Source organism: Oncorhynchus tshawytscha, linkage group LG12, assembly GCF_018296145.1.
Source record: "Oncorhynchus tshawytscha isolate Ot180627B linkage group LG12, Otsh_v2.0, whole genome shotgun sequence".
Classification (NCBI taxonomy): domain Eukaryota; kingdom Metazoa; phylum Chordata; class Actinopteri; order Salmoniformes; family Salmonidae; genus Oncorhynchus; species Oncorhynchus tshawytscha.
In genome coordinates, this window is record NC_056440.1 from 16688038 (window position 1) to 16740106 (window position 52069).

A 52069-nucleotide genomic window follows, 5' to 3' on the forward strand; every position below is an offset into this window, starting at 1 on the left:
GACCCATGACATTTTCACATCTTATCTAGGAGTACGAGTTGTGGGAAATATATTTCTTGATAGAACTGCTAAATATCTATGTTTTTTTTTCATCCTTCGTGTCCTTTGTCAAATCACAATGCTGCGACTCCCTAAACATTTCTGCCTTTGACTGTTGTACTTCAAAGGCAGAAAAATGTTTAGCATAACAGTGGATTATTTCAGATGTTTGTTTTGTTGATCTTCTAGAAACAAAAGCCATGGAGAAATGTGTCCCTCTGCTGGTTGCAGGAAAACCCTTCCATCAAACAAGTTCTAGTGATAGAACTGAAAGTACCATGACTTACTGGTTGCTGCTAGGGTTATTGTCAGAGATAACATTTCAATGATGTTTATCTTCATTGTATAACTTAAAACTGACCAAAGAGGACGAGAGGCGATGAAGTTGTCATTTTATGAGGACTTTATTTCAGACTCAGAGTCTAAGAAGAGCTGGAGGCAGCCACTGCTGCTCTCTTGGGCTTGGGGACAGTTCCCTCACGGAATCCATTCCTGGAAAAGACCAGAGAAAACACATTGAGGTAGCATGACAATGAATTGTAAACTATACTGAACAAAATATAGAAAACACAACATCTGCTATCTGAGCAGCTAACCGATCGCTGCAGCTGTACATAGTCCATCGGTAAATAGCCCACCCAAGTTACCTACCTCATCCCCATACTGTTTATATTCATTTAATTTTCTGCCATTTTGCAGACCAGTATCTCTACCTGCAGATGACCATCTGATCATTTATCACTCCAGTGTTAATCTGCAAAATTGTAATTATCCGCCTACCTCCTCATGCCTTTTGCACACAATGTATATACTTTCTTTCTACTGTGTTATTGACTTGTTTACTCCATGTGTAACTCTGTGTTGTCTGTTCACACTGCTATGCTTTATCTTGGCCAGGTCGCAGTTGTAAATGAGAACTTGTTCTCAACTAGCCTACCTGGTTAAATAAAAGGTGAAATAAAAATTAAATAAATATGAAGTGTTAGTCCCATGTTTCATGAGCTGAAATAAAAAAGATAACCAGAAATTTCCCATACGCACAAAGGCATACTTTTCACTCAAATTTGTTTACATCCCTGTTAGTGAGCATTTCTCCTTTGCTAAAATAATCCATCCACCTGACAGGTGCGGCATCAAGAAGTTGATTAAACAGCATGATCATTACACAGCTGCATCTTTACTTTTTATTTAACGAGGCAAGTCAGTTTATTGTTTACAATGACGGCCTACCAAAAGGAAAAAGGCCACCTGCGGGGAGAGGGGCTGAGATTAAAAATTAAAAATACATAAAATTAAAATAAGACAAAACACACATCAAAAAGAGACGTTACATAGAGACCTAAGAAAACATAGCATGGCAGCAACACAACATGACAACATGGTAGCAACCTTGTGGTGGGGACAATAAACAACCACACAAAAAGGTGCAGTTTTGTCACAACACAATGCCACAGATGTCTCAAGTTGAAGCATGCAATTGGCATGCTGACTGAAGGAATGTTCACCAGAGCTGTTACGAGAATTGAATGTTTTTCTCTACCATAAGCCGCATCCGTTGTTTTGGAGAAACTGATGAAACAGAGTTTGCATAACCGAAGAATTTCTGCAAACTGTCGAAAAACGGCTCAGGTTAACTCATCTGCGTGTTCGCTCTCTTCACCTTCGATGGCCACTGGCATGCTGGAGAAGTGTGCGCTTCACAGATTAATCCTGATTTCAACTGTACCGGGCAGATGGCGGAACAAAGAGCCCCATGGTGGCCGTGTGGCTATGGTATGGGCAGGCATAAGCTATGGAAAACGAACACAACTGCATTTTAATCGATGACAAGTTGAATGCACAGAGATACTGTGATGAGATCCTGAGGCCCACTGTCGTGCCACTCCTCGTCGCCATCACGTCATGTTTCAGGATGATAATGCATGGCTCCATGCCGGCAAGGATCTATACACAATTCCTGGAAGCTGAAAATTTCCCAGTTCTTCCATGGCCTACATAGTCACTAGACATGTCCCCCATTGAGCTTGTTTGGGATGCTCTGGATCGATGTGTACGACAGCTTGTTCCAGTTCCCGCCAATATCCAGCAACGTCACACAGCCATTAAAAGGGGAGTGGGGCAACATTCCACAATCAACAGCCTGATACACTATGGAAAGATGTGTCGGCACTGCATGAGGCAAATGGTCACACCAGATACTGACAGGTTGTTTTCTGATCCACGGCTCAACCTTTTTTTATTTTAAGGTATCTTTGACCAACAGATGCATATCTGTATTCCCAGTCATGTGAAATCCATAGATTAGGGCCTAATGAATTTATTTCAATTGACTGCTTTCCTTATATGAACTGTAACTCAGAAAAATCTTTTAAATTACTGCATTTATATTTTTGTTCAGTGTACACACATACAGTGCCCCTTACTAGGTCTCAAATGTTTTTGTTTTTTACAGGTAGGTAACCCCATCCATTTCAAACATGTGCCACATGCTAATATTCCTTTCTCCCAAGTGTCTAAGCTGTCTAAGGCGTCGCTACAGAGCCTGGTTCGATCTCGGGCTGTATCACAACTGGCCGTGATCGGGAGTCCCATAGGGCGGCGCAAAATTGGCCCAGCGTCAAACGGATTAGGGGAGGGTTTGGCCGGGGTAGGCCGTCATTGTAAATAAGAATTTATTCTTAACCGACTTGCCAAGTTAAATAAAAAAATATGATATTTGATACCTTTAAAATCTTCAGATCAATTACAAATATTTTCCAAATAAAAAGCCTACCACATCGGCAATAACATGGAAAGTTCAATTTCTGCATGGATTAACACTGGTCATAGGAGGATATACTACTCTCCCAATCCAGTATCTGGGCACATTGTAAATCTGATATGGGAACCGACCCTGTTTAGAGCTTACTTACATTCTCCTGTTATATATATTTATTGTGTGTTTAAGTTCTATTCACTTTATAGTATAATATTTTTACTGATATTGATTAGTGCATTGTTGGGAAAGAGCTAGCAAGAAAGGCATTTCACTGTATTTTGAATGTGACAAAACTTGAACTGAATCTAACATCAAGTCTTAGGTCTGAGTAATGTGATGAGTCTGGAAGTTCACTAGCAACATACATAGCAACATCTACTTGTGCCAGGTACAGTGCATTTGGGAAAGTATTCAGGCCCCTTGACTTTTTGTAACAGTCTTATTCTAAAATGGATTCAATTGTTTTTTTCCCCATCAATCTACACACAATATAATGACAAAGCAAAAACATGTTAAGAATTTTTTGCAAACGTAAAAAAAAAAATCTAAAATGAAATATCACATTTACATAAGTATTCAGACCCTTTACTCAGTACTTTGTTGAAGCACCTTTGGCAGCAATTATAGCCCCGAGTCTTCTTGGGTATGATGCTTCAAGCTTGGTACACCTGTATTTTGAGCGTTTCTCCCATTCTTCTCTGCTGATGGGGAGCATCGTTGTACAGCTATTTTCAAGTCTCTCCAGAGATGTTAGATCGGGTTCAAGTCCGGGCTCTGGCTGGGCCACGCAAGGATATTCAGAGACTTGTCGTGAAGCCACTCCTGCGTCGTCTTGGCTGTGTGCTTAGGATCGTTGTTCTGTTGGAAGGTGAACCTTCACCCCATTCTGAGGTCCTGAGCGCTCTGGAGCAGGTTTTCATCAAGGATCTCTCTGTACTTTGCTCCCTGACCAAGACCCTTCTACCCGGATTGCTCAATTTGGACTGGCAGCCAGCTCTACGAATGGTCTTGGTGGTTCCAAACTTCTTCCATTTAAGAATGATGGAGGACACTGTTCTTGGGGACCTTAAATGCGAAAGAATTTTTTTTTTGTCAACCTTCCCCAGATCTGTGCCTCGACACAATCCTGTCTCGGAGCCCTATGGTCAATTCCTTCAACCTCATGGCTTGGTTTTTGCTCTGACATGCACTGTCAACTGAGGGACCTTATATAGACAGACAAGTTTGTGCCTTTATAAATCATCATCAATTGAATTTCACAGGTGGGCGCCAATCAAGTTGTAGAAACATATCAAGGATGATCAATTGAAACAGGAAGCACCTGAGCTCAATGTCGAGTCTCATAGCAAAGGGTCTCAAATTCTTAGTGAAAAAAACGATTCCTTATATACCTGTCATTGTGGGGGGGTATCATGTGTAAAAAACATGTTGACTAAGCAAGTCAGTTAAAGAACATGTGTGTGTGTGTGTGTGTTAACTATTTAACTGTACTAGAATGCTTAAATGACCACTAAAATGTAAAACATCTGTTACCGATATCTTTTTATTTGGCAAGGAAAATATTTATCGGTATCGGCCAAAAAAAGTCATATCGGTGCATCCCTAGCTGCAACAAAATGTAGAAAATGTCAAGGGGTCTGAATACTTTCTGAATGCACTGCATTAAATAAGCATTCCAATTTGGCATTCACGATATCAAAGGTAAAATGATTAGTCAGTAAGCACTTCAGTCACTCACAGGAATGGGCTCTTGTCAAATCATGGCAGTGACACCATTTATGACGCAGAAAAACACATTTCATGAGTAGTTTAACAGTCACCAACTCCAAATAAAACCAACATCACCTTCCTTCCTGGTGTATTGTAAGATGATCATATCTCAACATCAACCAAACTAAGAGGGTTCAACCTAGCACTGAAAAGCATCTGTGCAGAGCAACCTAATGCACCTTGGCAAAACTAGCTAGCGATATCATATTGGTTACATTGGGCCAATTAAGAACAGACAAGATTCGTCTCAACTGATTCCGCAGGTCAGATTAAGGGGGCATATTAGGTGCTTCTCTGCAGTTAAAAATGATACCAATTTCACATTTCAACAGACAAAAAAAAAGCAACCTTTGGAAAAATTGAGGTACATACTCCTGCCTAAAGAACAGCTCATCTTTGTATTCCGAGGAAACATTTTCTTCTGTTTGCACCTGATGTATTATGCAAATCAGCCCTGAAATTCATTGCAGGGAGGATGTTGGACTCACCTGAATCTGCGGTAGACAACCCTCAGGTGTCTGATACGGCCAGACCCGGTGGTGTTGCGTCTCTTGGCCTTGGCACTCCAGTTATCTGCAAAAGTGTAAGGATGAGCGTGTTATAGAATCAATGAAGAGCAAAACCGCTGTACAGACACATACATCAGTGTGACAACATGGTCAGCTTGACCAAACCCCCACAAAACAAAAGTCTGGAAGTGCAAAAAGTCACTATTGCATGTGAGGACATATGCATCACTGGAAACTTGACAGGCTAAGCTCTGGTAAGTTGACCTGCAGCATCCAGCCATCCATCTAGCTAGTGTCACTGATGGTCCCTATTGGTAACATGAATGGACTGCACTGACTGATCAAATTTTACTAAACTATCTGCCAATACAACAGCACGAGCCACTCACACTTTCTCTTGCGCTTTTCGGGGTAGCCACACTTTCCGCAAGAGGACTTTTGAAGGTGGTATGCCTTGGAGCCGCACCGACGACACAGGGCATGCGTCTTGTTGCGACGTTTACCAAATGATGACGTTCCCTTCGTCTGTGACAGGTGAAAACACATTTATGGTGACCAATTAGAATTTACAGTTCATTCAAAACAATACATCACATAAGATGGCTGTATACGTTAACTACATGCTAACGTTAACAGGCTAATGTTGAATGATGCTAGCTGGTTCCACCTGAGAAAACTAGCTACTTTCCTTGTTTTGTAGGATGACATGGACATACTAATGAATGCTATTGTCAAAATCGTTTCCTTTATGGGAACAAATAATAGCAGTCAATTTGAGATGCAGATTGAAAATTATTTGGAAGATACCCATCTACTTTGAGCGTCTGCGACATACAGTAGCTAACGTTAAGTGTTTGTTACGTTACAGTTTATTAATCGGGTTTGTAGCGATTATGAAACTAACACCATGAAATACTGAGGTCTGCCATAATTCAATGCTTTCATCTTCACAACAAACATGTAGTTGATCAAATGAGAACGTTAATTAAAGAGGATGATTTCAGATTTTCATGTTACACTGCATCCGCGCTTACCATCTTCTTGCCGAAGTAGACACGATAGAGGACGGAAAAGGGTATTGAGTTGCAGTAAATTCAGTCCGTACTTATTCCGGTGCAGCAAACTGGTATGCTGTAGCGACACGAGCAGAGAATATTTGTTCCTTTCACTAGCAATTGAAGTCACTAAATTAATACTGTATGTTTAAATGTAAGTAGCATATTCTGTTATACAAGTTGTATTGTATTATAAACTGGTTACCAACATAATTAGAGCAGTAAAAATACATGTTTGGTCATACCCGTGGTATAAGTCTGTGTGGTTGGAGCCCTGAATGCTGATTGGCTGAAAGCTGTGGTATTAGACCGTATACCACCGGTTTGACAAAACAGATGTTTATGGCTCTAATTACATTGGACACCTCAGGGGTTTGTTGTACAGTTGAAGTCCACAAATTTTCTATGGGATTCAGGTCAGGGCTTTGTGATGGCCACTCCAATACCTTGACTTTGTTGTCTTTAAGCCATTTTTCCACAACTTTGGAAGTATACTTGGGGTCATTGTCCATTTGGAAGACCCATTTGTGACCAAGCTTTAACTTCCTGACTGATGTCTTGAGATGTTGCTTCCATACATCCACATAATTCCCCTTCCTCATGAAGCCCTCTATTTTGTGAAGTGCACCAGTCCCTCCTGCAGCAAAGCACCCCCCCACAACATGATGCTGCCACCCCTGTGCTTCACGGTTAGGATGGTGTTCTTTGGCTTGCAAGCCTCCCCCTTTTTCCTCCAAACATAACGTTGTTCATTATGGCCAAACAGTTCTATATTTGTTTCATCAGACCAGAGGACATTACTCCAAAAAGTATGATCTTTGTCCCCATGTGCAGTTGCAAACCGTAGTCTGGCTTTTTTATGGTGGTTTTGGAGCAGTGGCTTCTTCCTTGCTGAGTGGCCTTTTAGGTTATGTCGATATAGGACTCGTTTTACTGTGGATATAGATACTTTTGTACCGGTTTCCTCCATCATCTTCACAAGGTCCTTTGCTGTTTGCACTTTTCACACCAAAGTACGTTCATCTCCAGGAGACAGAACTCATCTCCTTCCTGAGCGGTATGATGGCTATGTGGTCCCAAAGTGCTTATACTTGCATACTATTGTTTATACAGATGAACGTGGTACCTTCAGGCCTTTGGTAATTGCTCCCAAGGATGAACCGGACTTGTGGAGGGTCTCCAATTTTTTTCTGAGGTCTTGGCTGATTTCTTTTCATTTTCCCATGATGTCAAGCAAAGAGGCACTGAGTTTGAAGGTAGGCCTTGAAATACATTCACGGGTACACCTCCAATTGACTCAAATGATGTCAATTAGCCTATCAGACGCTTCTAAAGCCATGACATAATTTTCTGGAATTTTCCAAGCTGTTTAAAGACACAGCCAACTTAGTGCATGTAAACTTCTGACCCACTGGAATTGTGATGCAGTGAATTATAAGTGAAATAATCTGTCCGTAAACAATTGTTGGAAAAATTATTTGTGTCATGCACAAAGTAGATGTCCTAACCGTCTTGCCAAAACTACAGTTTGACAACAAGAAATTTGTGGAGTGGTTGAAAAACTAGTTTTAACGACTCCAACCTAAGTGTTTGTAAACTTCCGACTTCAACTGTATATGGCCAATATACCATGGCTAAGGGCTGTATCCAGGAGCTCCGCGTTGCGCCATGCAGAAGAACAGCCCTTAGCCGTGGAATATTGGCCATATTCCACACCCGTCGTGCCTTATTGCTTAAATATACCACGGCTTTTAGCCAATCAGCATTCATGCCAGCTGCCAACTTAGCCTCGAGAGATAGGAACAGCGACTGTTAGTGGCCTGTCGAGGCCACTGCCACAACTCTGTCCAGAAAAAGGAGGAGACATTTACAGTATAATTTTCTTCTCCCATGCTTGTGCCTAGCGTTTGTTAACTTCTGTCTTTATGCATCTGTTTCAGGACTTTCATCATGACTACATGGAAGTTGATGGAAAGATTTAGGAGGTAATGTTTTTTAATGGTCATCAGGGAGTCATGTCACAAGGGAGTCAAAATAAATAAATTATATACCTGTTGATTATATTAATTATATACCATATTATAACTTAAATGTCATCAGAACCCAAAATATAAGCTTGTTTTAGTCCATTGTTTGTAAACAAAGTAATTGTAAACAAACACTGTATTGTCTCAAAACATTAAAACGATAATGTTTATATCATGGATGGTTAGTCCCTGCATCCTTAGCTCTGTCTATCAATTTGAGTGGTTACTGGACATTTCTCCAGGCTCATCCCTCAATGTGTTTACCAAAGCAATGGCAGAGTGACAGAATTTTCTGGCATGTTCTCGATTTTCACATGGGCTTTCTCTTCTGGTCAGGTGACAACCCAGTGGTAATAATTGTTTATGAGGTTAGTGGCTGTTTCAGGTGGGTAAATATAGCAGGAGAAGGCTGCCCCAGCCGCCCTGCAGTCTGCTCTACCCAGGGGTTTGTGCAGCTCTGGCCCCATCCTGCCGGCGAAGATGATTCACTGCGTTGTCAGAACGGGTGACACGTATGGAGGAGTGGCCGACAGAAAAGTGTTTCTCACCATCTACGGAGACCTGGGAGACACGGGAATGCAAACTCAGCAAGTCAGAGCAACAGCAAAAAGTTTGAAAGAGTATGTGTGTTATTATTTGGTCACACTTTACATTAAGTTGCAAAGATACCATGTAGTTTACCGTGTCGTTTCATGGAATACTAAAACCAAAGACAGTACAGTATTGCTAAAACCGTGTAATTTCAAAAGGTGTCTGTTTCTGAATTCCCTAAAGCCTCTCTCAGTCCATCATAGTGATTAAGAGCAGTCAGGTTGATTTTACTTCACTACATGGGTCCCTTTTCGATTTGTCTCGCCCTGGTGAATAAGTTCTCCATCGAGGTGGTGGATCTCTGCCACGACAACTCGGTTAGTGCTATCCAGAATCCTTGGGACGTCCCTACCCTACACCCTAACCATAACCCCTACCCTTACCCTAACCTTAACCCTTACTTGAATGGGGTGATGTCAGAGTTTGGACGTCCCAAGGATCCCGTTTAGAATTTTGCCAGAGAGGAAGTAGAGCTTTTGTGGTAGCCTACCTCTCACTCTGTCTCTTTTTCTCTCCCACGACTGGGTGATAATAGCGCCACCCCAGAGAGCTGCTGGTTGGTGGATGAGCTGTCGGTTCGACAGAAGGCATCAAGTACATCTTCCAGTGTAAGTGCTGGTTGGCCAAGCACAGAGGCAATGGTTTCTCACTTTTCATTGATTGATTTATTCGCAACTGCAGTTCTGTACACAGGATTTCCAGCAAGGGAAAACAAAACTAAGTGTTGAAGTAGCTGATTGGTGATGATTGGTATAGAGGCAAGAACATAATCCATTCTAACCTGTGTTTTTCTCAGGTCCTGCCCCAGGTTGGCACCTGGAGTACATCAATGTGATAGATGAGACCATGGGCCAGAATTTCCGTTTCCCATGTGAACCCTGACTGGCCAAGCATGTCGACGACGGGCCGATCATGAGAGAGCTGGCCTGCACCAACAACTACATCCTGGACTTCAGTGACAAGACCAATGAGTTAACCTCTGACCCTGATGTAGGCTAGTGATGACATGACCAAAGACGTTATATGAATGAAGATGTCGCACTGGGCACAGTTGTCAGTTCAATGCCTCGTTTTGATTTACATTTGTTTGTCAACTAACGTGAATTCAACATGAAATCCCTCCCAAAATTCACCATGTCATTGGATTTAGGTTAAAAGTTGGACAAAAAAGACAAAATGCCCTAACATTGATGACTTTTTGCTAATCCAATTAGTTTTACAAGTTGATTCAATGTTGGGGTGATGTGGAAACAATGTTGAATCAACCAGTTTATTCCCATTGGGGTACCACTCAGACCGTTTACTATTGAACAACAATTGTCTGCTCCCCACCCCCTCTGAATGTTGCCTGTAATCCATGGTTTCTGGTTGCGGTATGTACATAGTCAATGTGGGGACGAGGTCCTCGATGCACTTATTGATAAAGCCATTGACTGATGTGTTGTACTCCTCGGTGTTTCCTCCGACACATTGGTGCAGCTGGCTTCTGGGTTGGATGGGCGTTGTCAAGAAGCAGTGTGGCTTGGTTGGGTTGTGTTTCGGAGGATGCATGGATCAACTCCCATACGGGAGTTGCAGCGATGAGACAAGACTGTAACTACTACCAATTGGATACCATGAAATTGGGGAGAAAAAAGGGGTGAAAAAGAAAAAATAAATGAGGTAAATCTGATTTAAGTTGCCCTGCATTAAAGTCCCCGGCCACTAGGAGCACCACCTCTGGATGAGCGTTTTCCTGTTTGCTTATGGCAGAATACAGCTCATTGAGTGCGGTATTACTACCAGCCTCATCTATCATGGTATGTAGACAGCTATGAAAAATACAGATGAAAACTCTCTAGGTAAATACATTTTTTTGAAAAATGTAATCCTTAAAACAGGTCTTTTCAGCATTTTAGGGAGTTTATTTGAAAAACACATAGAAAAAGATCATATACAATCAGACAATAAATAAAACAGGAGACAGAACAGTTTGGGTTAAGCTATGCAAGTTTTTGCATCCTCATTAGTAATAAATACAGTACAAAATCCATCAGAAGTTAACCTAAAGATTTTCCACAACATTCACTGATCCATGTTATTCTTCATTATAATGTAGCTATTGCTTTTCATATTATTGGTAAATACTTCTAGTGTCTATAAAAACTCCAGCTCATAACACATTGCGCAGTTACAGCAAAACAGCAGTGTGTTGTACAAAGATGGCCACTTCCCTTTAATCACTGGCAGGTTAGTTTAAACAGTTTATCAGCAGCAAAGAAACATATCTGTAATATTCAAGAAGGTACAGCCTCATATTAAACACATCTACAGCTTCACCCATGTGCACATATGAAAACCTGAGGAGGACATGCATTAGAAAGCTTGTGCTTTAGGATTCTACTGTTCATTCCCCTTCACCAGCTTGAGTTATTATACTATACAGTTTTCCTCTGCAGTAACAACCCAGTATACGGTCTGCAGAGGACAAAGGTAAGGCCAGGTTGTCACTATTTACCATATCCAAAGTCATAAAAACTCTGTCTACTTCTACAATTTCTCATGTCCTGATGATGGTCGCCTGACCGAAAGCGCAGCTAAAATTAAAATATATTTGCATCTGACTGGAAGTGTGCAGTCTTTTTCCTGTTTCTACGATTGATCTTTTAAAATGTGATTCTAAACTTTACCCGGTCCACATTGCTAACCTTATGCCAAACCTTAAATTAATACCAAAAATGTAATTTTTGTTTTCATACATTTTTATTATAAAGCCAATTTTGACTTTGTGGCTGTGGTAACTAGAGACAACCATAAGGCCAGGAGTTTTTTCCAGACCATGTGACCTGACCAGGAAGTAGACATGGGGTAAAGACATTGACAGCAGGAAAAATTAAAATAAGACCAGTCCGCTTCATTCCAATGAGATATATGTAAGATGAATACATTGTTATTATTAAGAAAAAGCACACAGAAAACAGGTGGTTGGCTTATTATACCCAGGTGTAAAACAACTACCTAGAGTATCACACCAGAAAAACACAAGATCAATAGCTCAAGTTTATCATGTTAGCCACCTTCCTAACCTAACCACACAAACACAGCATTTGCCAGCAATACAAAGTACCTAATAATGCAGTTATTAATTCATATGGGAAGAGTTAACATAGCTAGACAGAGGAACGTATGCTCTGAATGGAGACACCCAATATCCAGGTATAATATGGTGACATATACAACCGAGGTCAAACAATTTGTGAAACTGGTAATGATCCGGGATAAATATGAAAAATAAAAGTATCATATTTCCTCTACGCCAGGGAGGGGTTTAGCCATGCTAGGAGTGCAATGACCGAGGTTTACATGCTGAAACACTTGCACCTGGTCAGTCTGTTCACTAGATTAAAGCAGAGTGTGGGAATCTTCTAAATTGAATGGAATGGAATGAAGATCAACAGCACCACGTTGGCTATAGACAGAGCCCGTTACACCTTGTCACCCTTCCAAATGATAATTCTTCTTCTGAAAAACACAACTTGCATGAAAAGCATCCCCACCAACCTATGCATAATGAGGTATCCCCCCCAACATCTTGTGTTATTTCTAGATAAATAGATTTATTCAATTACGGAATCATGAGAGAAAATACATTAAATATGCCACTCCAAATGATTGTGAAATACTTAAGGCATTTCAACTCAGAGCCTCCTATGTGAAGTAGCAACCCTCCTTGTCTGTCTGTAGTTTTTTTGGATGGAAGGGTTTGGACAAAGGGAAATAAAAAACACAACACACAGTCAAGTCAACCACCAAGAGAACACAAGGAAGCATGAAGATACATGTAACCGAACACAAGCTAGAACAAGGAGACCCCACACCACCAAATCTATTTCAGACAACGCCATAGTGCATTAACAAAACAAGCTAGATTATTGCAACAATAAATGTTTTCTGCAGCATTGCAGCCATTTCTTCAAAATGGTAAGACATGGACAAGGACTTGGTCCAATATCCAAATTAGCATGAGTGCTCAAAACAAATTGATAGAAAGAAAACTGAAATGAAGAAAGGACTAATGACAAATCAAATAAATATAAATACTAAGAATAATTGTTTGGTATTTTTAAATAAATGGCTTTTTCTCCCTTTAACCCTCTTTCAAGTGAACTACACCAACATGATTCATGCACGATATAGGGAAAACAGCTTCCATCACTGAACAGTTTACAGTTCCTCTAGCAATACCATACGACTACCATCATGGGGGACCATCTTACACATTCCAGGACACAGAACAAAGGCTTACGAGTTGGATCTCTCCCTGTGACACCAGCTGTATTCTTGTATCGAAAAACGGGAACAACTGAGATTGAAAGGAAGGGAACCGAAACACAATGGAGGTTGTTTGCTATGTACTGTATAAATCACATGGGCTTGTTCTGTAGGCAATAAGGTCCTGGTATACACTATCATTCAAAATTTTGGGGTCACTTAGAAATGTCCTTGTTATTGAAAGATTTTTTTTTTTTAATTGTCTATTAAAATAACATTAAATTGATCAGAAATACAGTGTAGACATTGTTAATGTTGTAAATGACTATTGTAGCTGGAAATGGCAGATTTTTTATGGAATATCTACGTACATAGTCGTACAGAGGCCCATTATCAACAACCATCACTCCTGTGTTCCAATGGCATGTTGTGTTAGCTAATCCAAGTTTATAATTTTAAAAGGCTAATTGATCATTAGAAAAAACTTTTGCAATTATGTTAGCACAGGGGGAAACTGTTGTTCTGATTAAAGAAGCAATAATACTGGCCTTCTTTAGACTAGTTGAGTATATGGAGCATCAGCATTTGTGGGTTCGATTACAAACTTGGATTAGCTAACACAATGTGCCATTGGAACACAGGAGTGATGGTTGCTGATAATGGGCCTCTGTAGATATCCCATTTAAAAAAATCTGCAGTTTCCAGCTACAATAGTCATTTACAACATAAACAATGTCTACACTGTATTTCTGATCAATTTTATGCTATTTTAATGGACAAAAAAAATTGCTTTTCTTTCAAAAACAAGGACATTTCTAAGTGGTAGTGTATGTTAGAAAATAACTACATTGTATTCACTCTAAAGACAATACACAGACACTGCATCCTCCAGCCAATGCCAGCCTTAAAGATCGTGCTATGGATGAGGCTGTGAGTAGAAGTTGCCCATAGGCACAGTTCTATAATCAGCATTCCTCTCGAACCAATTCTAATCTTAATTATTAGGAGGGGAGATGCAACACTGACCTAAGATCAGCATCTAAGGGAAACTTCCTCCTGCTCCATGGATGAGGGAGAGAGTCATACCGTGTATGGTTCACATGCAGAGATACTGCGGACTTTTCCGTTTTTCCCCCCGGTATGAATCTTGTTCTGGAGGCCGCTCTGCAGAGTGGTCACTAGCTGGCACAGCCACAAAGTCATAGAATCTGATTTTAAACCTAACCACACTGCTAACCCTAACCTAAAATTGTTTGAATTAATTTTTACAAAGTAGCCAATTCTGACTTTGCAGCTGTTCCGTCTAGCGGAGTTCTGCCTCCAGGACAAGACTCATGACAATAAACGTCATCCTGCACAGACTTCCTACTGCTCCACAATCACAAGACAGCCCAAGCCTGCCATACAGCATGCATATCTGGGGCCTCAGTTCTAGAGTATAGAGGCCCCAATACAGCACAATACAAACCACTGAAGCCATGCCTGGTTAGCATCTCTAGCATCCACTGTGATAGCAGAGATCTACTGTACTGGAAATCCACCTATTGATTGGCCTTTGTACATAGCTAGCACTTCCTCATTGCCTAAAGGCTGCCTGTATGCCTATTACCCTCTTTTAAAGAAGACTATTTCCCCATGTTGTATTTTTTCCCACCTTATTTCTTAAAGTGGGATTTTTGCTTGCTACACCACACTGTCACCCTGTTAAATACTGGTGATCAATAACAAGACTACTACACTCCATAACACCATATGTATTAGGCCACAGAAGCTCATTTCAAGAAACATCCCACTGCTGATTTCATATCTTGTCATGTTTTGCACAGATGTGCTGTAGCTAGAGCTCAGCATTTTGGGTTTCATCAAGAGGGAGTGAGACCAGTACACATATACAAACCCAACAACACAACACACACGCTCGCTAGGTGGTTCAATGGAGGATCTCATCTCTGAGTGTATGGAGAAGCTAATGCTACGGTGCAAAACCCTGATGGAGACTCATCAAGGCCCCGCAAATCTGTCCATACATTCTGGCACCCTTCTGCCTCTCTTCTTCATCCATCCATCCATCCATCGGCCTCTTTTGTTTCTCTATTGTTTGGATCAGTGTGCTTTGTTAATCCCTCTCACCTCCCCTCCCGCTCATTGTCTTCCTCAGCTGGCTCAGAAGGCAGGCTCATATGTGATGCAGATGGGAGGGGGACGTTTGGCAGAACTCCCCCTAGGGATGAGGTGGGGTTTTACAAGATGGGGGCAGGGAAAGGAGGCATCAGCTGTCTGGTGCCAGCTGGGTCTCAATGTCCACCCTGCATATGGGGCATTTCCTACTGGTGGCCAGCCACTGGTCCACACATGCCTGGTGGAAGAGGTGCATGCAGGGTAATCTCCTGGTGGTGGAGGAAGAGGATGAAGAGTGTTAATATGAATTACCATAGATACAGAGATCTGCAAACTACAATAACATTGTCATTAGCATTGTGACTAGACCCACCTGACATCCTCTCCATCCTCCAGCATTGATAGACAGATGGTACACTTCTCATCTGTATCCAGTTCCTCATCCACCAGCCCGAGCTTCAGGTCCTGAGGTATCCTCTGGAAAATAAAATATACAAAAAAAATTAATTACAAAAAGCAATATGCATATTTTCAAATTTAATTCGCTAAGTTTTGATAGTTCACATGAAAAGAGAAAGATGCTTGAAGTCCACATATTGTAGTTCAGATACATGACTAGGTATGCAATGACAAACCCAGTTTAATACCATATCCTTTATATATACTGCAAATACTGCTGACACAATTAAAAAGTGTGCTTCAGGTTCCAGTCTCAATGAATCAATAAAAAGTCATGCATGCCTATGATTCCTTCAGTACATTCAAATAATTCTCACAAGACTCACACAGCTTTATAATAATTTGTCCTTTCACCTGCAAGAGGAGTCATCTGTGGCCTTAAATTGGGTACACTCTAAACCATCTGACTGTTGTGTAAATAACAAGTCCATTTGGACTGCAAGGAGACAGGATTCCTTGGAGATATTTTTGGCTAACAATGACCTAAAATGAGACGGCAGTGTTCGTCCGTGTCATTCTGTTCTATTGTGTTTTATTCAATGTTCTGCCTCAGTACATCCGTTACAGACACGACCTGAGGGCATATTCTTACCTTCTTGTATTTGTGAGGGTAGGTAAACCTTTCAATAGTGGTCTGGACAGCCCCTCGGTTCACACTGCCTAACCTGTCCTCCAGCTGCAGTAGCTCCTACAGGCAACACATGTGGAACGACTGTTAAACATCTGGAACAAGCATTTGTCTCTACCTCAAGACACTTCATTAATACTGGCTCTTATTTCAGTCCGATAAAAACAACAAATGAACAAAGCAAAATAAAACAATAGGTTTTCGATTCAGAAGCATCTGGAAAACAGAACTCGTGGAAAAGAGAAGAGCAGTCCCACATGAGGCTGTCTACAGCATTGGAGGCAGGGACAGAGGCGTGAGGACAGCCGTGTGATTACCAGAGTGTGTGTGTGTGTGTGTGTGTCGGGGTGAGAGTGTGACTGGGTTGACTGGAGTTAGCCGTGTGACTGGGATAACAGTACCTCATAGCTCTCTCTCACAGCTGATGCGTGGCGGGAGGGGTTGAGGCCCTGCAGAGCCAGCAGGTGTAACTGAGGATACGGGTAGTTTCTGATCTCATGGACAACCTAGAGAGAACATACAGAGAGACAGTAAGGGAGTAATCTGGATACATTCTCCTCAACTCTGAGAAAACATCTTTGAATTTCATACAGATGCCAGCCATCCCTAAACCCAGTCTCTACAATGATCTATGGTGTAAAGCCCAAATCAAACACTACGGGTGGTACAACAAATATGGATGCCATGATTGCACAGATCATTGAACATCGCTTTAATTGTAAATGTACATTCTGTTCATTTAAATATTATGTCAAAAAGAGTTGTGATGATCTCACCACTTGGGTGGAGGCATTGTTCCTGGGGAAGTGATGCATCCTGGGAGATGTCAGGTAGTGATGGTAGTGCTGGGGCAGTGGGCGGATGTGGTACTGAGGAGGAGGGAGCCCCGCGTCCACACTCAAATCCCTGACCAAACACACAACAGAGGAGGAGAGATAAGAGAGAAACCAGTTTAACACAGACCCAACAAAAATCATTAACATTGATTGTCCTTGGATTCCCTACAGAGGGTAATGCGTATGGCCCAGTACATCATTGGGGCCAAGCTTCCTGCCATCCAGGACCTCTATACTAGGCGGTGTCAGAGGAAGGCCCTAAAAATCATCAAAGACTCCAGCCGCCCTAGTCATAGACTGTTCTCTCTGCTACCGCACGGCAAGCGGTACCGAGGAGCCAAGTCTAGGTCCAAAAGGCTTCTTGAAAATAAAAGAGAGCCGCACACTCTAGGAGCTCAGATGCAAAAAATTTCGACAGCCAAGCTGTCTTCATCAGTGTGTGATCATACACTGCGGGATGACTCATTTATATAATGTCAAAAGACACAGGTGTCTGTAATCATGGCCAAGATTGGCCTAATATCATTGGTTAATTATCAAATTTTAAAATGGCATACAAAGAACAGCATACAAACAACAAATGGATAGCATACGATCAAAAATTCATTTTAGACTACACAAGCTTACAAACAATTACAATGGCACAATAATCACAAGAATGGCTTCAGATCAAAGTCTACGTTGAGACTGAAGGGAGCAAGGGTCTTTAAGTTAAAGATCCAGGCAGCCTCTTGTTTTAACAATAAATGATCAAGTTCACCCCCTCTCCTAGGGAGGGTGACATGTTCAATGCCAATATAACGCAGAGACGAAATCGAGTGGCCTGCCTCCAAGAGGCTTCTTAACAGCTTCTACCTCCAAGCCATAAGACTCCTGAACAGCTAATCAAAGGGCTACCCAGACTATTTGCATTGTCCCCCCCCTCCCCCTCTTTTACGCTGCTGCTACTCTCTGTTTATTATCTACCTATAGTCACTTTAACTCTACCAACATGTACATATTACCTCAATTTACGTCGACTGACCCACACATTGACTCTGTACTGGTAGCCCCTGTATATAGCCTTGCTACTGTAATTTTACTGCTGCTCTTTATTTTTTACTTAACAGTTATTTTTCTTAAAACTGTATTGTTGGTTATGGGCTTGTAAAGTCAGCATTTCACTGTAAGGTCTACACCTGTTGTATTCGGCGCATGTGACAAATAATCCATCATGCCTGTGGGAACAGGTGACTCAAATTAGAAAATTAAGATTATCCACAGTCCAGGAGTAATGTTTGAGACTTAAATGGATAACTCAGTATTTTGACAACTTCCCCGGAGTCAGATGCACTCGTGGATGCCATTTTTACAGGACTGTGTCCAGTATGAAGGAAGTTAGAGCTAGTTTTGCTAGCCAATGCTAACTAGAGTTAACACAATGACTGGAAGTCTATGGGCATCTGCTAGAATGCTACCTCTAACTTCCTTCGTACTGGACATAAATGGTATACAAATGGTATCCACAAGTTCATCTGACTCTTGGGAAGTAGATAAAGGGCATATTTGCCAAAATATCCCTTTAACAATGAAGCCACATTATTGTATGAGTGCAAGCTGGCGTCTTACCAGTCTGTGCCTTCAGCCAGGTAGCGAGGCTGCTGGGCCGCAGGCTGTGGGGGGATGTGGAGGGCGGAAGCAAACTCGTAACCCGGCCGCAGTCTGTGGGGCTGGTGTCTGCTGACAGGACAACCAAAAAAGGTTTCTGTGCACATCATATTCCATGCCATATGTTGTGTGGATCTACAGATCCAATGGAAATTTCGACTCAACTTTAAAGCACTTTTGAGGTGTGAAAACACATGCCAAACTGAACTACCCCTCAAATATACTGTAGTTGTTAATACAAACCTTGACTTTTCTATAGCTTATGGAGGTACCCAAGTTACTATGGGAGTGCCGTGCTTAGCCAGAAACCAGGTCCCCATACCTGGAAGGTGGCATGATGCGCCGGTGCTGGGTCTCTAGTATCTGCTGCTGGAGGAGGTACTGCTGGTGTAAGGCCTGAGGTAGGAAAGGGGGGCAGAAATGTCCTGGAACTGGGGTGTGGGGGGTAGGGGGTTGAGGGGCGGGTGGAGCTGGGGAGAATGCTGATGGCCAGGGGGAGCCAGGTGGGGGTTGATGCCCGACTGGGGCTGACCTGGGTGGGGCATTGGGAAGTCAATGGGCAGCTGGGCCTGGGGGCCTAGCTGGAAGTGCCGGCAAGAGGTAGCATGGCTATGCTGCTGCTGCTGCCGGTTAAAGTGGGATCCTGTGGAAACAATGAGAGGGAGTCAGACACCTGAGAGAGAAACGGTAGGTTAGAATTTATTGTGTATGTGACATGGAGTGTGTGTTTGTGTGATGTAATTGTGTTTCTGTAGGAGGATCTTTACAAAAGCCCTAACTCTTACCTATGGTGAAACTTACATCAGGGGATAGGGAGATATGGTGAAGTAACACATTCAAACCTGCATGGAAAATGTTAATACTTCCAAACACGGTCTATTATGGCATCATGTGACATTTGACCTTCTGGTTGGATTCTCACCTCTGGGCATCTGACTCTTCGGCAATGTGCGTGCCCAGGATTGTGCATTTAAATTGTGTAAGAGTGCTTTTCAAATTAACCTAGTTTTAAAATCTAGGGGTACCAGTAACACATCTGAATGACCTCGAATCCCTTTGATAGAAGTGCTGCCAGAAGTGTTCTGTAAAATATCGGAATGACCTCGAATCCCTTTGATAGAAGTGCTGCCAGAAATGTTCTCCAACTTCAAGATCTACAGTGTGACATTCACATGAATGACATCATTGATCCACAGTGGGACAAAAGGCAGAACATCTATTCCTAAGATGTTTATTTTTTTATGACACAAACTGTTCATCCTTTATAAATCACTGAGGATTTTAACAATGTGATAGCATTGCTGTGAGTGTGTCCTTTTTCTGATAACTGTTTCACTTGCTGAACTGTGGGTAACATTATATAGCACAACATCAATGATGTGTCTGTTTATACATCACTACCCAGAAATATCTAACAGCAAATGCCAAGATGTGTAATATCTATGAGCACGAGTCAAGGCCAAGGCCACATAAAGCCTACAACATATTTGTCTATCTCCTTCAAGAAATCAATTAAAATACTGCCTAGGCCTGTATCTTACTCTCACTGACACACACTGCTACCCAAACTTTTCCCCATGCGTAGATTTGTTGGTGCAGAGGAAATAGCTTGACAGTACTTTTCCCCTCTTCTAACCACAGCTATTTGGCTGCTGAAGAGAACAGGCTGCTGTTGAATCAGAGACTAGTACAGTGCACTACAGTTTCAGTACACTGTCTCCATACTATATAGGGCTGACAATTCTAATGGAAATACCATTGATAATTGATAGTAATGGGAATGGTTTGCAATTAGCATGAAGGTGGCCTAGGCTGCATTGTGACATTGATGGCAATATGACAAAATATGTTTGAAAGGGGAGAACACAATTTATAGGACGATATTTCGTAGTCAGTGACATGTTTTCCATTGCGGTAAATGCATTTTGGACTCGGGCAGCATGAGAAGTCCTGGAAAAAGAACATCAAACAAATGTAAACTGAATCTATCCACTGAGCTATACGCAGCCTAGCACAAACATTGTGGGACAGATCTATGTATAGGCCTATGTGAAAGTCACCTTCACCTTTTCTAACACGAAGAACATGCGAAAGTGTTGGTGGTAGAGTGGATAACACATTCAGATGAAAACAGGTGAAAGCCCTACAATTGAGAAAAAGGCAAAGTCTACATTGCATTTGGGTCATTAAGTTGGAGTAGACTTGAAGGTGCAGTGCTACAAAATGCCTTGTGAAATAGTCAAGGCTCTGTGATCTTTCAGAAACATCTGAATGGGGTGGGTTATTTTGTCTCACATTCAGCTCCTAACCAGTCACTAATCACAATGGTTAAATCATTTGATCCAAGGTTCAACTGTGGCACACTGCACTTTCAATTGTCTCAGTGGTACAATCACCATGAATGACAGGGGACAGACTCATTCAGGCCTTGTGATGATAAAAGCATTGAAATTGTCTATCTTTGTCACAGCGGGAGAGGTGGGTGGGGTGGAAGGGGGAAGGTAGGGACAAGGGGAGGGCTAAAGACAATAAATGGAAATCAGCAAGAAGCACACTGAAGGTTAGGAAAAATACTATATTCTTTATTGAAAAATATTAGTTTGTGGAATTTGTGTTTTTGTAATAATGATAATATAAACACCATGCAACAAAAATAAACAACATTGACTGAAGGCAAGGCCCACCATGCTCCATATAGGGTTAATAAGAACAGAAGCAGCATCTAATGAGCAGATGTGGTTGGCTACAGCACGGTAGGGTACATCTTTACTACAGAAAGATTACATTGGAATTTACTATTCAATGTAAAAAAAAAAAAGAAATCATATGAATCATAATGTGACCATGCATTGAAAGTACCATTACCAGAACAAAAAGGTAAAGAGAGACCACAACCAAACAATAAAATACGTTATTACTCTACTAGAAGATTCACTGTAGCAGTGCAGGAGATAAGCATCCCTGTGAAATGGATAGCATTTTGTACTTTTGTTAGTGGGGAGGCTCATTGGGAAGTGAACAACCAGTGAGAGCATCTACACTTATAGCATTACGATTTGGTTTTGGCTTTAGTGAGCAAAAGGCCTGATAATTCAGTGTTTCAAAGATATTCATTTTCAAGAGGAACAAAAGGGTTACACAAATGGAGGCGGTTATGACAGGTTGTTGGGAACAGGTGAAGTGTACCAGTATTTATAAAATGTTGATGTGTTGTCTATTTTGAAATCACTCAGATGACCACGAGGATAATTATAATTGTGTGTGTGATCATATTCAATGAAATATGACAATACATAAGCTTAACATGTAATTGTACATGTAAAAATAATGCCAATTGGAGCAAAAGATACTATTACTTAGCTACCTTGGTACAATGCATTTTCCATGGGGAAAAAACAAAGAACATTTGCCAAATTCTGGTGTTCAGTAAAGCAGTGCAGAAATAGAATCCATGCAAAATGTATCCACTTTACAGGGATTTACAATAGGCTGTTGTCATAATCAAGACTGAATGGGAGGTACACAATGACATACATTTGATTCTCTTTAAGCGCTAAAAATGTGTTAAATCTACAACAACTTGACAAAGACAAAAAGTTATTATATAGGTGTTAGCTATTTGTTTTAGTTTTTCCACATATACTCTATGGTTGAATGATACATTTTTGTTGTTGTTATATATACACCAATGTCGTCTTCTGATGGAAAGAGGAAATGAAGAAGGGATTCAATACAGCTAAATGCAGAGAACAGGCAGAGGCCACGCCACACCACACAGCAGCAGATGATCATTAGCTACACAATGGGAGGGACGACAAAGATCTGATAAATGCAGAATGTAGAGCCAGCCTCGAAACTATGAAACAGGAAATAAGAACAGAAATAAAAGCACAATGTGAAATAATTGATGCCACTGCATGAACTTAATATGCTACACTGTAGCCTAGACGGTTTATGCAACTTCATAAACTGGGTGGTTCACTGCCCTGAATGCTGATAGCCGTGGTATATCAGACCATATACAATGTATATGACAAAATATTTATTGATACTGCTCTAATTCCTTTGGTAACCAGTTTATAATAGCAATAAGGTACCTCGGGGGTTTGTGGTAAATGGCCAATATACCACGGCTAAGGGCCGTATCCAGGCATTGCGTCACGGTTATGAACAGCAACTTTGCCGTGGTATATTGCCCATATACCACACACCCTCGTGCCTTATTGCTTAAGTATGTTTTGATACTGAATCAATGGGGAATTACTGTCTAAAATCAACTGGTGGATCAGCCTGTTCTCATAGACGAGACATAACATAGTAAAAGTAAACAAGGTAAATCCGGGACATTTAAATTAGTATTATATATTACGTTTAGTTAAATAAGACATACAATTACTTAAATAAAAACTAAAGTTTGTTGGTCAGGTGGGCGTATACCGTGAGCTCGAATCTCATCACAGACAACTAGAATTTTAGCTACTCTGCAACTACTTAGCTAACCTTAATTAACCTAACTCCTAGCCGAGCTAACGTTAGCTATAATTCATAACATAGATGTTTGCATAAAATATCATACTAAATATGTATCGGATTTACTGCAAATACAGAATACGAAACGCTCAGACCAGATTGGGAAAAACAACCTACATAGCTAGCTAAATTAGCTAACGTTACGTGTTTGAAGATCTTCCTGACATTTTAAAATATGACAATTTAGGCTGTTTGTTAGCTAGTAGTTGCGATATAGCAAACATTCTTTAGCTAGCTAGCTAATTGAATTAGTCATAAAATCATCTTGGCAAGCAGTAAAGATGATATTCAAATTACATCCTGGGATTAAATACATTCTCCCTACAAACAGACCGACCGAGCTAGCACTTTGTAACCAGCTAACTAACCTTCAAACAAGTTTTAACGTGTTTCACGCATTCCTCTCTGACATTTCACCACTGCCATTCATTTCAATGGCTGTGCTTATATGTATTGAAATATAGCTGACTTACTACAATATCATGTCCAAAAATAGCTTAACGTTTAAAAAGGTAGCTAGCGTTAGCTAAATAGCATCGGTCAACGCGCGTCCATATAACAATTAGATAGCTAACGTTAGTTAGCTGTCAATAGCTACCTGAAAAGGCTATTTTTTTTTATATACGATCAGACCCATACTACCAAAATGTGTAATATGGTCGTGCAATTGTTAATAAAAATGTAACGAATGAGAACATAATAGCCTTGTATGGCAAACATACTGTTTTGTCCTAGTTAGCTATCATTCGCTTTATATAGAACGGAACAGCTGTTTGGTAGCCAACTAGCTAAGACAACAACACAGTCGCTTGTTGGAATGGATCCTAAAAGAGATTTTCGACCAGGTTAGCGAGCAGCTTCAGCGATATTAAGATTAACAGGGCACACGTAATTGTTAAAGATAAATATATATAAATACCTCTATTTCTTACTGAGCCAAATACAGGAAGAACCAGATATCCGACATGCACTAAAACCATTCTTGGATCCTTGTCTTGCCGCTGGGTTGATGAGAGATATAGCCCATGCAGATGGTCCGTTCCAACCTACATTCAAGCAGTTCTAGCACTGAGCTGACAGGCAACTGCTTCGTTGACAAAGCGTCGATGGATCGGTATTTTCACGTTTAGGAAATATTCAGTACCACACATGGCCTCTAGGTTGTGTCGAATCCCCCCCAAAAATGTCAGGCCCTTTATGATCGCTAGTGGGCGCTATTGTACCACTCATACATAGCAGCTGAAACGTGAACTCCGCTACAGTAGATGGCAGTAACGATTTGAAATGACAGGCTGTCATCACGGATGACATAAAATGAAGAAGAACGAAGCCGAAGCCCCCCAGGTCATTCGCATACATAGGACACCCTCTAAGTAAAACTAGCTGGTCTTTGCAGGTGGTGGAGGACAAGTCACATTCTTCCGTTAGAGATGTTATCCGTGCGAGTTGCAGCGGCTCTGGCCAGAAGCCTGCCCAGACGGGCTGGATTTGTGAGTATTGATTTGGTTGTTGAATGTAATTTGCATTGCACGAATTAAAATGTCAATGTAGTGGGTGTATGAAGGGTAGGCCTTTACAGGCCTCCACCTTCACACGCTTGTCTAGAACGTCATGACCCAGCAAGGCATCTCATGCCACTCGACCTGATGTCTTGATATTTATTTTATAACGTTACATTGCTGTTTGTGTAACTCATTCATTGCACATTTCATTTAGTGTTTTCCCTTTCAATGAATGCACTTATGCGCACTTCAACTACACTACGGTCCCGTAAAATGGCTGTGCTATCTATGTAACGTTAGTTTAGCATGCTATCCGTTAGTTAGCTAAGTTCTGTGAAGGTCAGGGTCTTTTACATACAGAATGCTCCGCCTTGCACAGAACAAGTTCATATAATTATAATTAGTTAACTACAGTGTAGTTACTTGTTTTGAAAAATGTTTTTGTAGTGGTGGTTTAACTGGCATTGCCAGCTGTCAAAAGAGAGGACATCTTGCGGACAACCTAGCTAACTAACAACGCTTGGGCTAATGCCTTGGGGCATATGTTTTGATTTCAGTTCATTGTAACGCAGCTAGCGATTCCAATATACATAGTGCGATTTATTTCCCATTTCATCAGTACAATAGCACTTGTCTTGAACAATAACTGACCATGCTTGCATTCATTCTAGGTGTCCAAGAATGTTGCCGCCGCCAGTGTAGGAGTGAATCACCTTCATACACACAGACCATGTCTTGCTGCAAAGACTGGTGCGTAAAGCGAATGATTGACTCAACGAATGACCTTTAGTTAATGACACTTACTATTTAGGTCAGAAATCCTGTTTTGCCACAAGTACCTATTTAAATGAGCAGGGGCCATCAGGATGTACACTTAAAGGTGCAGTGCGACACAATGCCTTGTAAAATAGTCTAGGCTCTGATCTTTTGGAAACATCTGTTTGGGATGGGTAAAATTTTTTATGTCACATTCAGCTCCTAACCAGTCACTATCAATTGTTGCTATTTCTCCCTGTACAAACATATAAAAGGGATTCCTCTATGGCTATATTATACTAACAGTCCATATTTTGATGAGTGTGTTCTGAGTGTGTTCTGTCTCCCAGGCACGGCTGAGGTGTCCTCAATCTTGGAGGAGAAGATCCTGGGGGCTGACACAAGTGCTGATCTGGAGGAGACTGGCCGTGTGCTCTCCATCGGTGATGGTATTGCCAGAGTGTACGGTCTCAGGAATGTTCAGGCTGAGGAGATGGTGGAGTTCTCCTCTGGGCTCAAGGTGCTGATCTAGACCGTTTATGAATTTAACTGAACCATGTTGCATTGAAAGAGCTTCTGCTCAATCTAACCACTGTCGTCTTCATAATTTTACCATTGTCTTCTATCCTCTTTTCTAGGGTATGTCTCTGAACTTGGAGCCTGACAATGTTGGTGTTGTGGTGTTCGGTAATGACAAGCTGATCAAAGAGGGTGACATCGTGAAGAGGACTGGTGCCATCGTGGACGTGCCAGTTGGTGAAGAGTTGCTGGGTCGCGTGGTGGATGCATTGGGCAATGCAATCGATGGAAAGGTGAGGGCAGATTTGTAAACAATGATGTTAATTGCTAGTTCTTATTAGAATAGGACTTTTGTACATTGAGAATTGATGCGAAATAGAAATGTATTTTTATACTCAAACCCCTTGAACACCACATAAGAGAAAGGATCTCCTGTCTGATCCTTTCGGATCTAGGCCGAGTCCTTGGGTTGTGATTAGAGGTTGACTACAGCCTGGGCATATCAGGTCTGATCAGAATGGCATTAACCCTACCCTGTCCCTCAGGGTCCTCTTGGGTCTAGCATCCGTAGGCGTGTGGGTCTGAAGGCCCCTGGCATCATCCCCCGTATCTCTGTGAAGGAACCGATGCAGACTGGCATCAAGGCCGTGGACAGCCTGGTGCCCATTGGGCGTGGCCAGCGTGAGCTGATCATCGGTGACCGGCAGACTGGGTAAACACAGATGGCCAGATGCCATCTTAGAAAATACCTCTATTCCTTTAGTAGGGCTAACTGGGGATTGAGCATAGAGGTCGTCTGATTAATCGGCATGGCCGATAAATCGGGGACGATTTTAAGTTTTCATAACAATCGGTAATCTGCATTTTTGGATGCCGATTGCACTCCGAGGGGACTGCGTGGCAGGCTGGCTACCTGTTATGCAAGTCCAGCAAGGAGCCAAGGTAAGTTGCTAGCTAGCATTAAACTTATCTTATAAAAAAACCTTGACATAATCACTAGTTAAATACACATGGTTGATCTTACTAGTTTAACTAGCTTGTCCTACGTTGCATATAATCAATGTGGTGCCTGTTCATTTATCATCGAATCACAACCTACTTCGCCAAACGGGTGATTTAACAAGCGCATGCATGTCCAATGCACTGTTTTGCACCAATGTATCCAACCATAAACATCAATGCCTTTCTTAATATCAATACACAAGTATATATGTTTTTTAAACCTGCACATTTAGTTAAATGAAAGTCATGTTAGCAGGAAATTGTCACTTCTCTTGCGTTCATTGCATGCAGAGTCCAGGTCTATGCAGCCGTTTGGGCTGCCTGACTCGTTAAACTGTGAAGACAATTTTTTCCTAACAACCTAATTAATTTTCCTTGTTTCACATAATTGACATAACATTGAAGGTTGTGCAATGTAAAGGACATATTTAGTCTTATGGATGCCACCCATTCAATAAAATACTGAACAGTTCTGTATTTCACTGAAAGAATAAACGTTGCGTTTTCGAAATGATAATTTCCGGATTTGACCATATTAATGACCTATGGCTTGTATTTGTGTTTATTATAATTAAGTCTGATTTTAAAGAGCAGTCTGACTAAGTGGTGGTAGGCAGCAGCAGGCTCGTAAGCATTCATTCAAACAGCACTTTCCTGCATTTGCCAGCATCTATTTGCAATGCTTGAAGCACAGCGCTGTTTATGACTTGAAGCCTATTAACTCCTGTGATTAGGCTGGCAATACTATAGTGCCTGTCTAGGTGTTATAATTATTTCAGCTCTGCCCAAATTTGAAAACGGCTTGCTCAACACGTGAAGGATGCAATGGGACAACTCAATTCCTTTTAATGTTTTATTATGGTTTCGATGCCATTTGTTGAATATGTTGAAACAGTTGATTTGTTGAATGACATAGGAATAGGTTGATAACCTTAAACAGAGAATAAACATGCATTATTTTACACAAACCATGCATGACACAGCAACAAAGCATGGCTTTGAATAAAGTAAATGTTTAAACAATTTAATCTAGCACTTCAAGCAATTACTTCTGCAGTCAGAAAATATCCACAAAAGAAGTCACCACTCCTACCAGAGTTAAACATGTAAGTTGTGCTAAGCACTGGATGCAACATAATAAATAATTCCAAACATTACATACCAGTTGCGTCTTTAGGGTTGAACAATGAGCTGTTTGTATGTTGAGGACCCAAGCAAAGCTAAGCCCAAACATTTTATACCCATGCTTATCTGCCAGGTGCGCATGTAAAAGTAGTCCCAGAAATCCTGGCTCAATTTTTTTAGTTCCACCTGTGTTTTTGGGTTATCTGCCCTCTTTGAGGCCTGGAGTTCTTTAAAGGAAGAGCTGCCATTGTGCTCATGTTTTGAGTGTTCTGTTTTTTGACGCAACAGTGCCTATTAGAACATCCAATAGTCAAAGGTATGTGATTTAAAAAAATATATATATTTAAAATGTATTTAACCAGGTAGGCAAGTTGCGAACAAGTTCTGGCCAAGATAAAGCAAAGCAGTTCGACACGAACAACAACAGTTACACATGGAGTAAAACAAACATACAGTCAATAAAACAGTAGAAAAATGAGTCTATATACAATGTGAGCAAATGAGGTGAGATAAGGGAGGTAAAGGAAAAAAATGGCCATGGTGGCGAAGTAAATACAACATAGTAAGTAAAACACTGGAATGGTTGATTTGCAGTGGAAGAATGTGCAAAGTGGAGAGAAGTAATGGGGTGCAAAGGAGCTAAATAAATAAATACAGTAGGGAAAGGGGTAGTTGTTTGGGCAAAATTATAGATGGGCTATGTACAGGTGCAGTAATCTGTGAGCTGCTCTGACAGCTGGTGCTTAAAGCTAGTGAGTGAGGGAGATAAGTGTTTCCAGTTTCAGAGATTTTTGCAGTTCGTACCAGTCATTGGCAGCAGAGAACTGGAAGGCGAGGCGGCCAAAGGAAGAATTGGTTTTGGGGGTAACCAGAGATATACCTGCTGGAGCGCGTGCTACAGGTGGGTGCTGCTATGGTGACCAGCGAGGTGAGATAAAGGGGGACTTTACCTAGCAGGGTCTTGTAGATGACCTGGAGCCAGTGGGTTTGGTGACGAGTATGAAGCGAGGGCCAGCCAACAAGAGCTTACAGGTCGCAGTGGTGGGTAGTATATGGGGCTTTGGAGACAAAACGGATGGCACTGTGATAGACTGCATCCAATTTATTGAGTAGGGTATTGGAGGCTATTTTGTAAATGACGTCGCCAAAGTTGAGGATCGGTAGGATGGTCAGTTTTACGAGGGTATGTTTGGCAGCATGAGTGAAAGAGGCTTTGTTGCGAAATAGGAAGCCAATTCTAGATTTAACTTTGGATTGGAGATGTTTTATGTGAGTCTGGAAGGAGAGTTTAGTCTAACCAGACACCTAGAATATGTGGACAACTACAAATACCTAAGACAGAACCATCCAGAGTAGTGATGTTGGGCGGGCGGGCGGGCAGGCAGGTGCAGGCAGCGATCGGTTGAAGCCTAATCTCAGGAGTTGATAGGTTTAAAGTCAAAAACAGCGCTGTGAAGCAAGCATTGCTAAGAGCTGCTGGAAAACGCAGGAAAGTGAATGCTTACGAGCCTGCTGCTGCCTACCTCCACTTAAACAGACTGCTCTATCAAATCATAGACCCAATTATAATATAATAAACACAGAAATACGAGCCGTTGGTCATTAATATGGTCAAATTCGGGAACTCATTTCGAAAACAAAATGTTTATTCTTTCAGTGAAATACGGAACCGTTCCGTATTTAATTGAACGGGCGGCAACCCTAAGTATAAATATTGTTACGTTGCACAACCTTCAATGTCAGTCATAATTATGTAAAATTCTGGCAAATTAGTTCGCAATGAGCCAGGCTGCCCAAACTGTTGCATATACCTTGACTCTGCTTGCAATGAAAGAAGTGACACAATTTCCCAAGTTAATATTGCCTACTAATTTGAATTTCTTAACTAAATATGCACGTTTAAAAAATATACTTCTGTGTATTGATTTTAAGGAAACCATTGATGTTTATGGTTAGGTACATTCGTGCATCGATTGTGCTTTTGTTACATCATCCCTCGTTTGGCGAAGTAGGCTGTGATTCGATTATAAATTCAGGCACCGCATTGATTATATGCAATGCAGGATAAGCTAGTTAACTACACATGGTTGACGATATTACTAGGTTAACTAGTGATTATGTGAAGATTGTTTTTTTATAAGATAAGTTTAATGCTAGCTAGCAACTTCCCTTGACTCCGTGCTGCACTCGTGTAACACGTGGTCAGCCTGCCACGCAGTTTCCTTGTGGAATGCAATGTAATCGGCCATAATCGGCGTCCAAAAACAGATTATGTAAACTTGAAATAGGCCCTAATTAATCCGACTTCTAATTTCAACCAATTGCTACTGCCTTTCATTCTACTTAGAAACCATGCCTTCATATTTGCTGTAATTATTAGCCATCATATGAGTGTTTCCATTCTACTGCTGCGTCTTTTCAGATTTGATTCCCCAGACCCTCCAGAGCACAAGTATACCAGCAAAGTATTCTAATACAAATTCATTTTCCAATCTAACAGCAAAACCGCTATTGCCATTGACACCATCATCAACCAGCGACGTTTCAACGAAGGCAAAGATGAGAAGAAGAAGCTGTACTGTATCTACGTTGCCATTGGCCAGAAGAGATCCACTGTGGCGCAGCTGGTGAAGAGGTTGACTGATGCTGATGCTATGAAGTACACCATTGTGGTTTCTGCTACAGCCTCTGATGCTGCTCCCCTGCAGTACTTGGCCCCCTACTCAGGCTGCTCCATGGGAGAGTTCTTCAGGGACAATGGCAAGCATGGCCTCATCATCTATGATGATTTATCCAAGCAGGTGAGAAGGGGAAGTTGGGGATGAGTGGAGTCTTGAGTGTGATGCTACTTCAGAGGGAAAAAATAATGAGCTGGGCTCGCACAGTGACTTCATCCATGTTCAACAGCTGTATTCTCTCCCCTCCCTACTCTCCAGGCTGTAGCCTACCGTCAGATGTCCCTGCTGCTGCGTCGTCCCCCCGGTCGTGAGGCCTACCCCGGTGATGTGTTCTACCTGCACTCCCGTCTGCTGGAGAGGGCCGCCAAGATGCACGACAACTTTGGCGGCGGCTCCCTGACCGCTCTGCCCGTCATTGAGACCCAGGCCGGAGACGTTTCTGCTTACATCCCCACCAACGTCATCTCAATCACTGATGGACAGGTGGGTGTGATGTTGACTGGAAATTATGTCCATCCACATGTCAAAGATGAATGTAATCCCTAAACAAGAGGTGTGCTCTCTCCCCGGCAGATCTTCTTGGAGACTGAGTTGTTCTACAAAGGTATCCGCCCAGCCATCAACGTGGGTCTGTCTGTGTCCAGAGTTGGATCAGCTGCCCAGACCAAGGCCATGAAGCAGGTACCAACTGTGGTTCTGAAGGAGACTGTCTTTGGATAAATGCGGATCAACTTCCTTGCAGTTCATCAGTTAGCCCACAGTATATATATTTTTTCACTTGAATCAGTCTCCTAAATCCATCATGTAATTGGTCCTTTCTGTGTAGGTGGCTGGTACCATGAAGCTGGAGCTGGCCCAGTACCGTGAGGTCGCTGCTTTCGCCCAGTTCGGCTCCGACCTGGACGCTGCCACCCAGCAGCTGCTCAACAGGGGCGTCCGTCTCACCGAGCTGCTTAAGCAGGGACAGTACTGTGAGTGTCGCCACCAGTATGCTAGAAGTTTGATATTTTTGTTGTCCGCAAGGCCCACAATTTTTATTTAAATGGGTTTCTTTCCCTCCCATAGGCCCAATGGCCATTGAGGAGCAGGTGACTGTCATCTACGCCGGTGTCAGAGGTCACTTGGACAAGATGGACCCTTCCAAGATCACCAGGTTTGAGAAGGCCTTCCTTGGGCATGTCCTCAGCCAACACCAGGACCTGCTCACCACAATCAGGTAACACACATGGGGCTACCACAATGATCTGAGTTATAAGTCAAGTGGTTAATGTTAAAATGGTAGCATGCGTTGATATACACTTCATCTGAACTGATGGGACACCCTTGTTTCTTTCCAGGACTGATGGCATGATCTCACCTACAGCTGATGCCAAACTGAAGGAGATTGTGTTGACCTTCCTCTCCAGCTTTGAATAATGTGTGAAACTGCTCCTGGTCCTTCAGTGTGCTTGCTACCTGTCTTGGCCCCCGTTGTCCTAATATTATATGTGAGCTACTGAAGACCAGAACCTCCATGTACAGATTTCTCCAAAGAATAAATAAAATTTTACAACCCTGGAGAGCTGTGGTAAAATGTGACTTTATGTTAGGGTGTGCAGGTCCAGCAGATTTTCTACTTGGAAGGGTATAAATTATCATGTGAGAAACAAAGGAGAATCCCTGCGTTCTGTTCTGTTGCAGTGATGTTTCACCCACTTGGTCTTAATATACTAAAACTACCCTAAATACAGTATCTTAACTTCGTTCATGAATTTCACTTTCATCTTGTCAGAATAAAAACAGGGTGGTCTCAAAATATATTGATTTAACAGGACATGAATTGTCATTCTTGCACCTTGTGAAAAATGCAGCACATTCAGTCAAACATGGCTCATTTCAAAATTGATTAAAATAAATCTATGGGTTTGAACCCTTGTGTGTGGTGTTCATGTTTTTATTATTCACCCAATGTTAGCAGGTCTGGACCAACATTATTGGGTTTTTAAAACGATACAGCATAACAATTTATGTAAAATTACTTAATGTTGACCTATCAATTACAGCAAAATGGACAATCCCTTATATGGTTAATATTAGCCATTCACATCTGCTAGATCACATTTATCAATAGCACTTTGTTTTTGTAAACCAATGTATTATAAGTAAGACATGGGTGGAATAAATCATGTTTATCTTGAGCAAATATAAATTAAATTAGGTTTTCATGTTTATTGCTTTGAACTGAACAAATTGGAAGGACACATTTTACATAGTATTTTATGGAACTATTAAATGAGCCCCATTGACAATGCATTAAGGCTGGTCTACACATGAGGGACAGAATTTAACTGTTGCAAATCTATTTCTTTCACTTGATGCATGTGTACTGTGTCTTTCTGTCTTTTGGTCAACACACATCGCAGCGCTTCTTGTTGCTACCGGCTCCAATCTGAAAACACTTAGATGTTAGTAACACTCCTGAACTCACGTAGTTACAGCAGGCCAAGGTAGGAGAGTCAGACACACGCACATACTTCCGGTATTGGAGTTGTTGCTTCTGTGGGTTGGGCGGATGGGGCACCAGCATCCTCACGATGGCTGCGGAAGCTGGGGTCCTTGGAATATGTTGCTTCCTCTGGATTTGAGGTCTTACCAATGCCTTGCCCAGCCCCTTGAAAAATAGCCCCCTCTGGAGCTTCCCTCTGTTACAATCTGGGTTCAACGCCATCCAGATGACAAACGTGTCGTATGTCAAGATGTTGAATATCACAAGAGGCCAGCGTAGGTTTCTACTTCTGCAGCTGTAGCCAGTCACCAGCTTGTCTAAATTTTCCACCCCTCCTTTTGTGGCATTGTAATCCATTATGATTTCTGTTTTTTGATGCTCCTGGCCACAGATTCTCCCATCCCTATGCAGCGTACTCATGAGTACCACATTTTTGCCTTTCTTTGGCACGTAGGACACTAGTGACGTGTCGGCCATGAACACCAACTTAGAGGAATCGATAGGCCAGTTCCGTGTATTCATCAGCTGAGGTGCGAGTTCTGGCTTGCTTTTTTGTACTGTTCCTACCATTGTCAGCTTCCTCTTGAGCTTCTGTCCCAGCTCATGTGAAGTGAAAAAGTTATTGCAGGTGATGTGACCACGGAGTCCCTGTGTCACGTCCAGAATAACCCTTGGTTCTTCTCAGGGGCTCCTCCATCTGGTTTCCCCGTATACACTTGCAAGTTCCACGCATATGATGAACCAGCATCACAGGCAGCCCAGTTCTTGATTTCATATTTTGTGGGTTTAGACAGTATGTACTGCCTGAAGGGGCAGCAACCCATAAATGGCATAAGCTGCTCATCAACAGTAATGTTGGGCGCAGGGCTGCTGATGGGCTGGTCCTGGGTCTGGCTGAGGGTCAATCTCATCCTCTTCTTCCAACTCACTGTCAGACTCTTTTTGGAAAATTCTTCACCTCCAAAGTGGAAGACGCTCCTTCCACACTAGCTTCTCTCTCTGCAAGAGTAGAGATTATTTTTGCCATACTGACTGATTGTGGTAAGGAGCCACACATGCAAAACTATTTATTAGTTGTGTCCCTCCCCCAATTTGCACCTGGCTGGGGTAGGTTGCGGGAAAATAGTGAATGTTTTACAATGTATCCAAATAATGTATTGAAATAATGTATTGTAGTAACATTGTGCAGGTTCCTGCAAGACATTTTGTAGTTTCACACACTACAAAGGGCAAAGAGTGCGAGAAAAGCGGGATACAGGCAGGGAGACAGACAGGTTCTTGGTGTTATGTTGAAACAGCAGGCCCAGGGAGGAGGAAGACAGAGTGAAGGCATGTAGCAAAACCTTTTTGTTTAATTTTTACTTGTTTTCACCTACAGACACACTTTTCCACACTTTTATTACCCTCGGGTCCAGTGGCCCCGAATACCACATACAGTGCCTTGCGAAAGTATTCGGCCCCCTTGAACTTTGCGACCTTTTGCCACATTTCAGGCTTCAAACATAAAGATATAAAACTGTATTTTTTTGTGAAGAATCAACAACAAGTGGGACACAATCATGAAGTGGAATGACATTTATTGGATATTTCAAACTTTTTTAACAAATCAAAAACTGAAAAATTGGGCGTGCAAAATTATTCAGCCCCTTTACTTTCAGTGCAGCAAACTCTCTCCAGAAGTTCAGTGAGGATCTCTGAATGATCCAATGTTGACCTAAATGACTAATGATGATAAATACAATCCACCTGTGTGTAATCAAGTCTCCGTATAAATGTACCTGCACTGTGATAGTCTCAGAGGTCCGTTAAAAGCGCAGAGAGCATCATGAAGAACAAGGAACACACCAGGCAGGTCCGAGATACTGTTGTGAAGAAGTTTAAAGCCGGATTTGGGTACAAAAAGATTTCCCAAGCTTTAAACATCCCAAGGAGCACTGTGCAAGCGATAATATTGAAATGGAAGGAGTATCAGACCACTGCAAATCTACTAAGACCTGGCCGTCCCTCTAAACTTTCAGCTCATACAAGGAGAAGACATAATCAGAGATGCAGCCAAGAGGCCCATGATCACTCTGGATGAACTGCAGAGATCTACAGCTGAGGTGGGAGACTCTGTCCATAGGACAACAATCAGTCGTATATTGCACAAATCTGGCCTTTATGGAAGAGTGGCAAGAAGAAAGCCATTTCTTAAAGATATCCATAAAAGTGTTGTTTAAAGTTTGCCACAAGCCACCTGGGAGACACACCAAACATGTGGAAGAAGGTGCTCTGGTCAGATAAAACCAAAATTGAACTTTTTGGCAACAATGCAAAACGTTATGTTTGGCGTAAAAGCAACACAGCCCATCACCCTGAACACACCATCCCCACTGTCAAACATGGTGGTGGCAGCATCATGGTTTGGGCCTGCTTTTCTTCAGCAGGGACAGGGAAGATGGTTAAAATTGATGGGAAGATGGATGGAGCCAAATACAGGACCATTCTGGAAGAAAACCTGATGGAGTCTGCAAAAGACCTGAGACTGGGACGGAGATTTGTCTTCCAACAAGACAATGATCCAAAACATAAAGCAAAATCTACAATGGAATGGTTCAAAAATAAACATATCCAGGTGTTAGAATGGCCAAGTCAAAGTCCAGACCTGAATCCAATCGAGAATCTGTGGAAAGAACTGAAAACTGCTGTTCACAAATGCTCTCCATCCAACCTCACAGAGCTCGAGCTGTTTTGCAAGGAGGAATGGGAAAAAATGTCAGTCTCTCGATGTGCAAAACTGATAGAGACATACCCCAAGCGACTTACAGCTGTAATCGCAGCAAAAGGTGGCGCTACAAAGTATTAACTTAAGGGGGCTGAATAATTTTGCACGCCCAATTTTTCAGTTTTTGATTTGTTAAAAAAGTTTGAAATATCCAATAAATGTCGTTCCACTTCATGATTGTGTCCCACTTGTTGTTGATTCTTCACAAAAAAATACAGTTTTATATCTTTATGCTTGAAGCCTGAAATGTGGCAAAAGGTTGCAAAGTTCAAGGGGGCCGAATACTTTCGCAAGGCACTGTATGTAATATAAATGTGTAGGGGGGTGCACAGTGTACACTCAATAAAAATGTGTTATTTTACATGTTATTCATAGAAAATGAGCCAAGGCCAATGAGTCTCATTCATTGAACATTTTTCTTTTAGTAAACATTGAAAGTGGGTCCCACAGACCCGAACACCACACGAGGGTTAAATACCACTGCTGCAATGTCTATTGGGTAGTTCCTGTCAGGGCTCATGTGTAAACATTTCTGTAAAGCAGGAATGGTGGGTGTTACTTGTTTGATACAATGGAAGTAAAGGTATCCACATTTATTGTAAAACTCTTGCTATCACGTTTCCCAGATCTAGTACAGCTCTTTGAACCTTAGTCTGGACCAATACGGCTCTGCTTTCGTTTTGATTCATTCAACATGGCAAGTCCTAGTCGGCACATTGTGAGAACTGTATTACTCTTATTTGACCTTGCATTCCAAATGTTTTGAATAAGATGAAGTTTTACTCTTGAACATGGAATCTGTCAAATCCTTTGCTAATGTCATCCATTTGCCTCTCTGTAACCACCTACTGCAATTCTACTTTTATCCACCAGAGGGTAGTAGTTAGCCTGGCTAACATTCCACTCCTTGCCATTGAAAAAAGCAGCTAGTGGGGATCCCCTCATTTAAATGACAGGAGTGGAATGTTAGCTAAAAAGACCAGTAGCCAGACTAAGTGGTAATTTTGTATTTGTATTTATTAGGGATCCCCACTAGCTGCTTTTATCAATCTGATTCTACTGCTTAAATCAGTATCCTGATGTGGAATAGAGTTCCATGTAATCATGGCTCTATGTAGTACTGTGCGCCTCGCATGGTCTGTTCTGGACTTGGGGATTGTGAAGAGACCTCTGGTGGCGTGTCTTGTTGGGTATGCATGGGTGTCCAAGCTGTGTGCTAGTAGTTTAAACAGACACCTCTGTGCATTCAGCTTGTCAACACTTCTTACAAAAGAAAGTAGTGATGAAGTCAAACTCTCCTCTACTTTGAGCCATGAGAGATTGACATGCACATTATTAATGCTAGCTCTCTGTGTACATTTAAGGGCCAGCCGTGCTGCTCTGTTCTGAGACAATTGTAATTTTCCTAAGTGTCTCTTTGGGGAACCTGACCACACGACTGAACAGTAGTCCAGGTGCAACAAAACTAGGGCCTGTAGGACCTGCCTTGTTGATAGTGCTGTTAAGAAGGTAGAAACTAGGGCCCGTAGGACCTGCCTTGTTGACAGTGCTGTTAAGAAGGTAGAAACTAGGGCCCGTAGGACCTGCCTTGTTGACAGTGCTGTTAAGAAGGTAGAAACTAGGGCCTGATAGTGCTGTTAAGGTAGAAACTAGGGCCTGTAGGACCTGCCTTGTTGATAGTGCTGTTAAGAAGGCAGAGCAGAGCTTTATTATGGACATACTTCTCCCCATCTTAGCTACTGTTGTATCAACATGTAGTTGGTCTTCTGGTTGACTTCACTTCAGGAGTGCAGGCAATATCATCTATATAACAAACATGAGAAATGTCTGGTATTTTATTTTTTACTTTTGCACTCAAACTGTTCTAAACATTAAGTTGTGCATTTTAGAGAATGTACCTAGTTGATTCATTTGTACACTTCAGTTGTAGAATGCATCACCCAAAGCATCACTCATTGCTTGGCAAGAGGGAGAGAGCAACATGTGACAGTTTGAATGGGGCTTCTGTCAAAGAGGACTATTGTCTGGGTCAAAATAGTCTCGTTCCCAGCCGTGTGTACCACTATTATCCGGGTCAGAACAACGTGTGACAAAGGAAAAACCAAAAGAGGCATCCCAGTGTCAGACATTGTTGCATTTCGTACTAAGGTGATGCTGGGTATATATATAAAAAAATCTAATCACAATTTACCATGAGTCCAACATAAAATGCAAAAAGACAGTGGAAATGTATGTTTTTTTGCATCTGGAATTTCAATTAGTCCAGACAGACAGTAGCCTTATGTTTATGGTATTAAAAACAGCATATTTATACCACTTTGCACATTTCACACATACTTTATTAACCATGTAATTAATATGTTATACCATGTAACACATGGAACACTTCAAACTTAACTGGTTCATCTTCTAGTGAGATGTAGCAGTGTTGTATTTTATCCTAGATCTTTCTCAGACATGCACCGAGGCATGAGCTGTTTTGACCTTCTATTAAATCAACTAAACTATACCAGCCTTCATAGTCAGTTTCCAAATGCAAAAGTCACATGAACATACATTTATTTGTCATGTGATCATTTCACATGAACATCACACGATGAACATGACGTTTCCTTCTATTCAATATCTTAGATTTTGTATGCAGTATATTTCCCTTTGTAGTCTCATGACAACATTGAATCAGAAAAATAATAGTAATAATATCCTTTCAATATTATTAAAATCATCTCTTTGTAAATTGTCATTCTCTGGATAGGTCCCCCATTAATCTTTAGTATTAAGCTCTACTTTGGTGAGAGGCTGTCCTTTAGAACATCAAATATGGATTCACAGAGGAATAGAACATGCCTGGTAGGCTGGAAGGAACCAAATGGCTCCTCCTGTCACACAAAATAGAAGTGATCTCTTTTCAGACCAAAATCACAATGGAGAAAAGCTGGGCCTCCATTAGGGCCCAGAGTGTTTCCTGGTCAGATCACAGGGCCAGGAAAAGTAATGGGACATGAAAGTCATGTAGAGGGTAGAGGAGAGCCCTAAAGCAGAAATTGCTCAACCTTATAACGCTCTGTAATTAGACATGGCATGAAGACATTGTTCAAATAGATCCCTAGCAGTTGATCATGTTGTTATCCAAACCATGCTATACTGTCCTTCTCTGAGTACTCAACAGGTAATAATCACAGAGAGCAGGCCATACTGAAAGCCTATAGCTTATACAGACAGTAAAATGGTAGTACCTCACTGCTTGCACGGTAATTTACGTAAAACACATTTTTACCGGACAGCACCGACAGCAGATGTTAGTTAAAGGACTACGGTGAATTATGGTGCAATTTACATAAGAATGTGTTTGATTTGAATATGATTTCGTTCTCATTTGCATGCCCATAGTTTATATGTGTGTGGCTGACAGGTGAGGACACACCCACATTGGGAAATGGGATGAACAACAGAGACAGAACACAAATATTTCCAGACTTGCGGTGAGTAGCCTACGCCTATAGTCTGTATTGTGGCTTTTGAGCAGTCATTGGGAATATGTTCCTTGTGTTCAGAACTCACCCTGCCTTCCCTCCTGAGCCTCTGCGGCCCAGAGGCCCCACTTAACTCTCATTTCAAAAAGAGACCCTTTATGTCAATGGGACATCCTGGTTAATTAAAGGTTGAAGAAATAACAAAAAGCAGCCTACCCAGGCTATTTGACAGGTATGGGTTTGGCCTTTCTGTATGGCTAGTTTTTGTCTCTGATGATCTCACAAAAACAATGCATATTTCTACAGTTTCCTCGTACCAAAGAAGCCAAATGGAATGCCATCTTTCTTTATCTCAGATCACAGATACAGGTTTTACAACAGTACTTCAAAAAAGATACAACAAACTGTAAAAAAAATTAAAAAAAAGTGAATTTGTGTAGTTGCCATCATGATTTCTACTATTGGACACATTTGTTAGGAGTTTGCAGGGAGCTTTGAGCAAGTAGAAGCAACAATCTGATTAAGGCAGTATTAAAAAATATATACAGTACATAGTACATCATTTCAAATTTCAATAAGTCTCCTGGCTTTCATTTAACCTTTGGGACAGTAAGGGTTCACAGATGTAAGATTTGTTATTGGCCTGGCTGCACACCAGTGGAGCCTGCTGAGGGGAGGATGGCTCATTATAATGGCTGGAATGGAGCGTAATAGATGGAATGGTATCAAACACATGAAAACCATTCCAGCCATTATAATGAGCCTTTCTCCCCTCAGCAGGCTCCACTGCTGCACACATGGACACTCTGCTCACTGTAACAACTGGGATTCCATTCATTTCAAACAAAAGCTTCAAACCAATGCAAACACTACAGCTCCAACAAACTCAGACCTCGCAGCCTAATGCAAAGACCAGAAACCCAATCCACAGATCATTAGCTCTACACACCCAACCTTAAGGAGACAGCCTAGGCAAGATCATTGGCACTGAGAGGGCTAGCAGCTGTCTTCAGGGCTCTGGCAAAGTGACCACCACAACAGCCAATGCCAATGAACTGCAATGCATTGAAATAAATAACCATAGTCCTCCGTAGCGGATGGCAGGTAGTGGTAGCTAGCTTAGCATGCTACTAGTCCTCCATGCGTTGTCTGCTACAGTAAGTCATGTTGTGGCCAAAGCTTCAGTTTGTGCTTCCATAGTGGTTCTCATTATCTGGGTTGTCCTGGAGACTGGTTTCGGATGTCTCCTCTTGTATCTCTACTGGATCAACAGGCCTCTTGAAGAAGTCGGACGCATAGAACACCTGTGTTGGTAGAGCAGAGAACATGATTTGTTTATACAATGGAGACAAAAACTGAGAAAACGACCATGATACAACCATGAATGTGTGCGATGTTGTCTCTAAGGGAATGAGAATAAAAGGTTTGTTTGCTAATTATGCTAGTGCCCTTGGTGATAGCATGTTCATTGCTGTATTAAACCATAGCCTACAGCTAGCTACCCACCGTGAGTATTGCGGCTATCGCCCCCTGCAGGAGGCCAGTAAGTACGTCACTCCAGTGGTGTTTGTAGTCAGAGATGCGCGTCAGTCCCACGTAGACGGACATTGCAATCAGGAAGAACTGTATGGTGGGTCTGAGGAGCCTGGCCCACTCTGTCTGCAGTCTGGCCTGGACATACAGCTACAAGAGGAAAAGAAGGACACCATCAACATCATGAAAGGGAGCTATTGCTCAGGGCTGAAGGAACTGTTGTAGCCTCCCTGTATGTACTGTGTGTAACAATGATCTACTATACTTACTGCAAGGAACAGCATACAGTACATAGAAAAAGATGAGTGACCAGAAAAGAAGGAAAGTCTGTAAAAACAAAAAGACAAAAGAGATTAGGGGAAGCTACAGCCTGGCAAACACCTTTTGAGCTTGCATTTCCCAGTTAAAAGTTTTTCCATTTAGATTTTGTAGCAATGCCTTCTCTTGGGCTGTATCCCAGGTTTTGAGATATAACCCTCGGAGCCCTTACTGTACCTGGCCTCATCTACCATATCCTTGTCCCCGGTACAGGTGAAGTTCTCCATGTAGCCTCCGGCCCTGCAGTTGATATGGTCCCACACAGGCTTACACACAGCCAGGAAGTGCGGCCGCAGTCGACCAATCGAGTACTTGGCAATATCCGTCAGTGATTGGCTAGCAGCAGCCCCGAATAGGAAGCTGGCCACTGCTTTATAAATGCGCGCCACATAGTTAGTCCCCAAGGACGATTTGGTTTTGACACGAGTCATATAGACGCCAAGGCACTCACCACTGACTACCTGTAACAGCAAGAAAGTAATCTTTAACTGAGGTCAATTGAATATGTTAACATTTTGTCTCATATAATTGCAGTTTTACCACAAACCTTTAAAACACACATGCCTGATATGTTGATGACATTTTGAGGAGAATATATGATAACAGGGCAGAGGTAATGACTTACCACAATCAGTGTGAAAGGGATCATGACTCCCCCCAGTAACTGATAGGATATGGTGTCCTCTTTCAGGGGGTATCTGATGGACTCATCATTACAGAAGAAACCCCTTTTGAAGGGATTGTGCTGAGGGGTGAGGATCGCAAAGGGAAGCCCAACTGGAGAGAGAAAGATAATCAGCAATAATCTCCTTGTTCAAACGATCTTTTGTAATTCTGTACAACAAGCTTTTGACCAAATGTTTTTTTATCAAAAGTCACAAGAGAAATTAACTTGCTAGGCAAAACCTGACACAAAACAATAACCAAATAAGACGTGCTTGTTCATGTTTTCACTTGATTTGGTTAGTCCATTTCTCTCCCTCCCGCTCACCTTACCAAATAGCCCAGCCATGGCCAAGTTAACAAATGAAGGTAAAAGTCAATATAATGGAGGAGGTAGAGTCTCCTAAATAACTAATAGAGTCCAGGATGTGAGTGGACAGCACATCAACTAATTGATTTGACAGAGTTGTCATGGAGATGCTGGCATGGATGTCTAAATGCTTCTAATGATGTCAGTCAGACTCACTCAGGCACACAGTCTAACTGACCTCTAACAGTTGGGAGCACTTTCTCACACTGCTCTGCTCTCATCTGATTTCTATCTCGCTCCTCTTATTCACTGTCCACAACATTAGGCCTTTACCAAGAGAAATATGGAAATCTAGGCCTAACTATCCAATGTGACACTAATGGGATATTACCCATTGGTAATCAATGTCAGAAGCCTGGCATTCTCAACAACACTAACAGAAAGATATAGAAGAGTCAGTGGGGGTGCTGCTGTGGCCCAGGAGTGGGGAATGCAGACAATGAAAGCAAATGCTGAAAAATAAGTTCAAAAGAGTAGCAGTAGAATTCCATGTCCTGATATCTCTTTCTGTCTCTCAAGGTAAGCCCTCTCTCTTGTATCATTCATTTGCACACTGCAGAAGGAGACATAGACTAGTACGGCACACTGTTTCCACCGCACAGCGCATTTCATCAGCTTCTATGTTTAACAGAGTTTGTTGTAAGTTCAAAGTAGGTTTGCTGTTTCTTAAAATATCCTTCTATTCCCACTTCCAAACTTCACAGATACTTAATTTGCTGTTTGTATCACGCAGGTTACACAACCAGCAATTGTTCTAAGCATTAGAGTGTACGTGAATAGGAGTGCTTCAATTAGCTATCTGTTCCACCCTCTAGCCAACTCCGTTGGCAGATTCCAGCCAAAATGAGATAACTAGCAGTCACAGGTCTTTGATTAGAGCTTGTCCTGTTATGTTGGGGAGTATGGACACCATATGCCATCCTTTGTAAAACATTCTGACTGCATCTAATTGATCACAAAGGGTGAAAAATAATCCAGAACAACTCCAGTATAGAACATTGCTCAAAGGGTTTTAAAAGTGCTACACTAGCCACTAACCAAGTCACTCGTAGGCACAGACTTACCATCCTTTTAGCTTCATTTTAAGGACCAAGATGTGAAATATAGAGATTTGGCAAAAGGGTAAACACCAAAACACAGGTTTTCAGAGGTTTGAGTTGTTTTGTGTTTTTGCTATTTGTTTCTGTGTAACTAAAGATGTTGCAGGATTTGTGTAACGAATGACAGCATGACACTACTATATTATGAGAGAAACAAGTTTGTTTATGTCATTGAGCAGAGATGGCCAACTATCTTAAAACATCCTAAAAATAAGAAATGTTCTCCCTCCTGCTTCCATATTTTAAAAAGCAAGGTTCCCTGGCACTTTTGTGCTGTTTAACAACTACTTAGTCTTGTCAAGACATTGTACTCAGTGTTGACCACATGAGTTCAGAGACTACAAAAACAATGGTCTTGTCGAAAAGCATTACATGCGACCAAGACCCTTACCCAGAGTATCAAGACCCAGATCCAAACAGAGTTTAGATCAATACCAGTTGCGGACTTACCATTAGGCGGAAGAGGCAATGGCCTCAGGCCACACATCAGGGGCTTCGTGAGATGGACATAATAAAACATTTAAAAAACATATTTTCTGCTTGAAGCCCACAGTTGCTATGCTGGATTTAATTGTCATTTTTTTTGTCAATGAACTACACAAAATACTCTGTCATGTCAAAGTGGAAGAAAAAAACATGAAAAATAAAACACTAATATATCTTGATTACATAAGTACACCTTGACTGTACAATATTTGCACATTGTTATTTTTTAAATTCTTCAAGCTCTGTCAAGTTAGTTGTTGATCATTGCTAGACAGACATTCTCAAGTCTTGCCATAGATGTCAAGCTAAGTCAAAGCTGTAACTATGCCACTCAGGAACATTCAATGTCGTCTTGATAAGCAACTTCATTGTATATTTGGCCTTGTGTTTTAGGTTATTGTCCTGCTGAAAGGTGAATTTCTCTCCCAGTGTCTGTTGGAAAGCAGACCGAACCAGGTTTTCCTCTAGGATTTTGCCTGTGCTTAGCTGTATTCCTTTTCTTTTTATCATTAAAAAAACCTCACTTGTCCATGCCGATGACAAGCATACCCATAACGTAATGTAGCCACCACCATGCTTGAAAATATGAAGAGTGGTACTCAACGATGTGTTGTGTTGGATTTGCCCCAAACATAACACTTTGTATTCAGAACATAAAGTAAATTTCTTTGCCACATTTTTAGCAGTTTTACTTTTAGTGCCTTGTTGCAAACAGGATGCATGTTTTGGAATATTTTTATTTTGTACAGGATTCCTTCTTTTCACTCTGGCAATTAGGTTAGTAAAGTGGATTAACTACAATGTTGTTCACAGCCATTAAACTGTAACTGTTTTAAAGTCACTATTGGCCTCATGGTGAAATCCCTGAGTGGTTTCCTTCCTCTCTGGCAACTGAGTTAGGAAGGATGCCTGTATATTTGTAGTGACTGGGTGTATTGACACAATCCAAAATGTAATTCATAACTTCACCTTGCTCCAAGGGATATTCAATGTCTCCTTTTTTTGTACCCATCTACCAATCGGTGCCTTTCTTTGTAAGCCGATGGAAACCTCCCTGGTCTTTTTGGTTGGATCTTTGTTTGAAATTCACTGCTCGACTGTAGGACCTAACAGATAATTGTATGTAGGGTACACAGATGAGGTAGTCATTCAAAAATCATGTTAAACACTATTATTGCACACAGAGTGAGTCCATGCAACTTATTATGTTACTTGTTAAGCATATTTTTACTCATGAACTTATTTAGGCGTGCCATAACAAATGGTTGAATAGTTATTGACTCAAGACATTTCTGGTTTTCATTTTTAATTAATTTGTAAAAACATAATTCCACTTTGACATTATGGGGTATTGTGTGTAGGCCAGTGGCACAACATCTCAATTTAATACATTTTTAATTCAGGTTGTAACACAACAAAATGTGGAAAAAGTCAAGTGATCTGAATACATTCTGAAGCCACCGTAGGTCATTAAGGGGTCTGAATACTTTCTGAATACATTTGAATACTGAAGCCACTGTCAGGTCATTAAGCCACCGGGTCATTAAGGGGCTGAATACATTCTGAAGCCACCGTAGGTCATTAAGGGGAATACCTGAATACATTCCTGAAGCATTCTGAAGCCACCGTAGGTCATTAAGGGGCCTGAATACATTCTGAATACATTCCTGAATACATTCTGAAGCCACCGTAGGTCATTAAGGGGCCTGAATACATTCTGAAGCCACCGTAGGTCATTAAGGGGCCTGAATACATTCTGAAGCCACCGTAGGTCATTAAGGGGCCTGAATACATTCTGAAGCCACCGTAGGTCATTAAGGGGCCTGAATACATTCTGAAGCCACCGTAGGTCATTAAGGGGCCTGAATACATTCTGAAGCCACCGTAGGTCATTAAGGGGCCTGAATACATTCTGAAGCCACTGTAGGTCATTAAGGGGCCTGAATACATTCTGAAGACATTGTGGGTCATTTTTCTGTTAAAATGTAATCTTCTTCCTTTTCTTTTCTCATTGCTGCAGCTTCATTTCAATGAAAGTCACGTTTGCAATCATATCATGTGATGCACACAAACTGTCATAAGAAGTATGTACTGATTCAAAGGGGGTGTGGAAGATTTCAAAACCCCTCCGTGATAGGATACACATGAGTATCCTCGATGAAAGGTAGGCCTGAGGCCTCCAAATCACTAAGTCCACCCCTGAAGACTCCATCTTTGCAGTCGAGGGTCACAGAAATGTACCCTAATTTGAGAATCACTCATATACATATACACAAAGTTATTTCCTGGTCAAGACATGGTAAAGAAAAACTCCTGGTTATTATATTGCACAGTCTTACTGTGTGTTGTCTTGTATGCTATTATAACTGTGGTACTGACCACAGCAGTGTAGCCTATCTCTAGTGGATGAGCAATAGAATGAATCAGCAGCGAAATAGGACACTCATTCATTCAGACTTAGCAAAGCATATTTGCAATAAAGTTGTAATAAAGAGATACCTCAATGGGACTGGTGTTTAGGCTGCAGTTGTCTAGTGCAGAATAACTTCTCACAGAAAAGGGAACTATAGGCCATGACACTGCCAACAACAACTGTATAGTACGTAGGCTACATACCGAGAATAAGGCAGGTAACGTCGAGAAGGACGAGTGGGATTCTGCCGGTTTCAAACATGTTGCGTCTCGGGACTTCTGTCTGACAAATCCGTAAACTCGTGAGCGTTCGGCTGCTGTCGGCTTTCTTCCGGCGAGATGAGAGACAGTTTATCTGTCGAACATGCCTGGCAATTGTGTTAACCCAGGGGAACAGTATACAGTCTCGTTAATAAACTACTCCTAAAACCTTTACGTTGTCAATCCCTTACCCTTTAAAATTGTCACAGCCCAACTTCATAATAAACGGATTATTCAGCGAAAGACGCTCGTAATCTTCTGGCCCGTCTCGTATGATGCTCCGGAAATAACACAGGCAGGCCTCCAGTTGTGGTAATGATAGGGCAGTGGACTCAGGTGAAGAGCCTATCGTGTGCTTGCTAGTGAAATACGACAGCCGTCGCCCAATGCTTGACTGGCTCCAATCCCCTCCCCTTTGCTATGGAAAGTTGAGGTAACGTCACTCTTGCTATTATTGGAAACTCCACGGCTAGAGGGTGGGAAAAGAGTTCAATGGAACAGCACCAAACATGATCAATTAATTTACTCTGATTATGTTGACCAAATCTTAATAGAAGGATGATGATAACAGAAGTGTACATTTTTTCCATACATTTTTACAGGGGCGCAAGTTTCACTGGGGACGGGGGGACATGTCCCCCCACATTCTATAATTGCATTTTTGTCCCCCCCACTTTTAGCATTGGAATGTGACAGTGGCAACCCATCATTCAGGGCCCCACCTTTTTCCCCTGTTTTGCATGCTATATTGACGTTAATATGTGTCACATATCAGTCTGCAAACAATGTAAAAAAATAAAATAAAAAGTTAATAAAGCTGCATACAAACCTGGTCTCTTTTTTGCTTTCTTGAGTAAGTCAACTCCAAAATGCAGGTGTTTCAGCCTAGCTCAGTGCTTTCTGTGGTGTTGGGCCAGCCAGCGGAAAATATGGAGAGTAGGTGTTGGTAATGTTCTCTGGTTGCGCCGTGATTGGGTAATGTTCTCTAGTTGCGACGGGATTGGCTCAGTGTTCTGTCACTCATGGGGACACTACATCACTGCCAAATCTAAGGGTAGAGCTCGAAAATTCAAGCCCATTGGGTGCTGCCATAGAGTTACATTAGAAGTGCCCATCCAAGAAGGCTCAAGGTCATTGGCCACAGATAAAATGACATCAAATCACCTTATATCTACAGTAGCTTTGACTGGACTGTCATACTATCAAAATCTTAGCTAGCAAGCTTGCATTCATCATTATGAATCAAGTCGACAATCTACTGGCAAATACTTTTTAATCCTTGTCATATGAAAATAAATAATGAAGCGAAATTATTGATAAAACGTATCTGTGCTTATCGGCCATTGGACATAAACATTGGAAATCGCAAATTCAACAATGAGTGGTTTGCAAAGCGATCACTAGCCTATTATACAGTGGAGTGGGTTTGTGGTTCCAAGTCTGGGTTTAAGGGTCTCTTTTCCAAGATTGAAAACATAAACATTCAACATTGGCCTTGCTGTCAATCCAGCATGACTTCTGCTGCACTCAAAACAACTGTAAACTCAGAACTGGGAAATCTGACTTCAGTGAGTTTAAGATACATGAAAACTCTGAAAAAAACTAGCTCTGACTGGGAAAATACATTTTGAATGGTCATCCAACTCGGAGTTGCATATCTGGATTTTCCAGATATCTTGAGAGCACCATAAATAGAGAGAATGCCAGACTTTGATGGCAAAATTTGCCCACGAAGGACCTCCGCGCCCCCTTCCTGTTCAAGTGAGTCCAAAAATGCCTTGTATGATGCTGCATGAATATGTAATAAGCCAGGGAGATAGCTAAGAAAGTAATACTAAGTGTATGTTATGTTGTACACTGTTAGTAGCCCATGTTCCTCACCCTAATCATTTTCCCTCTTTTCCATTAATTTTGCCGACGGTTCTTACTTGGTGGTGCACATGTAGCCTACAGTCTGTTTTAGAGAAATGTAATCATTGAATATTGTAAGAGCTTTCATTGTCTGCTTATAAACTCGGCAAAAAAAGAAACATCCTCTCACTGTCAACTGCTTTTATTACCAGCAAACGTAGCATGTGTAAATATTTGTATGAACATAAGATTCAACTGAGACAGAATGGAGTAGTGTCCCTGAACAAAGGGGGGTTCAAAATCAAAAGTAACAGTCAGTATCTGGTGTGGCCACCAGCTGCATTAAGTACTGCAGTGCATCTCCTCCTCATGGACTGCACCAGATTTGCTAGTTCTTGCTGTGAGATGTTACCCCACTCTTCCACCAAGGCACCTGCAAATTCCCCAACATTTCTGGGGGTAATAGCCTTAGCCCTCACCCTCCAATCCAACAGGTCCCAGATGTGCTCAATGGGATTGAGATCCGGGCTCTTCGCTGGCCATGGCAGAACACTGACATTCCTGTCTTGCAGGAAATCACGCACAGAACGAGCAGTATGGCTGGTGGCATTGTCATGCTGGAGGGTAATGTCAGGATGAGCCTGCAGGAAGGGTGCCACATGAGGGAGGAGGATATCTTCCCTGTAACGCACAACGTTGAGATTGCCTGCAATGACAACAAGCTCAGTCCGATGATGCTGTGACACGCCGCCCCAGTCCACGACGGACCCTCCACCTCCAAATCAATCCCGCTCCAGAGTATATGCTTCGGTGTAAATGCAAATTTTACCATCACACCTGGTGAGACAAAACCGCGACTCGTCAGTGAAGAGCACTTTTTGCCAGTCCTGTCTGGTCCAGCGACGGTGGGTTTGTGCCCATAGGCGATTGTTGCCAGTGATGTCTGGTAAGGACCTACCTTGGGCTCCTGGGTGGCGCAGTGGTCTAAGACACTGCATCCCAATGCAAGAGGTGTCACTGCAGTACCTAGTTCGAATCCAGGCTGCATCACATTTGGCTGTGATTGGGAGTCCTATAGGGTGGCACACAATATGTCCGGGTTTGGCCGGTGTAGGCCGTCATTGTAAATAAGAATTGGTTCTTAACTGACTTGCCTAGTTAAATAAAGGTAAAATTACAACAGGCCTACAAGCCATCAGTCCAGCCTCTCTCAGCCTATTGTGGACAGTCTGAGCACAGATGGAGGTGTAACTCAGGCAGTTGTTGCCATCCTGTACCTGTTCTGCCACTGCGAGGATGATCAGCTGCCTCCCTTTAGCACTGTTTTAGGCATATCTCTCGCTCTCGCTCTCTCTCTCACACACACAGAGATAGAGGGTAAGGAGGAAGGAAGAGAAAGAGAAATGGTTTTGAAATATTGACTATGCAAGACCAGAAAGAACACAAATATTGACATACATGCTCATCTACTCCCAAATCATGTAAATCCAATGATATTGCATGCAATCCATTGCAATCCAATTAGGCTTCTTGATCCTTCTATCCAGGTAATGGGCTCCAAGTCAGTTGGTTGGTTGGGTCCCGGACAGTTCTTCTTGGTTTGTAAAGCTTGGGTTATGGCTACAAACATTTTATCTATTAGGTGTGTCAAAACACATAATGTTTGGGAACCCACTGCTTAGGTACCCAAATGTGGTCACCAGCTTGAAATGAAGGTGTTGTAACACGTGGTCTGCCACTGCGAGGACGATCAGCTGTCCGTCCTGTCTCCCTGTAAGGCTGTCTTAGGTGTCTCACAGTAAGGACATTGTAATTTATTGCCATGGCCACATCTGCAGTCCTCATGCGTTCTTGCAGCATGCCTAAGGCACATTCAAGCAGATGAGCAGGGACCCTGGGCATCTTTATTTTGCTGTTTTTCAGAGTCAGTAGAAAGGCCTCTTTAGTGTCCGAAGTTTTCATAATTGTGACCTTAATTGCCTACCGTCTGTAAGCTGTTAGTGTCTTAACCATTCCACAGGTGCATGTTCATTAATAGTTGATGGTTCATTGAGCAAGCATGGGAAACAGTGTTAAAACCCTTTACAATGAAGATCTGGGAAGTTATTTGGATTTTTATTAATTATCTTTGAAAGACAGGGTCCTGAAAAAGGGATGTTTCTTTTTTTGCTGAGTTCTTGTCCCATTTATTTATCCTACAGTTCTGACTTGGTGTACAGGAGAACACTGTAAGAATGACCCATGTTCTGAATTATGTCGCTGTACATGTCAAAAGTGCTGAACAAATAGTTCTATTGACTACGTCAGTCCTAACTCGCTCATTAATGTCTTAATTGAAAATACGGATTGCCTCTTATCCCCTCGTTGTCCCCTTATGTAATAGTTTGTACATCTCAATTGTCAGTAGAAACCACATTTGCTTAAGCAAGTCAGCCATATCAGCTATGTTTTTTTTAAAGGCAGTAAATGAGGCTGAATGAACTGTTTCGCTGCCAAATAAGGCTCCGCTGATAGCCAGGTGTAGCAGTGGTAAGGTGTTGGGACTGTGTTGGGACAGCTTTATGTAGGCCCTAACAGTTTGTGGGCACCGTTTGTCACCGTTATAGTGCAATTAATGTATTGTTTAGTGTTGTGTTTTTTAGTTTTCCCCACAAACATTTACATGTTAAAATTGCCACTGGAATGTGATACAAAACGAGGCAAAATAAGAACACATTTATGTCCCACCCCACTTCTAAAACACAGGTTCCACCAAAGTGTTTCTTCTGTTCTGTGTCAAAACATGCCTGACCATGAAATACTGGCAGTTGTAGGCCTCCACCCCCTGTAGCTATGTCTGCACAAATAGACTCTCTCTGACACGCACGCACACGCACACACGCACACACACACACACACACACACACACAAACACACACACACACAGAGGGGAAGGAAGAGAGAGAGAAATGGTTTTGAAATATTGACTCTCCCAATGTTCCAATGCAAGACCAGAAAGAACACAAATATTGATGTACATGCAATTGCTCATCTACTCCCAAATCATATAAAACGCTATGATAGTGCATGCAATCCGCATTCTTTTAATTAGGCTTCTTGATCCTTCTATCCAGGTAATGGGCTCCAAGTCAGTTGGTTGGTTGAGGCATTATGATCTTGTATTATTCTAATAAATATTCAGATACAGTTATAAATACAGTGTTATACAAAAACATCCTTCCCTTCATTTATACAAAAATATTATTTTCATTGAGTCCATAGCAGGTTGACAGTCTCAATACAACAAAGTGGGTAAGGTTCTTCTGCCCTCCCTGCTTTCTCCCAGTGAGCACAAGAAGTTGAAAGACATCTTTGCAACGTCTTTTCAACCAAATGCTCATAGAACAGACTCATCAGATCATTAGGCCATCATCCGTCAGCAAAATGGCAATGGCGACGTACATGACATCACATCAATGTTTCATTCAATAACATTTTAATCTTGTCATGACAAAGTTCATGTCTCATCCCTCTACACGCCCTCCCCAGTCCTTAAATTCAGTCTGTAGGATGA

At 41.8% G+C, this 52069-nt stretch overlaps 5 protein-coding genes across 5 annotated transcripts in view; 1 reads left to right on the forward strand and 4 right to left on the reverse strand.

Moving 5' to 3' along the window:
- Positions 1-424: 424 nt before the first annotated feature.
- LOC112262610 (60S ribosomal protein L37) lies at positions 425-6247 on the reverse strand. The gene is made up of 4 exons (XM_024438249.2): positions 6111-6247; positions 5466-5601; positions 5056-5140; positions 425-531 (listed from the first exon to the last, which is right to left on the reverse strand). Exons 1-4 carry the CDS (start codon positions 6111-6113, stop codon positions 462-464), a joined length of 294 nt encoding a protein of 97 aa, XP_024294017.1. The 5' UTR covers positions 6114-6247; the 3' UTR covers positions 425-461.
- Positions 6248-13919: 7672 nt separating this feature from the next.
- LOC112262612 (E3 ubiquitin-protein ligase RNF165) lies at positions 13920-24427 on the reverse strand. Its single transcript, XM_024438252.2, is given in 9 exon segments — positions 13920-15387; positions 15492-15595; positions 16170-16265; positions 16607-16711; positions 16982-17111; positions 18650-18760; positions 19011-19098; positions 19101-19331; positions 24138-24427. Coding segments are annotated over 9 exon segments (1044 nt in total). The 5' UTR covers positions 24199-24427; the 3' UTR covers positions 13920-15269.
- Positions 24428-24553: 126 nt separating this feature from the next.
- On the forward strand, positions 24554-32359 carry LOC112262611 (ATP synthase subunit alpha, mitochondrial). The gene is made up of 11 exons (XM_024438250.2): positions 24554-24708; positions 25392-25470; positions 25827-25996; positions 26115-26288; positions 26541-26707; positions 30623-30923; positions 31059-31283; positions 31374-31481; positions 31627-31771; positions 31866-32016; positions 32138-32359. The coding sequence occupies exons 1-11, from the start codon at positions 24649-24651 to the stop codon at positions 32214-32216; spliced, it is 1659 nt and encodes a 552-aa protein (XP_024294018.1). The 5' UTR covers positions 24554-24648; the 3' UTR covers positions 32217-32359.
- Positions 32360-39852: 7493 nt separating this feature from the next.
- On the reverse strand, positions 39853-47004 carry LOC112262613 (phospholipid phosphatase 1). Its single transcript, XM_024438256.2, has 7 exons — positions 46857-47004; positions 46609-46772; positions 41999-42150; positions 41551-41834; positions 41325-41382; positions 41029-41205; positions 39853-40826 (listed from the first exon to the last, which is right to left on the reverse strand). Exons 1-7 carry the CDS (start codon positions 46883-46885, stop codon positions 40704-40706), a joined length of 987 nt encoding a protein of 328 aa, XP_024294024.1. The 5' UTR covers positions 46886-47004; the 3' UTR covers positions 39853-40703.
- Positions 47005-51095: 4091 nt separating this feature from the next.
- Positions 51096-52069, reverse strand: part of LOC112262614 (chondroitin sulfate N-acetylgalactosaminyltransferase 1) — a 7963-nt gene continuing 6989 nt past the window's right edge. The window contains exon 10 of the mRNA XM_024438257.2: positions 51096-52069. This exon is cut by the window's right edge and continues 450 nt beyond it. The gene's annotated coding sequence lies outside the window, so the exon portion shown is untranslated.

What these genes read in the sequence shown, in the direction of transcription:
- LOC112262610 (XM_024438249.2), bottom strand. An exon ending in CGAAAAGCGCAAGAGAAAGT is followed by an intron (nt 5,141 to 5,465) that starts GTGAGTGGCTCG and finishes ACACTTTTGCAG; the next exon opens with ATAACTGGAGTGCCAAGGCC. An exon ending in GTTGTCTACCGCAGATTCAG is followed by an intron (nt 532 to 5,055) that starts GTGAGTCCAACA and finishes GGTCTTTTCCAG; the next exon opens with GAATGGATTCCGTGAGGGAA.
- LOC112262611 (XM_024438250.2), top strand. Translation starts at nt 24,649, where the DNA reads ATGTTATCCGTGCGAGTTGCAGCGGCTCTGGCCAGAAGCCTGCCCAGA. An exon ending in AGTTCTCCTCTGGGCTCAAG is followed by an intron (nt 25,997 to 26,114) that starts GTGCTGATCTAG and finishes CCTCTTTTCTAG; the next exon opens with GGTATGTCTCTGAACTTGGA. An exon ending in ATCGGTGACCGGCAGACTGG is followed by an intron (nt 26,708 to 30,622) that starts GTAAACACAGAT and finishes CCAATCTAACAG; the next exon opens with CAAAACCGCTATTGCCATTG.
- LOC112262613 (XM_024438256.2), bottom strand. Translation starts at nt 46,885, where the DNA reads ATGAAGTTGGGCTGTGACAATTTTAAAGG. An exon ending in GGCTGTGACAATTTTAAAGG is followed by an intron (nt 46,773 to 46,856) that starts GTAAGGGATTGA and finishes CACAATTGCCAG; the next exon opens with GCATGTTCGACAGATAAACT. An exon ending in TCCCTTTCACACTGATTGTG is followed by an intron (nt 41,835 to 41,998) that starts GTAAGTCATTAC and finishes TTGCTGTTACAG; the next exon opens with GTAGTCAGTGGTGAGTGCCT.